The following is a 57,157-nucleotide window of genomic DNA, read 5'->3' on the forward strand; positions in this document are numbered from 1 at the left end:
ATACTTTTGAAACAGTGAGTATTTTAGCATTTAAGAATTGGCCCCATTCACTTCCATTGTAAGTGCCTCACTGGAACTAAAGAGTTGTGCTTTTTTTTTTTTTTTTTTTAAAAAGAAAAAGAGACACGAGTGAAAATTATTTTGTGGTAAACAATATTAAGCCACAAATGCTGACGAATGAGCTTAATTTGTATTAAACCCGGAATATTCCTTTAATGATATCTACATATCTTTTTTTCTCTTTCTCTGACTTTTTCCAATGCAGTGCTACTTCATCTATTACTTAATTTCGGATAAAATGCCACTGCAACGGCAGCAACGAACCCTCTAAAAAATAAGCGTTATCCTTTTATTACTGTGCATGATTGTTATATTCACCTCATCCGAGAAGGAAAGAAATGAACTCAAACATGCTTTTCCGGGGTAAAGTTCACATATTAAATACAAGTCTAACGTTCATTATCAGTCAGAGTTCGCTGTATTAAAAATAACGCACGTTTATAAAAATACGTAAATATACAAAAGAAAAATATGGTGCTTTTATATTTTAAAAGGTATAACATTTTAAGAGTATGAAATTATATTGTTTCATAGCAGGGCTTTTATTGTGTCGTGTGTTTGTGTGTGCAGTTTTGCGGTGCTCGCTGTCTTTCATTGACACTTCATCATTAAAAATGGCCTGCATTAACACATACAGACTGCGCTGCTCTCTCCCCGCACACGAGATGGATGTCAGGGGTCTCGCCGCTGCAGCATATCCTGACGGAGCGTTTGTGTCTGTCTCCAGAGACCGGACCGCCCGGGTCTGGGTTCCAAACTCGAGGTACACCATCACCAGCTTCCTCTACACATCATGCCTATTAGAGTTACTTGTACTTGTTAGTTCACTTTAGTATTCGTTGGTTACTAAGCTGAGTGGTTAACGGTGAAACCAGCTAAAACCAGCCTAATGTTGTCTGGTCTTAGCTGGTTTAAGCTGGTCTTAGCTGGTTGTAGTTAGTCTCTCAGTTTGACCAGTTAAAAAGTGCCCTAAAACCCCTATAAAACCAGCCTGACCAGACTGGGCAACCAGCTAACAAGTTCAGGCTGGTTTTAACTGTGTTAAATGAGAGTAGTATAGCAGGTTATACAATAAAGTTTTAATTCACAATTAGCATTAAAGGGGGCATTCCTTTTTTATTATTATTTTAATATGTTCCTTGAGGTCCACTTATAACATTAGTGAATTTGTTTGCACTAAAAACAGTCATATATTTGTAAAACATTATCATTTTCCTCCCTCAATCTGATCCTCGGTCAGAAACTCTCAGTTTTGTTGCTGCTTCTCCTTTAAGACTTGACAGGATATGTCCACTGTTATGATTGGCTCTTGACTGACCTGCTCTCTATAGACCAATCACCTCTTTCGTCACACATGGAGGTGGTGGCAGGAACCGTGCGCAAACAACTTTTATCGGATTCCGTTGTTGAAAAATTATTTCGAGGTTTCTCGTAGATGGCTGTGGCTTCAAGCCATCAACAGAGCTGACTGGACTGAGGAGATCATTTCAACTCACTGCTTTGTAGCAAACATATAAAGCGAACATTAATACATATATGTTACTAACTCATTATAATAATGGTATAGCTAGGAATATTTGTGTATTTATGATGGTTTTGTATCGTACTTGCGTTTTATTGTCTTATCTGTCAAATCTAACACAGCAGTCTACCAGCTTTCTGCCACCATTTACGCATGGACGTTTTTGTAAACAATGGGATTGGTCTATACCTATATACACTCACCTAAAGGATTATTAGGAACACCATACTAATACTGTGTTTGACCCCCCTTTCGCCTTCAGAACTGCCTTAATTCTACGTGGCATTGATTCAACAATGTGCTGAAAGCATTCTTTAGAAATGTTGGCCCATATTGATAGGATAGCATCTTGCAGTTGATGGAGATTTGTGGGATGCACATCCAGGGCATGAAGCTCCCGTTCCACCACATCCCAAAGATGCAGATCTTATTGGGTTGAGATCTGGTGACTGTGGGGGCCATTTTAGTACAGTGAACTCCTTGTCATGTTCAAGAAACCAATTTGAAATGATTCGAGCTTTGTGACATGGTGCGTTATCCTGCTGGAAGTAGCCATCAGAGGAGGTACATGGTGGCCATAAAGGGATGGACATGGTCAGAAACAATGCTCAGGTAGACCGTGGCATTTAAACGATGCCCAATTGGCACTAAGGGGCCTAAAGTGTGCCAAGAAAACATCCCCCACACCATTACACCACCACCACCAACCTGCACAGTGGTAACAAGGCATGATGGATCCATGTTCTCATTCTGTTTACGCCAAATTCTGACTCTACCATCTGAATGTCTCAACAGAAATCGAGGCTCATCAGACCAGGCAACATTTTTCCAGTCTTCAACTGTCCAATTTTGGTGAGCTCTTGCAAATTGTAGCCTCTTTTTCCTACTGGTAGAGGAGATGAGTGGTACCCAGTGGGGTCTTCTGCTGTTGTAGCCCATCCGCCTCAAGGTTGTGCGTGTTGTGGCTTCACAAATGCTTTGCTGCATACCTCGGTTGTAACGAGTGGTTATTTCAGGCAAAGTTGCTCTTCTATCAGCTTGAATCAGTCGGCCCATTCTCCTCTGACCTCTAGCATCAACAAGGCATTTTCGCCCACAGGACTGCCGCATACTGGATGTTTTTCCTTTTCACACCATTCTTTGTAAACCCTAGAAATGGTTGTGCGTGAAAATCCCAGTAACTGAGCAGATTGTGAAATACTCAGACCGGCCCGTCTGGCACCAACAACCATGCCACGCTCAAAATTGCTTAAATCACCTTTCTTTCCCATTCTGACATTCAGTTTGGAGTTCAGGAGATTGTCTTGACCAGGACCACACCCCTAAATGCATTGAAGCAACTGCCATGTGATTGGTTGATTAGATAATTGCATTAATGAGAAATTGAACAGGTGTTCCTAATAATCCTTTAGGTGAGTGTATGTTCACCACTACTGGGCAGGGCTATGGAAGTTTTAATGTATATTAGGCTTTGATGAGTTGTTGTAGAGGCCGTGAGATGCAAATGTCTACAGGGAAATAGAGAATGAGTCATTTTGGCAGCTTGATTTTCGACAAATGCTGTTTTTGCAGCGAGGAGAAAGTATTGAGTTCTGAAACTTACATTGTTTTTAATAGTAGAACGACATTTTAAATGTCTAAAGATCAGGGAAACTGTTATTCCTCATTACATGACCCCTTTAAAACAAGGAAAGTCAAACAAATAAATGAAGGCATATATAGAATGTAGGGTAAATGTAAAATAAAGGAATATATAAACGTGTAGAACTGAATGATTTCTTAAAAGGGAAAAACATTACGCAAAACAGAAGAAAAAATTTAATAAATAAAATCATAGATATAGAAAGTCATAAGTATACAATATGGGGTATATGTAAAATATTAATAATAAAAAAAAACTTTAATCCTATTTACAATTACCTAGAAACTCTTTGTGAAAAATGCTCATTACATGTTTCTCTCCTCTGTTTTTTTTTCCTGCAGTGAGAACATGGGCTTTACAGAGATGCACTGTATGAATGGCCATGCCAACTTTGTGTCGTGTGTGTGTATCATTGCTCCTAATGAAACATATCCCCGGGGATTGGTTGCCACTGGAGGACACGACAACAACATCTGTGTGTTTTCATTAGACCGACCAGACCCCTTGTTCACCCTCAAGGGTCATAAAAACACAGGTACCCTCCATTGCAAATTAATTCACTTTTTTATTGTGGTGAGTCTGCATGCAGATAGTCATGAGCCAGCATCGATAGATTCATAAACAGGGTTGCAAACCATTCCTACTTTTTCTATGTGTGTGTCCACAGTTTGCACTCTCTCAGCTGGCAAGTTTGGCACATTACTGAGTGGCTCATGGGACACAACAGCCAAAGTTTGGCTCAGTGACAAGTGTATGATGACCCTACAGGTGAAGTGACAAGGTTCTTGTTTGAAAAATGTATTGTTCCTTTAGTGTGCTTTTTTCCCCTGCACTGTCCCTTTAAGAAGATCTCAGATATACCCATGTTGACTGCAGTCAATATCAGTACAGTGTAAGTATGCACTAATGTGCTGACTGCTTTTCTTCTCTTCTCAGGGACACACAGCTGCCGTATGGGCTGTGGTCATTTTGCCGGAGCAGGGCTTAATGCTTTCTGGCTCAGCAGACAAAACCATCAAGTTATGGAAAGCTGGTCACTGTGAGAAGACCTACACAGGTACATTGGTTTAACTGACTCCTTTAATGCTTAAACAAGGAAATGTGCATCACAGTAGTTATGTGAAGCTCATTACATTCCAGAGGACCTCCAGCAGGAATCACCAATTTCTAGGAGTAAATGTTTCTGTTTTTTATAACATCATTTTGTAAGCTGTTTTAAACGTGTATTTTGTGTCCTGCAGGTCATGAGGACTGTGTACGAGGACTCGCGGTGATAAGCGATGTGGAGTTTTTCTCTTGCAGTAATGATGCCAGCATTAGACGGTGGATGGTTACGGGTGAATGCGTGCAGGTTTACTACGGTCATACTAACTATATTTACAGCATTGCTGTCTTCCCCAATGGGCAAGGTGCTTATCTTTATTTTCTCAAAAACTCAAGGTTGGGCGTGATATTCATACAGTACCAGTTTGGACACACCGACTCATTCCTAAATAATTACTATTTTACAATAATAGTTAAGTCATCAAAACTATCAAACATGGGGGGCCTGGGTAGCTCAGCGCATATTGACACTGACTACCACCCCTGGAGTTGCGAGTTCATATCCAGGGTGTGCTGAGTGACTCCAGACAGGTCGGCTAAGGTCTCTCTCAGGTCTTAATGGGGTGCATGGTAAGTTGGGTGTGGATCGCAGAGAGTAGCATGAGCCTCCACATGCTGTGAGTCTCCGTGGTGTCATGTACAGTGAGCCACGTGATAAGATGCTCGGATTGACTTTCTGCCACCCAGATTGAGGCAAGTAACCGCGCCACCACAAAGACCTAGTAAGCAGTGGGAATTGGGCATTCCAAATTGGGTAGAAAAGGGGGTTAAAATAAAAAAACATCACAAATGGAAGTTTTCTAAAGAAATCTATACATGGGCACAATTTGTATTTGTTATATATTTTGTCAAGCATTTAGCATATGCCTTCAGTTCAAAGGGTCTTTAAGATTATGAAAAACATACATTTATTCAGGTGTGTCCAAACTTTGTCTGGTTCTATATATTTACAAACTCAAGAGAGATACGTATATACATACATATATTAACATACCTTGGGTACGTAGATTATTGTGATCCAATATATTTTTTTTTCCATCTCTAGACTTTATAAGCACAGGAGAGGACAGAACGGTAAGGGTCTGGAAAAAGGGGGAATGTTCTCAGACAATCCGTCTGCCTACTCAGTCAGTGTGGTGTTGCTGTATTCTGCCTAATGGAGACATTGCTATTGGAGCCAGGTATTTATGCCATTTAAATGAATGCAGTGTAATTTAAACATACACATTACCCTGCACAAGTTCCACATGACAATAGCAAATGTCTTATCCAAAGCGATGGCATTATCCGTGTGTTCACGGAGAGTGAGGAGCGTGTAGCAAGCGCTCAGGAGCTGCAGGCTTTCGAGGACGAACTCTCCAAAGCCATCATCGACCCCAAGACCGGAGACCTGGGTGACATCAAGATCGAAGAGTTGCCTGGCAGAGAGCACCTGGATGAACCAGGTAAGCAGATTTTGCTGTGCCATGCTATAGTTTTTATTGGTTTAAAAGTGCTTTTTATGTTGGATTGTCAAAGCTATTCTACAAACTTGGTTTAGGCTTTTTTCTAAATCCCTAAACAGAGACCAACATTTCTAACACTAGCTTCTCCTAGAGCTTTACAGCTGCATCCACCAAACTTGGTTCAGACCTTCAGACTGTTCTGACTTTTTGTGCCATGTCTTTTCTGACTGATTGGACTTACAGTTTTCATACAGCTGACAATCAATTATCTGAAAAATCCCATAGATATAGGCTACATCCGCATGAATCCAGATACATTTGGAAAAAAATATATATATCTGTAACAACCCCCACGGGAAGGAGGACAGGAAACGAGTCTTCAACAAAAGGTAAGGCTTTAATTGCCGTCTGTCTCACAATAGTTCACAACACAAAACAATACAAGCGCACTGGGTTGGCTTGTTAGGTTCTTTTTTGACTGGAGGCTCTGTGTCTGCCCTGCGATGGACTGGCGACCTGTCCAGGGTGTCCTCCGCCTTTCGCCCAATGTTAGCTGGGATAGGCTCCAGCCCCCCGCGACCCTGTACACAGGATAAGCGGTTGACGATGGATGGATGGATGGCTCTGTGTCTGTTTTTATGCCGCTCTCCTCGTGCTCACTGGAATTAGAGACAGGTGTTAGGCATAATTTAGCTCAGGTGTAAGCGCCCTTACCGCTTTCCTCTCCCGGACGGGCGCTTGACCACGCCCCCCGCTGCCACATACCCCCACCGCCTGACTCAGGCAGGTAATACCGGAGGGTGAGGACCGCCCACTTGATGGCCAAACACTCCTTCTCCACGGTGCTGTACTTAGTCTCCCTCAAAGAGAGCTTCCAGCTAATGTACAGCACTGGGCGCTCCTCCCCCTCCACCACCTGCGAGAGTACGGCCCCCAGCCCTCTGTCTGAAGCGTCCGTCTGCAAAATAAAAGGGAGAGAGAAGTCAGGTGCATGAAGAAGCGGCCCCCCACAAAGTGCGGCTTTAACCTGCATAAACGCCTGTTGACACTGCTCCGACCATTGAACCGGATCTGGAGCCCCCTTTTTAGTGAGGTCAGTCAGCGGGCTGGTGACGTCCGAATAATTAGGCACAAACCTTCTATAATAGCCAGCCAGCCCCAGGAACTGCCTCACCCCCTTTTTGGTCTTAGGTCTAGGGTAAGTCGCAACCGCCGCGGTCTTATCAATTTGGGGACGCACCTGGCCATGACCCAAGTGGAACCCCAGATACCTTACCTCCAATCGCGCACTTCTTAGGGTTTGCCATGAGCCCCGCCCACCGCAGCGATCTCAGGACGGCCCTCAGATGTTGCATGTGCCGCTGCCAATCATTGCTATAAATGATAATATAATCTAAATAGGCAGCGGTGTACGCGGTGTGAGGTCAGAGGATCCTATCCATGAGTCGTTGAAACGTGGCTGGTGCCCCAAACAAACCGAAAGGAAGCGTCACAAATTGGTGTAATCCAAACGGCGTAGTGAAGGCTGTTTTCTCACGGGACATTGGTGTCAAGGAGATCTGCCAATAACCCTTTGTTAAATCCAAGGTCGAATAAAATCGAGCAGTACCTAACCGATCGAGCAAGTTCATCAACACAGGGCATTGGGTACGTGTCAGATTTAGACACTGCGTTGACTTTTCTGTAATCCACACAGAATCGAACAGACCCATCACTCTTGGGAACAAGAACAACCGGGCTGGACCAATCACTGTGGGATTCCTCTATTACGCCCATATCAAGCATCGCATCTAATTCCTCCCGAACTATTTTCTTTTTATGTTCGGGTAAGCGATAGGGGCAGCAACGCACCACCACGCCCGGCTCGGTCTCGATGTGGTGCTGTATGATGTTTGTACGGCCCGGTAGAGGGGAAAACACATATGCAAATTCCTTTTGTAAATCAGAAACCTCTGAGTTGACGCGGTGAGAGGTGGTCTCCACAAGTAACCAGGGTGTTGAAATTGCGGGCTTTATTTACCTCCGGTCCGAGCTCCGCCCTCTCCGGAACTACCGTGGCCAACATCACAGAGGCCGACCTCTTCCCTCCACAATTTCAGGAGGTTGAGGTGATATATTTGACGTACGCCCCCTCTATCGGTACGTTTAACTTCATTCGTAATACGAGTACCTTATCTCCCGGTGCAAATTCCGTAGCCGAGCACCCCTGTCATACAGCCAGCGTTGGCGTTCTTGAGCCTGGAGCAAATTCTCCTGTGTTAGTCGCCCCAGTGTGTGGAGTTTTGCTCTAAGATCGAGAACGAACTGAATTTCATTTTTGCTATTAGAAGGTCCCTCCTCCCAAGCTTCGCGGATGACGTCAAGGACCCTGCGTGGGCGTCGCCGTACAGCAGCTCAAACGGGGAGAACTCTGTGGAGGCTTGCGGGAACTCCCATACTGCAAACAACAGGGGGTCTAGCCACTTATCCCAATTTCTAGCGTCATTGTGTACGAATTTACGAATCATGTTCTTGAGCGTTTTATTAGATCGTTCCACTAGGCCATTGGTCTGGGGATGGTAAACGCTAGTGCGAATCGACTTAATGCCCAAGAGCTCGTAAAGTTGGCGGAGTGTTCGTGACATGAAAGCCATGCCTTGATCGGTGAGGGTTTCTTTCGGAATCCCCACCCGGGAGATTATCTTGAAGAGTGCCCCTGCAACACTACGTGCGGAGATGTTGCTCAGAGGCACTGCTTCCGGATATCGCGTCGCGTAATCCACTACGACTAACACGAAGCGATGTCCGCGTGCTAACCGTTCTAATGGCCCGACGAGGTCCATCCCAATTCTTTCGAAGGGGACCTCGATCAATGGTAGAGGGCGCAATGGCGCTTTTGGGGTGGCCGGTGGGTTTAGAAGCTGACATTCACGGCACGCCGCACACCACCTGCGGACGTCACCGCCAATGCCCGGCCAATAGAAACGGGCTATTAGATGGAGATGTGTTTTTCGTTCCCCTAGGTGACTGGCCATAGGATTATAGTGAGCCGCCTGGAAAACCATTACCCGTTTGAGCGTCCTGTGTCACTCTATATAGCCGATCTTTAATCATGGCAAAATATGGGAATGAAATGGCGATGCCCGGCTGGAGCTGTTGACCATTAATTACTCTCACTTGGTCAAGAGCATGTTTAAGGGTTTCGTCCCGCGACTGCTCTAGAGGGAAGTCCCCCTCAGGGAATTCCCTGAGAGGATGGGTGGCCACCTCGCCCCTTCCCTCGTCATTCAGAGCAGCCGAGGACGGCCCCGGCTCCGCCTCCCCTGCCAAAGCATCGCACACCGCACACCTCTTTATGCAGGACCCATCTGGTCAAATACCCTCTAAAATATCTCTAAAATTCAGCCAATCAGTACCCAAGATTAGCGGATGAGTGAGGCGGGAACTAACCGCTGCCTCCACACTATGGTTTCTTCCCCTGAATTGAATCGCCAAAGTCACCATGGGATACTTGTGAACATCCCCATGCACACACCTCACCCTCACCAGTTTCGCTAAACCCAAAGCCCCGGGTTGAACCAAGCGTTGGTGGATGGTGGTCTGATTGCAGCCGGTATCCAGCAAAGCTTGGTAAATACCCCCCCTGATCCTTACCGGAATCCGGTAGGCTCCAGCCCGATCTGGGTCAGCCTGCGGGACGTCGGAGACCCGCACCACCGTCCCAACCTCCATCAGCGGACACTGATCCCGGAAGTGGTCCGGGTCCCCGCACTTCCGACAGGCCGGCCCAGGCGTTACGCCCGCACTTGTGCTGGCAGGCACCCTCACCTGAGGAGGAGAGCAGCTGTTGCAGCCGTTGGACGAATTGCTCCAGTACCACCTGGTCAATCACTCCCTCGACATCGCGGTCCCCCGCGAGCAGCCACCTCCGACAGGCGTCCCGGAGCCGCTGAGCAAACGCAAACGGGCGATCGGACATTTCTAACTTCATGCCGCGGAAGAGCTGGCGATTCTCTTCCGGGCTCCGACCGACCCGTTGCAGAATGGCTCTCTTCAGATCTGTTTAGGCCAGGAGGTTCGTCGCCGGCAGTTGTTGTGCCGCAAGTTGAGCTTCCCCGGACAGGAGGGGAATTAGGCGGGCTGCCCACTGTTCGAGCGGCCAGCCCCAGATTTTTGCCGTGCGCTCGATCAAATCTATAAAGGCCTCAGGATCATCTGCTGCCCCCATCTTCTGTAACGTGGGCGGGGGCAGCGTAGCGCGGGTGTCCGGGGTCGCGGTTGTGGCCGACGCGGTCTCCTGGCTGAGGAGGCTCCGGATGGCATGCCGGTCCTCTGCCTGAGCCCGCATGATTTAAAAAAAACGGCGATCTTGGTCCTGCCGGAGCTCAAGCAGGGATTGCTGGTGGCTTTGATGTAGCGTCGCGAGGGACTGGAGGACCTCCGCCAGCTGGGATGACTCTATGGGGCGACCTTTCTCCATGCTTGGAATTGTTTTGTTTTTTTAATTCCCGGGTTTCAGCACCAGTGTAACAACCCCCACGGGCTACATCCGCATGAATCCAGATACATTTGGAAAAAAATATATATATCTGTAACAACCCCCACGGGAAGGAGGACAGGAAACGAGTCTTCAACAAAAGGTAAGGCTTTAATTGCCGTCTGTCTCACAATAGTTCACAACACAAAACAATACAAGCGCACTGGGTTGGCTTGTCAGGTTCTTTTTTGACTGGAGGCTCTGTGTCTGTTTTTATGCCACTCTCCTCGTGCTCACTGGAATTAGAGACAGGTGTTAGGCATAATTTAGCTCAGGTGTAAATGCCCTTACCGCTTTCCTCTCCCGGACGGGCGCTTGACCACGCCCCCGCTGCCACAATATCTTTTTCAAAAAACTTTCCATCCACACTGCCGTTTTCCAAAAGTTTCTCATCCACACTGAAACGTATGAAAGCTCTTAAATCACCTTAATGAGCATGCGAAAAATCGCCGATCCATGTACAGTCTGAAACAATTGTCCTTGTGTTCCGTCGCCGGACAGCAATTCCGAGTAAAGGCATTGTGAAGGTTGTAAAAGGTAACATTTATCTTTAACAACCATATCAAAGTGAATATATTAGGCAAAACACGGGCCGCCAACTTGATTGATTTGGGTTGAACGGTTTACATAACTGCGTCAAATGACAACAAATATGTCATTGTTTTCAGATATCTAAATTTTCCTTAGCCAATACTACAACACGAACTTTAGGGAGCGTGTTTCCGAAAAGCTCGGTGTTGATAGAAGGCCAAAACCGTGGTCTTACGTTGACGGAATGTTCAAATGGGCCAACGGAATGCTTGTTAATGCCTACTGTCAAAAAATTTAAATGTTAACAAACCCACAAAAGTATTTTGATCTGCTTTAACCCTTAAATGCATACCTTGAGTCTTTAGAGACCCGGGACCTCATTCCACCCCCCTGTACCTCATCCATTTTTTGGGGTTGTGCCCACACTTCCTTATAAATAGTGACACAGACAATAATGCCAAAATTGCTTATATATATATATTTATTTATTTTTTTCTTCAATAATGGTTTTAAGTACCACAAGTGTATAGGGTCTCTAGAGACCTGAGGTATGTAAGAGTGTTGGGTTTTTATTTTTATTTTTGCACTTCCATAAATTATAATTGTTTTCTAATTATTTCATATCTATTTAAGTTTACTATTACAGGATATCAATTTCTTTGTGTATTACAAGAGAAGTGAGTATTATATTCATACAAATAAATACTCACATTTACTTTCTGTGCAACAATGAACTTTCAACAATGGCGAATTATCAGTATTTTATGTGCATATACATATAAATAAAATACATGTTATTTCCTACTCAAGGTGGCACTGATGTTTCACTATTGATAAATTGCTATCTGATGAAGAAACAAACATCAAAATAAACTAATAGCAAGTACAACACATGTAACGTATGATATGACTATTGTCATTTGGGTCCACTACTGAAATAATCTAAGTTGTAACAAGTGCCTGTGAAAATACATATAAGCTACACATAAGTTACACATTCATTACATATACATTACACAAGTGTAGATTACCGGTATGTGTTATGTGCAGCTCAATATGTGTTTGACAGCCAGTTGCATCTCAAGAAATTTCAGTGTGAAAACAATGCATCCTGTTCTTAATTTGTCCTGGTTTGTTGCATTATCTCTTTAATTTATGAATTATTACATTTTTTAAATATTTTATAAATCTTACTTTGTCGGAGCATTTTATATATATATTTTTTTATAGATATAAGTGCTGGGTAAATATGTTATGTTTAGGAAAATTACCATGCATTTAAGGGTTAAGTTGCTCTCTCTCCATCCATCCATCTTCTGTATCTATGTCTATCTGTCTGTCCATCCTTCCGTCATACTTATCTATCTGCCTGTCCGTCCGTCCACTGTATCCATCCATCCGTCGTGTCTGTCTATCCGTCCATACACTGTATCCATCCATCCATTCATCCGTCGTGTCTGTCTATCTGTCTGTCCACTGTATCCATCCATCCGTCCATCGTATCTATCCGTCAATCTGTCTATCTCTCTGCCCGTCTGTCGACCGACCGTTTATAATTCAGACAAGGTATGTCAAGCCAACATCAAAGTAAACAAACTTTACTTATCCACAGCAGTTATAATTTGTTTCTTGAAGTGTAAAGCACTTTTTTGTTATAATCAGTTTAAGTAGAAATGTACAGTATATTATTTTAACTGTGCATGTGGAATATCTGCTGTATATGTTGTAAAACTTTTCTTCACATGAAGAGTTTTCTTTATGTACAAAATGAATACAAAGTTTAATATACATTTTGTATGTTATGTGTGTAGGTAACCGTGACGGGCAGACGAGGCTCATAAAGGAGGATTCTAATGTCGAGGCCTATCAGTGGAGCATGAGTGATGGACGCTGGGTGAAGATTGGAGATGTAGTGGGTGGGTCTTCTGCGCAGAGCTCAAAGAGAGTGATGTATGAAGGCAAGGTGAGACAATTAATATGCCTGTCAATACAATATACACAGTAGAACTATTATATAGCCACAATTTCCCATTTTATATATTTCCTGTTGTCACCTACAATGATTTCTCTGCCTAAAGGAGTATGACTTTGTCTTCACCATTGATGTGAATGAAGGAGGTCCACCCATGAAGCTGCCTTACAATGTGACGGATGACCCCTGGCTGACTGCACACAACTTTCTGCAGAAGAATGACTTGAGCCCCATGTTCTTGGATCAGGTGGCTAACTTCATCATTGAGAATTCTAAAGGCCACACTCTTGAGCCAGCCCCTGCCATAGCCGCAGACCCCTTCACAGGTAACCAGCAGAGCTTGTTGAGTCTGTAATTCATAACCACCCCACCTGACACCTAGGCACATAGTTTGAAAGAGATAGAGGTTTTGTTGTGTGGATAAAAAACTGGCTGGTTGCCACATAAAAATTCTGTCATTTACTTAATGTCGGTAGAAATCCACATTAGGGCCCCAGATTGAAGACTTAAATAATTGGAAATGAAGTGAACTTGGAACAGTTATTGTGATGTGTAACCTTATCTAACCTTATTTAGCTAACGTTAAAGAATGCTGTGTGTTATAAATCCTTTCTCTGTTCTCAGGTGGTGGACGGTACATCCCAGGGTTGGGTGGTGGCAGCCAGGGGTTTGGAGCTGATCCGTTCACAGGTAAGCTTTTTTCACAAGTACTTTGATATTTGCTAGTATGAAAATGAAGATAAATGAGATGGATTGTTTTGTTTTTGTGTAGGAGCAGGGCGGTATATACCTGGGTCAGGATCCACAGGCACAGTGCCCTCAGTTGCTGATCCTTTTACTGGTAAAATACATATAATATACAGATGTACAGCTGCATTCAATTTAGCACACACGCAAACAAATATTATACACTAATGAATCTCCTGATGCCCTTTAGGTGGTAGTGCCTATTCCTCTGCTTCACTCCAAAAAGCTACAACAAACATCTTCTTCCCTAACACAGATGGAGTTATGTTTGAACAAGCTAATGCCACTCAGATTCTTGGTAAGTGATGTGTTTACACCAGAATGTAAAGAACACTTGGAAAAAGCTCTCCTGTGTTGCCCCTTGAGTTCCCATTATGATGTGTGTGGATATTTAGTGCAGTTACGTTGCTTTTAAAGGCTTCTCTTTGCTGGTCATCTTCTGTATGATAGGTAAGCTTCGGGAGCTGAATAACACTGCCCCTGAGGATCACAAGCTGAGCGAGGGAGCAATGGACTCTCTGAAGAAGTTGTTGCTCGTAGTTACAGACCTAAATCTGAGTCAGGAACAGCCCACTGCAGATCAGATCACCATTCTCTGGAGGACCAGCCACTGGCCAGAGGGTATGACAGTGAAATTCAGCTGTTGTTCCAGATATATCAAAGCAGTTTTATTACTTTAAAAGAATAGTTCACCCCAAAATGAAAATTGTCAATTTTCTGGTATCCAAATCGTTACAAATTCATATGACTTTGTTCTGGGAAATACAAAAGGACATATTATAAGTAGGGATGGAGCGACACAAATTTTTCTCTTCCGATACCTGAACTATCAGTATCGGCCACATCATGAGCCTCTGTGCGTGTTTATGTGTGTGTGATGGCAGAGCGGTGCTCGTTCAGTAAAGCGTGGTGCCAGATACTATTTAGCATTGCATGCTGACTATATATGTATTACACAACAAAATTAAGCCACAGCAAAACTGATATCAAGACACAATGGAAATAAGCCACAACACAACGAAATTAAGCCACCATGAAAATAAAATAGTTTGTTGTGTTTCCAGGAGTGTTATTCATGTTTTTAAGACATTACAGATATTACAGCTGATTTTCTCTAAAGCTGGTTTGGGAAAAGCACAAATAAATAGACTATACTGTGATAGGGACCGGAGCGGTCACAAGGAGGTATAGCATTCCAAATAAAATGTTTAATCCAGCAGAGGTTTTAAAAGCACTCATAAAAACAAGGTTACATAAAAAAACTAGCCCTGTTTCTGGTACTAAGTGCAGTATCTACTCCCCTCTCTAAACTATGGAGGCTAGAGTATATTTGCACTCAAGCAGTGCTACAACCTTGTCCACGTGCTCAAACACATTGTCCATATCCTCCCCTCCCTCTAGTGGCAGCTGGTTTAAGTACACAATTTTCCTGCCTTTCCTAATTGGAACAAACCATTATTTAAATAAAATTACCTCCCTTACCTCCCCATTCTTAAATACACAATCTTTGAATGAATACATAAGAATTAGTTCAAATGAGAGTTAAACATGAGACCAATAAATGGGACGAATAAAAACATTTGCACATTTAAACCACAATATATATTACACAACTGAGAGTAAAACAATGAATAAATCCTTTGAACACAGTCAAATTCCGTGATGCTCTCCATCACAGACAACATGACAAAATTATTAAAATAGAACAATAACCTAAATTATCAGAAAAGAAAACATTATAAATACACTTTATTTATTTGTCTTTAATTGCTCAGAATTCTGGTAGAAACCCAACACGTTATTGGCAAATGTACATAACTTAATCAACATTTGCTGCAGGTACTGTGACAAATGACGTCACAGTACCTGCAGCTTTTCTTGTTTAGCCCCTGCTTGGAATGCAAAGCGCTCAGAGGAAATGCTCAGTTCTCTTTTAATGACTTGCAGTGACATGCAGCTCTCTGCATCTTCCGAGCAGCCTCATGATCTCTCATGCATTGAGTCAGACTGCCACGCTACTGAAAATAATGTGCTTCAAAAATATTTATTTCTATTCATTTTGCTGTGCTGTGGCTTTTTCGTTGTGTTGTGGCTTTATTTCCGTTGTGTTTCAGCTTTTATTTGCTTTGATAATTTGGTTGTGTTGTGCAATTCTCAGCCACAGTACATTTTGTAGCTAGATAAGAAAGAACCTGTGAAGACATTATTGACTTGTAACCATATTGGATTTGAGCTCTTTTTACTTTGATTCAATTTAAATGCGAACTACGACTTCAATTTCGGCTAAATCAGACAAAGTTATCTTATGCCTTTAGACGACTTATATGAGATGTCACATTGACTGCTTTAATGACTCTTTTGGTTGTTTTTTAAGCTTTAAAGTGAATCACTATCAACTGCTATTATATTGAAATCAGCAAACAGATCACACTTTTCATTTTTGGGAGAACAGTTCATTTAAAACAAGTTTCAGAAAAGTATCGTTTGATCCAAGATTGCTGCACTGTAAATCAGAATACTTTCTCAGCCAGGCACCAGTACTCTGCAACAGTTTGCTCAATCAATCTACTCATGTTATTCCTCTCTCAGACATGGTCTTTCCTGTATTGGACATCCTACGCTTGGCTGTGCGCCACCCTGAAGTCAATGCACAGCTTTGTGGCGGAACTGAGGGTGCCAGTCTTTGTAACCATCTCCTAGGCTTCATGTTTCCTGATGGTCGACCTGCAAATCAATTGCTGGCTCTCCGCACACTCTGCAACTGTTTCTCCGGGTCACACGGTCGCACTCTCCTTTTAGGCCAACGTGACGCAGTCCTCTCTCGGGCTGGGGACCTCGGCACGGTCTGCAACAAGAACATCCATGTGGCACTGGCTACGCTGGTGCTAAACTACGCTGGAAGGTTGTACGGTCAACCGGCTGAGATAGAGGCAAAAGCACAGTGCTTGTCAGTGGCCAGCACTGCCTTAGAGGTAGTGCAGGACAAAGAGGCTGTCTTCAGGCTCCTTGTGGCTCTGGGGACCACAGTGGCTGGGGACAGCACCGCAAAGGACCTTGCACGATCTTTGGGTGTCAAGTCTCAGATTTCTAAATATGCTAGTGTGTCTGATCCAGCTAAAGTGGGAGAGTGCTGTCGACTACTAATCGATGAACTGCAGTAATGTCACAAGGGGGTGAAATTATGTAATCAACTTCTCCATCACCAAACCAACACAAAATATGTCTCCCCTCTTTCAAATCTTTGAAAAACCTCAATCTTCATATCATTAGTTTGTATTTAAATTTTCCACATTTTGATGATGAATGGAAATGAATGAATGCATGATGTGAATAAACACTGGGGATTAATCAAAATCTTTTATAAAGCAAGACTCATGTTATTGATGGATATCAAGAAAGCAGTGCTTTACATCACTATGTTGACCTCTATTTCCTAGGTTTAAATATAAGGCTACTACAAGGGATTTTTTTCTTTTTTTATTTCTGAAAATATTTAGCATCTGCAGTTAAACACCAGTTAAATCCTACATCAACAGTGTTTAAAAGTCTCAATTTAATTTATAAGGTCATGCTTTGGTAATAAAACTCAATCATTTGCTATGCCATTGTGGAAATAAACACATTGGATGATGACATTTTAGCAACCCCAAACATGCCTTCAGTACACCATTATTAATACACAATGAAAATAAAAGCTAAATAAATAAAGCCCAATTACATTTGGAGCAAGAACGGCTTAGCCATATTCATAGAGGAAATTACAGGTATGTTCCTCTAGCCTTGTACACTACCTTTCAGATCCTTAGAGTCATGTAAACAATTTTGGAAATGACAAACAATCATCTTGGTGCAAGTTAGAGCAGATTGTGCATTGTTAGTCTCTAATGGACCATATAGAGTACTGGTAAACTGGTAGCTTTATTTTTTAACATGCTATACCTGAAGCATGCCATCACATAGTACTCTATTAATAACCTATTTAAACCATTAGAATAATTAAATATAAAATTATATATAGATTCAATGTTAGGTATAGCTGCAATTTTACTGTAGGTCCCATATAGAGTGGCAAGAAAAAGTATGTGAACCCTTTGGAATTACCTGCACTTATGTATGAATTTGTCTTAATCTGGTTTGATCTTCATCTGTTACAATAATGGACAAACACAATCTATTTGAACTAATAACACACAAATTATTGTATTGTTCCTGTACATATTGAAAATCTCATTCAAAGCTTCACAGTGTATGTTGGAAAAAGTATTTGAACCCCTAGTCTAATAGCGTAAAAAGAGTCAGGAGTTGGCAAACCTGGCATCTGATTTATGAAACAAGATTGTAGGTGTGGGTTAGAGTTACTTTGACTTATAAAAAGCACTCAAACATTTTGAGTTTGCTATTCACAAGAATATGCAAGAATAGCATCTGCTGACATGGACCTTGCCTTGTAAAAAAGAGATCTCTGAAGACCTACAATCAAAAATTGTTGCTTTGCATAAAGATGGAAAGGGTTAAAAAGAGCTTCGATATTCATCTTTCCACAGTTAGACAAATTAGTACTGTGGCTACTCTTCCTAGAAGTTGCTGTCCATCCAAGATGACTCAATGAGTTAAAAACTCTTTTCCGACAAAAACACTGCTGCGTGCCTAAAGTTGGCCAAAGACAACCTTTACACTCCACAATGCTGAGGGAAAATGTTTTTGTGGACTGATGAAACTAAGGTTGAATTGTTTGGGGAAAATACACAGCACTACGTATGGCATAAAAAGGGCACCGCATACCAACATTAAAACATCTCAACGGTGAAGAACGGTGACGGGAGCATCATGATTTAGGGCTGCTTCAGAGCCTGGACGTGTGCCATCTTCGAGGTAAGAAATAATTCTCAAGTTTATTGAGATATCCTACAGGATAATGTCAGGGTGGCAGTGTGCCAGCTGAAGCTCAGTAGAAGTTGGGTGATGTAGTAGGACAACGACCCTAAACATCAGAGTAAATCCACTACAGAGTGGCTTCAAAAAAAGAAAATCCATCTGTTGGAGTGGCCCAGTCAGAGCCCAGACCTTAACCCAATAGATACGTTGTGAAATGACTTCAAGAGAGCCATTCACACCAGACTTCCTGAGAATATAACTGAGCTGAAGCAGTTCTGTATGGAAGAATAGTCCAATATTCCTTTTGAACATCATGCAGATCTAATCCGCAACTATACAAAATGCTTCGTTTAGGTTATTGCTGCCAAAGGAGGATCGATCACTAACTTTTTCCACAGCAATGTGAATGTTTAATGGGATGTGTTCAATAAACACATAAAAGATTATAATTGTTTGTATGTTGTTAGCTTAAGCACATTGTGTTTGTATACTTGTGACTTCACATTTTATGACCAATCTTATTCCAAAGGGTTCACATACTTTTTCTTGCCACTGTAAGATAAAATCTTGCCTTTATTGCATTAAGAGAAAAAAGCAAAGAAGATATATTGTCAAAGGCAATAGCCCACAGAGGCGTTCAGAAAAAAGTTACTATAATTTGCAATAATTTTGGATAAAAGTTGAAACTCTGTGATTCACATTTGCTTATGCAGATCTGCATCCAAGTCACATTTGGCAAAAAATAAATAAATCTATAACATCCAAAGATAGAACTTATGATCACCCCTCAACATCTATGCTGCATTGGTGAGCTCATCTGTGAATTCAGCCATGATGTTATGCAGCCAAATGTCTCTTTCCTCTTGTGAAGTGTCCACCAGGTAGATAACAACCTTGCGATCCCAGGGCTGTGATGCCTCCTGCACTGACTCTAGCTGGGCCACCAGAGGCTTCTTCTCAACATGATTCCTGAACACATTGGATGCCTCTTCAGACCACTGCCTAGGCTTTAAACCTGGGAAGATCAGAAATGCCTTTTTTTGTTGGATTGTTTTATAATATTCATAATTAGAGATAGACCGATATATCGGCCATGCCGATAACCGTGTTCGCTTGTCTGTATTTCCTTCTGTCAGTTCTACCAATAGATTTGTTATTACCAATAGGCACCACCTCAAGGTTTTTCTTTTCAAGTTTAGATTAAATATTGCATAGACGAAGTGTTTGTTTCACTTTAGAAATGTAAATTCTGTCATCATTTTCTCACTCTCATGTTGTTCCAAACTCAGATGCTCAAGAGAACTGATCTTTCTTCTGTAAAACATCAAAAGGAAACCAGAATGTTAGCTTATCTTATCACGTGACTTATTGAGCGCATTACCGCAGAGACATAGTGCGCGTGGAGGATTCACGCTTTTTTTTCTCTGCGGCATCCACGCACAACTCATCACACGCCCCACTGAGAGTGAGAATCACACATTATAGCAACCACAAGGAGGTTACCCCATGTGACTCTACCCTCCCTAGCAACCGGGCCAATCTGGTTGCTTAGGAGATCTGGCTGGAGTCACTCAGCATGCCTTGGATTTGAACTTGCGATCAGATCAGCTCTAAATGAACCGGTTTTAATTTTTATACATTGGTAAATAAAACAACACAAAAATAAAAATCATAGCATGTATAGCTTTCCATCATTTTCACAGAAACCATAAATGATTCACAGTTCTGCAATATAACTTGACAACTATGACTTAACACATGAGAGTACAGATTCCCTACAGCTCCTCATATTTCCCTAGATGTCCACTTGTTTGTCCTTGCTGCTAGTGTTGGGTATAACTGGATTTCAATGTAATTAAATACTGTTATCTAACTACTTTTAAGCACAAAAATGTGTGTAAAGCATTATATTTTAAATTCTTGTAATCTGATTACAGTTACTGACGTTCAATGAAAGTAATTACTTTTAAGTACATTTCTTGGGTTACAAATATCAAAACAAATGTATGTGTAATAATTAAAATATGAATTATGTTCATATGTATGTCTGTTTCTCTGATAGCTGAAGAGTGTGCGACAAAGAACAATGAGAAAATAGACAACATTTTGAATTTGTTGAGCAGAAAAAAATGGCAACAAGTGCTTTAATAAGTAACTTAAAAGTAAAGTGCAATGTGATTACCTTTAAGTAATCAATAGAAGTAATATGATTATAATTGTACAGAAGTAGTTAGTCAATTGTAGTTGATAACTCTTAAGTAACTTACCCAACACTGCTTGTTGCACATTATTAGGAGTATATACTATATATCAGTTCTTGTTTTTAAGCCTTCATTCTGTTAGTCATTATAAAGGTTTTAAATGGTTGACTATGATAATTGCTTTGTTTTAACATGAGTGTTTCCAAATCGCATGGGAATATAGAAATTACAGTGTCTCTTATGGATTTTAGAGCTAATTAACCACTCTTTTGAATAAATAAAAGACCCTTTCTAACAGAAAATGAAGTGTACCAGCCAGCTGAGCAGTGATGGCCTGGAACGGGTGTTGGCAGAACTCCGGGATGAGGGGCCTGAGTTGGTTGCAGCTCACCAGGTCAAGTTTACCATAGTCCAGCTGAAACACTGACACCATACCATTGGCCAAGACTCCCTTCACCAGAACACGGTACCAACTGGAAAATGAGACCGATAATGAATGGTCATATGTTGGCAAAACATACAAAACCCACAACCTTAAGATGTTCCTCAGGACAAAAAACCTAACCCTGTTGCATACATTTAGATAAAGTAATTTTAATTGCTATTAAATATGTCTATGCAATGTAAATTCATTGATATTTAATGTCTATCATCTGTTGCATAGAGACTGCTAAAGGGATAGTTCACCCAAAAATGTAAATTCTGTCTGCCCCTTAAATAGTTTCAAACCTGCATGGATTTTTACCTTACGAGGAAACCAACCAGAGATGTTAGGCATAATGCTAGCCTCAGTCACCATTGACTTTAACTGTATGGAAAAAAGATGCAATTATATGGTGACTGCACTAACATTCTAACATTCACTAACAACTTTTGTGTTCCACGATGGCAGAATTTTCATTTTTGGCTGAACTATTCCTTTGAGTACCACATCAAGGATCTATCTGTCCCAGACTCAAAGAGCTGGTGAAATCTGCTAGTTCTAATCTCATTGGCTGGCCACTTACACAACATGTTTACTAGTTCTGTTTGAGGCAATTAGCAGTAAGTAAACAAGGGGTCTCTTCCAAAACCTAGTGAGCTGCCTCCGGAGACATCATAGGCGAGCTCCCGACGTGACTGTTCCAAAAGGTAGGTAATATGCTGCCTCATAAGATATCTAGTCTTGGCCAAATTCTACGGTATCATCACGTAACTATCCTTCGATAGCTTCGTAGGCGATTCGAGAATGCACTGTAATAAGCACGTTGGAAAAATAAATCCAATATGGCGGACAAAGCAAGATAAATTTGGATTATAAATATACTTAGACTCAGTGTTTGAATTGAGGGGGGGTCCCAACCCCATAACAGTTATGCCATCCCAGATGTGTTTGACTTTTTTTCTGTTCTGCTGAACACAAATGATGGTTTTTAGAAAATATTTAAGCTCTGTAGGTCCTCACAATGCAAGTGAATGGTGACCAGAAGTTTGAAGCTCCAAAGTCTTTCTTCTAAAAATCATTGTTTGTGTTCTGCAGAATAAAATCATACACATCTGCGATAGCATTAGGGTGAACTACCCCCTATAAGGCCAAAAAACTTTTACCTGGAGGGTCATCAAAACTAGAATACTATAAACATAAAACTCGTGTAGATTAATATGATAGAAAACAGACTATTTTACCCGAAATGTGTGTGTGCTATGCATATTTATGCTCATTAGAGAATTGTGTTGTTCCGCTTGGATCACCTGTATTGAAATCAGTTGCGAGTTGAGTCTCCTGTGACGCAGCATGTAAAGAGCATTATATGAATGAAGCGTGGAGGTGTATAAAGAGTGTTCCAAATCAGTCTCCTTTGAAGCTCACTTTCAGTTAGGATGTTGTCATAGAAAACAGCTGCCTATATAGCCAGGAGACAGCGAGGCAGCGCACTACGTTTTGGAATAGACCCCTTATACCGGTCTTTCCATTCATAAAGAAATGCACAAAACTCATCTTCTTCAATACTCAAACTCAATAGCTGTAACTAAGTCAAACTACTACTCTGATCTCATCTGCTCCAATGAAGGTAACTCCAGGTCTCTCTTCTGAATCATGCATAACATTTTTAACCCCCCTGATTCCTTACCTTCTCACATGTACTCAAGTGAGACTTGTAATTCATTAATTATCTTTTTTAATAAAAAATCGCCTCTATTCACCAGCAATTACATTCAACCCCTTGCCTACCCCTCCCCTTTGCCCCTCCCAAATAGCTGACTCATTTTGCTGCTTTCTACTGCCCTCCTCCTCTGAAATTTCTGATCTTATCCGTAAATCAAAGTCTACAACCTGTTCTCTTGACCCCTCCCCACAGCCCTGGTCAAAACCTGTCTCACTTCCCTCCTCCCCTTCATAACTTCCATTATTCATTCATCTCTTTCCTCTGGTATTGTCCCCTCACTTTTCAAAACTGCATCTGTCTCACCGATTCTAAAAAACCTGGATTAGATCCCACTAACTACAATAATCTTCGTCCCATCTCAAATCTTCCATTTATTTCTAAAATACTTGAAAAAATAGTGTCTGCACAACTCCACGCCTTCCTTACCCTCAACAGTCTTTACTGAACCTTTCCAGTCTGGTTTTCGCCCTCCCATAGTACCGAAACTGCCCTAATAAAAATCACCAATGATCTACTCATAGCTGCTGATTCGGACTCATCTCCATCCTGATCCTACTTGATCTTAGTGCGGCCTTTGATACCATTTCTCACTCTATTCTCCTGAATAGACTATCCTCTCTTGGCATCTCAGCACACCCCTCTTGATTGGTTCCGCTCATATCTCTCCGACCGCACTCAGTTTATTCAACTAAAATCTTTCACATCTCACCCTTCCCCTGTCACTACTGGTGTCCCTCAAGGTTCAGTTCTTGGCCCCTCCTTTTCATCACCTACCTACTGCCCCTTGGCAACATTTTCCGAAAATTCAACATTCATTTTCATTGTTACGCTGATGACACACAGCTCTATGTATCCAGCAAACCCACTTCCTCGCTCCCCGTCCCTTACCAACTGCTTATTGGAAATTAAAGACTGGTTCACTTCAAACTTCCTTAAACTTAACAGTGATAAATCTGAACTCCTCCTCGTAGCCACCAAATCCACCATTTCCAAAATCAATAGTTTCACACTACCCATTGATAATTCCTTGGTCTACCCCTCCCCTCAGGTCAAGAGTCTGGGCGTAATCCTCGATTCATCCCTATCATTTCAGTCACACATAAATAATGTTAGCCGGTCTGCATACTTCCACCTCACGCAACATTAACCGCCTCCGACCCTCACTTACCACTCACACTGCCTCCATCCTTATCCACAGCCTCATCACCTCCCGCCTTGATTACTGCAACTCCCTTCTTTTTGGTCTCCCCAGAAATCTCTTCATAAACTTCAACTTCTCCAGAACTCAGCAGCTCGTGTCATCACCAGAACCCCTCTTTTCATCATATAACCCCTGTCCTTCAGCAGCTCCATTGGCTCCCGGTTCAATTCAGAATACAATTTAAAATCCTTCTGCATACTTTCAAAGCTATCCATAACCTTGCTCCTCCATATCTATCTGCTCTCCTTCACATCGCCACCTCCTCCCGCTCCCTCAGATCCTCCTCCTCTATTCACCTCTCTGTACCCCCTGCTCGACTTGTCACTATGGGGAGCAGAGCCTTTAGCAGCTCTGCTCCCCAGCTCTGGAACTCACTCCCACCTGAACTCCGCAGTATCGACTCTCTCCCCCTGTTTAAAACCAGACTCAAAACCTACCTGTTCCAGCTTGCTTATTTGTAAATGCACTGTTCTTGTCCTTTTTTTTAATAATTTAATCATTGTTTGTTTATACTTTCATGTTCCTTGTTCCTGTTTTATTATCTGTAAAGCGACCTTGAGTGTTTAGAAAGGCGCTGTTAAATAAAATTTATTATTATTATTATTATATTCTTGCATGTGTCCCAATGGCAAATTGGAAAAACTTCCACCTGTGGTATTTGATTAAGCTACCACTTTGTTGCATGACAGTCAAATATTGTGGTAGCACTGTGGGAAGCCAATTATTCAAGTCAGATAACCATTCCAGTAAGTCGCGAGTTCTTGGCCAGAAAAAGTTATGCACCAGACTTTATCTTTATAATCCACCTTGACATTATGAAAACACTTACTTATTTTCCACCTTGGCAGCACAGACATGGTTCTTCTCCACTTTAAATGGTTTTTCCTCAGTCTTATTATAATAAAGAATCATCTCCCCCATCAAATCCACCAATTTGTTCATATCTTTCCATGGCTGTAGCACAAAGTGCCCAGGATGGCATGCAACTGAAACAAATACGTCCATATTCTGGCCTACTTGAGGCAACTCCAGCAGTGGCGGAAGAGCCAGGTGTTCAGGTGGAGAGCCTGGGGGTGTGCTCTGGCTTCCAGATGAAGATGACATCCTCTTGGGTGTGTGTGGAGCTCTGTCTCCTCCATCAGTGCTGTGGCTAGAGGTTGGGATGGTAGCAGGGATTGTCAAGGATTTTGAAGGTCCACGGCTGCTTAAGAAAGTATCCTTTTGGCGGTTCCACCGATCAGAGTTGGCCAGCTGTTGGTTCAAGCTGCAGCTTTTGTCGTGGAAGTTCTTGCTGGTGAAGAAGTAGACATGAGCAAGGCCTTTGGTCTCATTCACCTTGGTGATCTAGAATAAAAATGGATTATCCTATATTCAGTAATGGTTCCTGGCTCATACGCTACTTGTGCTTCAAAACGTTACGAAAAAACGTGCTTTATATGATCACATTTGATTTTTGGTGTGCTATTTAACTAGCATGGAATCTAACTTTTATTGATGTTTTTGTAATTTGGTTGAGCAGTTTCATAATCACCTCAGGAGGTTCAATTTATTTTCTCTTTCAAACAAAATCTCCTCTCAAGCTTCTCCCAGAACATTTTATAACATCTACACTGTAAACCCTAATGTTGTCATTACTGGAAAAATTAAGTAGTCTTAATCAAACATTACTTGAAATGTCAAGTTTTGGACTCATAAATCAAATATCTATGTTCTTATTTTTCTTAAAAATCCATAGACTTAAGATTTTAAGAGTTTACTTAAATTATTGAGAACAAATCTGAGACTTTGGTGAATACCCACAATGCATTGTGCTTGAATCTTAGTACTCTTCTATGCATTTCTGTGGAGAAAAGTTTATTTAATGATTGACCGGGAATGTTATATCTTTATATAAGATGTGTTATTGTATGACCAAAATTTGAGTCCATTCAATTAAAATTATTAAGTAGAAACAACAACATTTAAACAGCAAATGTGAGTTGAGTCTACTTACAACTAGTTACTTTAACTTAACTTAGTGATCATATAGAATGAACTTAACTATTTAAGTGTACCTAATAACACAAGTTTTGGAGACGCCATTACTCAATTCAATTGAGGGAACGAGTTTATTCAACCAATTGAGTAAAGTCAACTTAATAGGGTTTTTAGTGTAGGTTAATCACATTACACACAATCTTCAAATAAGCTTCATTCTGCTCTCTTAAGGATACATTTGCACCAAGTTTACATGGAGGTTGTTCTATATGAAACTGCTTGTCATTTCTGAAATTTGTTTTAGTTTTATTCTCGTATCATAAATAAATAAGAGGAAGTGTAAATGCCACTAATGTTGATCTGAAAACACAGTGCAGCATCAAACCGGCCTTTAAGCTGCAGTCATTGCAGTGGAGAACCGCGTCTCTCAGCCACTGTACTGCATCAGGAGTCCATGAGTCGACACTCACAGGCAGATCTGCCAAACAACACTTCAGCACCTGCACAGTGAGAAATAGAGGGAAAGAGGCTGTTCATATTTTACATCTAAGACTTAAGCTCAAAATGTAATACAGTTTAGCTAGCCTTTCAAAGTATACTTCATTTGACTGTGTGCATATGCACAGGTGGTGCGCATGCACGCTACAACTGCTACTGAGATACTGGACTATTTATCTTCAAGAGTTAAGACCGATAAATATGTCTTTATATTCCTTCAGACTGGAGATAAAATGCAGGTATCTCATGACCTCACACAAGCGCTCTTGACGTGCACATCCACTGTTGATATTCTACATTAATCTCATGTTGTTTAGCGGCGATTACGTCTTCTTCTAGCGCTTCTTCATGACAGTAACGGCTGTGAGTGTTGCCACCTTGTGGACCCACAAATTAGTGAAAATAATTCTAGGCGCTTACAGAGTATGCGCGGTTAGAAAAATTAGGCTGTAAGCGTTCATACTTTGGGCTTTAATATTTCTTAATTATACAGTTACTCACTGGCAAAATACACATAAAGACAAATATTCTCATAAACAATGAGAAATATTTCACTTATCCTTTCGCCAGACTATTTACTGCTAGACACATTAATATTTTTTTGCAGTCATTGGCTGTCTGACCTGGGGTGGGGTAGATATGAAGTCACGCAGCAAAGGCGGTGGGATCTCTCTCAACTCGATGACCTCGACCGATGCTTGGACACCCACATCCACAAACAAGATGTCCAACACACGGCTGCCATGCATGTTTGTTATCTTTGACAAAAGTGGACATAGTTATTACCCACAGGACTGAATATTTCAGTAGTTCAACAGTAATTTCTAAAATAAGTATAACTTTGGTTTGCCCAAACAAAACTCACTGCTATGACGCTAGAGCAGGGGTCAGCAACCTTTTTGAAGTGGAGTGCCATTTTTTATTTCCTGGTCAATGGCTGTGCCGACACTCGTTGTCTACTGCTCTCTTGCTATTTGCTGGAATGCCAGTGATTACCTCTCCACGTGCCAATGCTGGCACACATGCCATAGATCGCCGACCCCTGTGCTAGAGTGTTCTAGGTGGTTTCCAGGACATTGCTACAGTATGCAGTTGCTAAGATGTTCTGAATAGTTGCTAGGGTATTGCTAGGTGGTTGGTAGGGTTTATGAGTTAGGGTTATGTTAGGGTTAGGTTGTGATAGTATGGTTCCTCAGTCAGTAAATGTTATGCCTGTTTTTTATGGGTTACATAGGATTAGGGGTTTGTTCAAATACTTAACCCAAAGTATGAGCAATAGTCCTAATTACTGTATGTTTGCCTTTGTAAGCTCCACTTATAATTGTATTTTTAAATAAGGGAGAATTTGAATTTATTCCTGAAATGGGGACTAAAGGACCAATTCTATAAAATGCAAATGCAGAAACAAATGAATACATAAATGATGGTTTCAAATGCTGCTCAAAGTAGTCCTTTGGGTATATGGAAATACATCTTCTCCTCTGAGGGCAAACATCACTCCCAATTGCACTGAATAGATCTTGTTCAAATAAATGCACCAAACGATTCTTCTTTTATTCACTCTGCCATTGGCAGAGCAGACTCACCTCCACACGAGACCATTTGCCTTTATAACGAGCCAAACAGCTTTTACCACAGAATGGCCGGGACACCAGCAACTCTGATGTGACCTTTCATAAGGGAAAGATTTGTCAACAGATTCTGTCTGCCTTCTAACAGGACCAAACATATCATAAAATGGACTTTTTGCACTTATGCTTCAGACCTGTATTACTATTACTTAAAGGATAAACAATTAATACCTATTTTAAACACCTTAAATACATGTTTGTTGCTATCTTAAGCACTCTTGAACACAATCTATGCCAGCAGGTCATTGTTTACTAGGGATTATGTACTGTACTTGACACCATGTAATCTGATTAAAACCATAATTCCAATCTGTCCATTTCGGCCTCCAATCCTGCTCTAAAGAAACGTCTAGCAGCATGAGGCTACACATGCAGAGATTATACCACTGTAGTACCTGGGAATGGAAATAGTTTTCAGCCATCTCTAGAATTTCATTGAGTTTAGCCAGACCTCTGGAGGGCACCTGACAGTAGATCGTCCCATCTGAGCTAACATTGGTCACACTCACATTCATATAGGTACTGTTCACCTGCGACAGAATACAAATAGATTCACAGACTCATTAATTAATGTTTAGTTTTACATATCAACAAGGTACAAGATTCAAATAAATCTCCACCTACAAAAAAGTACTATGTTATAACCATGATTTTTTGGACATGGTGTAACACGTAAATCCCACGTTAAGTACATTAATATGGAAATCATTCAGTAACACGGTACAGTCGGGGCAAATCTGGGTTTCAAAATCAAATTTAAATCTGTAAATAAACAAAGTTTTACAATTTTGATAACATTTAAACAAAGTAATCTTATGACATTTAATGAACAAAGCATAATCAAGATTCTCTTACGAGAGGTTCTCTCGTATTGCGTAAGCTAGCTTACGCTACGGGAAAGATTCATCTTTTCTGAGATATTGAAGCCGGCAGCTGCAGACCTTGAGCCGCCGCGCCGCCTTCCGTTCAGCCGCGCAGAAAAAAGCGCCGCTCTCAAAGGCTGCCGGAAACAATGGTAGAAGCGATTGCCTCGCCGGAGCCCATCCCTCGAGCATCGCCTTCATCATATTGCATACAGCGGCTGCTCTGCTGCCATCTCGGACGAAGAAGCGGAGGATAAGGGCTGTTCCATCATGGCTTCGGACAGCGAGGAGTGGTAAGGCTCACACGCCTCCTCCTCGGCCCAGGAATCCAGCAGGACCCGCGCCGGAGTCGAAGGGGAACTAACATGCCTCCTCACACAGGCCGTCGACTGTCTCGGGCTCGAGTGGTCACCGCCCCTTGAGCAGGCACCCAACAGACTTGACGGCTGCTTTCTACAGAGCCGCCGCCAGCAGCACCCGCTACCGGGCCGCTCCTTTCCTGCCGGAACTCCACGCCGAGCTTTCCAAATCATGGAACGCGCTTTCTCGGCCAGGGTCCGATCCCACGTCTCCACCTCTCTTGCTTCGGTGGACGGCGTCACTGAGAAGGGCTACGCTTCTATCCCTCCGGTCGAGGATGCGGTAGCAGCACACCTTTGCCCGCCCTCCGCGAGATGGCGGTCTAAACCAGTGCTCCCGCCTAAGGCCTGCAGAACAACTTCCGCCTGTGTTGGCCGCCTATTCCGCCGCCGGCCAAGCTGCATCTGCTCTGCACTCTATGGCCGTCCTACAGATCCTCCAAGTGGACCTTCTGCGGGAGTGGGATGAGGAAAGTAGGCATCCAGAGGCGGTTGCAGACATACGGAGTGCTACGGACCTCGCCCTCCGCGCTACCAAAGCTGCAGCCCAAGCTATAGGGAAGTGCATGGCCACGCTGACTGTGACCGAGAGACATCTGTGGTTAACGCTAGCCGACATGGGAGAAGCAGAGCGCTCAACGCACCGCTCTCTCCATCCGGTCTCTTCGGCTCCGCGGTGAGTGGTATCATTGACCGGTTTTCAGAGGTCCAAAAAGCCACACAAGCCATGAATCTCTTTCTGCCTCGTCGCGCTAGCTCCTCTGCACGAGCCTCTTAACAGCGCCCAGCTCAACAATCTCAGACTTCTCAGCGTCGACAGGGCGGCCGCCCTCGATCGCGCTCAGACAGCCGCCGCAGACCGCCGCCCCCCCGCGGGCCTCGATTTAAGGTAACGCTGAAACCATAGCAACCGAAGTCTTCCTAACTTTGTTGAACAAACGACGGCTCAGTCCCGCCACGGCCGGACCACCGTCAAAGCTTTGCCCCCCTGTCAGTCCCCTTCTCTCAGGCTACTACAGTGGTGAATTTAGCAGCCAACAAGCCGATGACACTGCCCGCTTGCCTGCACTCAAACGGCGTTTCACGGCGACCCAAATAAATCTTGTAAAGAGCAAACATGTCTTATGTGTAGAAAATGTGCCCACAACCCAGTGTTCGCCCTACACACAAGCATAACACATCCCATGCCCAGAGCATCAGAGCACGCTCTCATAAAGCGGTTACTGAACCGCTCGAAGCGCCAGAGTCAATGAAGGCTCCACAAATGCGTGCGCGCGCCCATTCTCTGGCCGCTCTGTCACACGCACCAGCCCTATGTGTAGAAAATGTGCCCACAATCCAGTGTTCACTTCTGCACACAAGCACTACATGTCTTGTGTCCCCACCAGAGCACGCTCACATAAAGCGATTACTGAACCGCTCGAGCGCTAGAGTCAATAAATGCGCCCACGAATACGCATGCGCTACCATTCTCTGCCCGCTCTGTTACACGGCCAGCAAACATTCCTCTGTGTGTAAGTCCCGTGCCCATGACTATGCTTACGCATCACGTAACAGATGTGACTCTTTCCCCATTCATTCCAATCGGAAGTCACTCACAAAACAGCCTGTTCATGCTGTCTGCGAGCAATCATGCATGAACACACTAAACGCGCCACACATTTTGTTCAGCTCTGTGTGCGGCAATCAGAGCGAATTGGCCATTCACCCTCTAGCTTTACGCTTCAAAGCGTGGGAAGCTATTCCAGGGATATCCAAGTGGGTGTTAAGCACAATACAACAGGGCTATTTGCTACAGTTCGATCGCCGCCCTCCTCGCTTCAGAGCTGGCTCGAAACCACTGTGAACACGGAAGCAGCGTGCATGCTTCGTTCAGAAATAGCAAGCCTTCTGTGCAAAAGGGCCATAGAGAAAGTGCCACCCTCTCTGAGCTGAGTCGGGCTTTACAGCCGTTATTTTCTAGTTCCCAAGAAAGACGGCGGCCTCAGACCCATATTAGATCTCAGGGTTTTGAACAAGGTGCTTGCAAAAGACCGCTCAAAATGCTTACAATCAGGAAACTCCTCGCGCATGATGTGCCAGAGGGGACTGGTTTATTTCTCTCGATCTGAAAGATGCATACTTTCAGATTCAGATAAATCCCCGTCACAGGCCATTCTTGAGATTCACCTTCGACGGCCAGGTTTATCAATACACCGTCCTCCCGCTCGGCCTGTCCTTAGCACCTCGTACTTTCACGAAGTGCATGGATGCGGCGCCGCACCCTGTGGAGTCAGGGTTTGCGAATTTTGAACTATTTGGACGACTGGCTGATTATGGCACAGTCACATATGGAGCTTCTGTCTCACAGAGCAGTTCTCCTCAGCCATCTGAACAGTTTGGGTCTTGCAGTCAATTGGACCAAGAGCTCACTACAGCCCAGTCAGACAATTTCCTTCCTTGGAATAGAACTAGACTCCGTGGCAATGACGGCTCGCTTATCTACACAGCTGCGCCGTGTTCAGCGACTAGCCGCGATCTTTTCAGATGAACAGCCTCACGCCTCTGAAGAAATTCCAGAGAGTGCTAGGTTACATGGCCTCAGCCGCAGCAGTACTTCAGCTGGGTTTACTGCACATGCACCCGCTTCAGCATTGGCTAAACACCAGCTGTCTCGCCGGGCTTGGGCCACAGGCCGCCAGCCCATCAAGGTGACTCAGACCTGTATATCAGCTCTGCAGCCCTGGACAGTGGCCGAATGGTATCAGCGGGAGTGACAATGGGAGCTGTATCTCGCCGAAAAGTCATCTCGACAGACGCGCCCAACACGGGTTGGGGCGCGGTCTCGCGAGGGCTCTCCGGTTTTCGCCTATGGTCAGTTCAGGAAAAGCTCCTTCACATAAATTGTCTGGAAATGATAGCGGTCGAGTACGCACTCGCGCGCTTTCTCCCGGTCATTCAGGGTCACCACGTCCTGGTCTGTTCGGACAACAGATCTGTGGTATCCTACCTAAACCGTCAGGGCGGTGTCAGATCCAGGAACCTCTTCCATCTGACTAAACGCATACTGAGTTGGTCCCAGTGCCACCTGCGCCGCTGAGGGTGACGCGACGTGCCAGGCCACCTGAACGACGGCCCGACAGACTGTCCAGAGACAATATTCCCCAGGGAATGGTCCCTGCACGCTCAAACAGTCCAGACGCTATGGCACCTATTCGGCAGAGCAGAGATAGACCTCTTTGCGTCCAAAGAGAACTCTCACTGCCCAATATTTTTCTCGAAGCGAGGACGCGCTGGCCCAGGACTGGCCCAGACACCCGCTTTACGCCTTCCCTCCCGTCTCGCTATTGCCACAGGTAATGCAGAGGATCAGGAAACGCGTCACTCGGTGCTCCTCATAGCCCCGCATTGGGAGAATCAGACATGGTTCCCGGAGCTTACGCAGCTGTCACTGACAGCGCCGTGGCCCATCCCAGTGAGAGCAGATCTCCTCTCTCAAGCTCAGCGGCACAATCTGGCATCCCCACCCAGAGCGCTGGCGCTGCATGCGTGAGTGATCAACGACTACCCGTCGCTCTGCCAGAAGGAGTAATAAACACCATCATACACGCTAGAGCCCCTTCCACGAGAAGACTCTATGCGTCAAAATGGTCTGTGTTCTCAAAATGGTGCACCGACAGAGACCTGGACCCGCTGGACATGTGGGGTGTCGTCGCTGCTCAGTATTCCTACAAGAGCTGCTGGATAAGGGCAGATCCCCATCCACGCTCAAAGTGTATGTGGCGGCCGTTGTGGCGTTCGCTGAACCCCTGCACGGCCAGTCATGGGGTAAAAACGAGCTGGTCATCCGCTTCCTCAGGGAGCTAGAAGGATGAACCCCCGCGCCTCCATCGGTTCCTATCTGGGATCTTTCTATAGTTCTCGAAACTATGAAAGCTCCCCTTCGAACCACTTCAATCCGTGGATTTGAAATACCTTTCACTCAAAACCGTTTTTCTGACTGCCCTGTCATCAGTCAAACGTGTGGGAGACCTTCACGCGCTGTCTGTCAGCGATGCGTGTCTTGAGTTTGGACCAAGTGACTCCAAGGTCATTTTAAAGCCTAGACACGGCTATGTTCCCAAGGTGATCGGTACTCCTTTTCAGAGCACAGGTCATTTCCCTATCGGCTCTGCCAGCACCCGATAGCGAACGCGACGCCAATCTCCTTTGCCCGGTCAGAGCACTGAGATTGTATACTGCGCGCTCCGCCGCTTTCAGACGCTCTGAGCAGCTTTTTGTTTCGCTTCGAGGGCGCACCAAAGGTCTCGCTGCCTCGAAACAGACACTATCTAGATGGATAGTGGACGCTATTGCTGCTACATACGCGTCAAAAGACCTGCCATGCCCGTTGGGCATTAGGGCTCACTCCACTAGAGGCATGGCATCCTCGTGGGCGTGGTCCAGTGGGATTTCCATTCACGACATATGTGTGGCAGCGGGATGGACTTCCCCCTCCACCTTTGTCAGATTTTACAATATGGAAGTGCCCGCTCTGCAGGCAAAACTACTAGCGGTTTAATACGCTACAGCTCCCCTGGTGAGCTGCACTGATGGGTCACATTCCACACAGACCGGCACTGCCGCTCTGTCGCTCCCTTCCCACTATGTGCTTATGTATTACACAATCAATGACCCGCATTCTTGCCGGCCAAATATTATTTCCCCACTCATAAGGGCTCCCCGGGTCCCCCTTAATTCCCTGGGGCTCATACAGTGGATGCTTGAGGCGACGGCGTTGACAATGGGTTCCCGTGAGCGTAAGCTAGCTTACGTAATACGAGAGTACCTCTCGTGAAGAGAACGTATCGGTTACCTATCGTAACCTCGGTTCTCTCTAGATGAGGAACGAGTATTGCGTAGCCGGCCGTGCTTCGCACGCGCTACTTTTCGCTTCAGTCAATGAAAACCAGGGTTCCAGCCTACTGAACTACGCTTATATGCACTCTAGTCACGCCCATTTTGGCGGGCTTTGATGCAGTGAGCACGCGGACGCCTCTCATTGGATGCGAGTTCAGCCCAAGCTCGTCTATAGACTGCAGCAGTTGCCGCGAGAGCAACCTATGAGCTCGCTAGATAGCCCGCTCAAGGTCTGCAGCTGCCGCACTGCGTTGACAATGGATACAAAAATGAAGGGATAATTTTTGGCTTCAATATCTCAGAAAAGATGAATCTTTCCCGTAGTGTAAGCTAGCTTACGCAATACTCGTTCCCTCATCTAGAGAGAACCGAGGTTACGTTAGGTAACCGATACGTTCTGCAGCATTGCATTTCTAAGTCACTCATCTAATAAGCAAATCTGTGACATAAACAGGTCAGATTTCCTTGCCTCTAATTAAGCACACCTAATGGGATGATATCCCAGCATGATTCTCAGATCACGCTGGGATAACATGGATTATCAGCTTTTGCAGAATCTTGTGGACTGCATGCTGCCATTAAAGCAAATAAGGGACATACAAAATACTAAGAAATGCATGTTTTTTTTTAGTGATGCACCGATGTGAAAATTCTGGGCTGATACACTACCGATATTAACAAAAGCTATAGACCGACAGCCACACCGATATTTTGCCACTTACCTTATTTTGTCATTAGATGACTGCTTTACTAAGGAATGCTTAAAAAAGTGGCAAAAGCGTTTTTACGGTTCTAAACAATAAATTATTTCCATTGAACATTGGATCTGTTGAACACATGACAGGCCAACATTTTAAAGAGAACCACAGTGAAAGGTACATCCAAAACAAAAAGATAAAAAGATATCTTAATATGATAACAATAGCTGCTATGAAAAAAGGTTAAAAGATTATAGTACAAAATACTGTTCTTGGCCTAGTAATCTTACAAGGCCATAATGTGATTTCAATCTTAATTCAATCGATCATGCAACATTAATGGATATTATACCGATTTCTAAGAATTCAAAGTCTGCTGGTTTCAAAGTTTTTGGATGGTTTCCCTCTTCATGTAGCCAGTAGGTAATTGCGGCTTTCACTTTCAACTGTCCTGTCCATTTATGGTGTTTTTTCCACATTAACAGGTGAACAAGAAAAAATAGAAATTAAATATTACATGTTCTTAGGAGTTCCAACCCTTCTACATAATGAGGCTATTATTAGGCTAATTCTGGATTGTGCATTCAGAAATGTTTACAAATTGTGTCACTAATTAATTCTAAATAAATACATTTTTTTCATATTGGTGTTTTCACTCTAATTACTGATATGCCTGTGGTTATAATTTGGTCAATAATTGACCGATACATATCGGCAGCCGATACATCGGTGCATCCCTACTTTTGTCCAATTCAAATTGTCACACAAATTGTATTGCTGATAATATATAGTAATGAAAAATACTTAAATGAGATGTACACTGATGAGCCAAAACATTATGATCACTCACAGGTGAAGTGAATAACGTTGATCGCCTTCTAATAAGGCCACATGTCAAGGTCTGGGTAGATTAGATGGTAAGCGAAAAATAATTTCTTGTACCCTACAATGGGCACGTGAGCATCGGAACTGGACCTTTGAGCAGTGGAAGAAGGTCGCCTGGTCCGATGAGTCCCATTATCTTTTACATCACAGGGACGGCTGTTTACATGTGCAGCATTTACCTGGGGACGTGATGGTACCAGGATGCACTGTGGGAAGACGACGAGATCTGGGCAATGTTCTGCTGGGAAACTCTGGGTCCGGAATTTCATATCAATATGACATCAATATGACACGTGCCATATACCTAAACATAATTGCAGACAGGTACATCCCTTCATGGCAATGGAATTCCCAGTTGGCAGTGGCTTCTTTCAGCAGGATAATGCACCCTACCACATTGCACACATTGTTCAGGAATGGTTTGAGGAACATGATGAAGAGTTCAAGGTATTGCCTTCACCTGCAAATTCCGCAGATCTCAATCCGATTGACCACCTGTGGGATGTGCTGGACCAACAAGTCCGGTCGATGGCGGCTCCACCTCACAACTTACAGGACTTGCAGGATCTGCTGCTAATGTCTTGGTGACAGATACCACAGGATATTAGGCAGGTGGTCATAATATTTTGGCTCATCTGAGTATATGTCAAAGTCATATGGTATTACCATCTGATAACACCACTGTACCATGGTACCGTATGTGTGACATGAAAAAGTACATCTGATTATCAACTATCTCTGGTTACCTTCAGGGGACTCTCTAAGGATTTGTCTTGCAAAGCTTTTATACAGGCTGCATTGATGTTGATATCATTGTCTTGTGATGTGTCATACAGCACCACCAGAGGCACTTCCTCACGCTCTAAGATCTCACCCAAGAGGATTTTGCCACTGGCCATGGACTCAAACCTCTTTAGCACTGCCTGCTCCTGACTGAAAGACTCCAGGCCTGAAGCCCAGAAATACACAGACAACATAATGAGAACAAATGCAAAATATTGTAATAGTCTTAAGTGCATCACATTAATAATTAAATGTAAAACTCACCAGCTAGTTTACATTTGGTGGCTTGGAAAGGCAATCTGAAAAACTTCTCATGCAGCTCGAGCAGTTTGCTTTTGCTGATGACTTCAGTAAACCCATGATCCACATAGTAAACCTGTTATAACAAGTGTAATGTATATGTAAGTATAATGCATAGAAAAAAGAGCTTTATGTTTAAGGAAGAAGATATTGCCCAGACGTTTAATAGATAAACAAAAGCTTGGTTTCTACATCAGAAAATGGACTATAATGATCCACGGTGAACTTTAGTGACCCCATGACGCACCTTGATCTTGTCAGGCATGACCTCACATACTTGTGCCCGCAGGATCTCCTCCTCTTCGTCACCACGTACAGCAGTCAGCTGACCCGGTGAGGGAGAGGTCAGAGCCAGCTTGGTGTTTTCCTGTCTATAGAACTCTCTCATTTCATCCTCCAACTTCTCCTGTGCTTTGGAGTAACCTTCACCTATGTATCTGCACATAAAAACAAAAAGGACCATCAAATTTACAACAATCTGAATGCAGCTTGTTTTAGGTTCTATATACAGTAAGAATGACAATATTTAGGGTGTTCTCACTGAAAGAACCAAACTCTGCTTTTAATTGCACCAAAAGTGAACTGAGTGAAGAGTGCCTTTAAAAGAGGGATCTTATTTTAGTCCAATTGAGTTGTGAACCCGGACCACTACAATATGGCCCCATTTACAACTGGCATTAAAATGCATTTTAGGTGATCAGATCGCTATCAGATAGCACTTTGACCACATTAAATGCCAGGTGTAATGCACCTAAAGCGCATTGTGATTGGATCATTGAAACCCTTTTCGGAGGTGGTCAGGGGTGGATTGTAATCGCATTCAAAGAAGGTGTAAATGCAAATGCTTTTTCATTATCTGGATACAAAAAGGTAAGAAAGCTGACACTGTGTCTTAATATCCATACTTCATTACTATATAGTATTCCAAAAACAGTATGAAACAGTAAACGAGTAATACCCGGATAAGCTACTATTTCTGGTGAGATTCTGCTGAACAAAAACAAAGATTTTTAGAAGAATATTTCAGCTCTGTAGGTCCATACAATGCAAGAACTGTGAACTTTGAAGGTCCAGAATGCATATAAATGCAGCACAAAATTAATTAAGTGGCTAAATCAATTTATTCTGAAGCAATATTATAGATTTGGGTGAGAAATAGATCAATATTTCAGTCCTGAATTACTATAAATCTCCATTTTCACTTTTACTTCCACATTCTTAACACCTGAGATGGTCTAACTTTCCGTTTGCTTTAAAGAGGTCGAGTTTGTTTTTCTGCGCTCTCTGCACTCAGACTCCTGAAACAAAATAAGATTGAATCTCTTATTTAGATGTAGGATAGTGATGTTTAGTCGCACCTTAGAATGACACTGTTGGTGTCATTTGCTTCCACCACCAAAACAGAAGGGTAATCCTCTCTGGGGATGACAAGAGGGGCCACAGTCTGGCTGCTCGCACGCAGCTCGGTCGTCTCTGTAGTCTGCAAATCAGCCAATCCGGACTGGTTACGATTCTCATCCACCAGCACTTTCGCATACAGAATCGCTCTTTTGGGGTTGTCTGACATTGGGTAGTCGATCGTACATATATCTGACAGCAGGGTAAGGTTTTCAAGCACAAAATCCGGTAGCTTGCATTTATAAGTGTCCTGGTAGAGTTTGGGCAGAGCGTGGGCCCAAAGACCACTGCTGTATTTCAAGAACAGGTCTCCAAGCTTCTGCTTGAGGTCCGAGGATAGAACCTTGGGGGACACCTGAGTGCTTGGCCTGGAGGTGGCAGATGATTTTTGAATCAGAGGTTTTTTCGGATGGGACTGAGATTTGTCATGTGCGGGGGGTGTAGCAGCTCCAGGTAGGGTAGTACTCTGGTGAATTTCTTTAGCAGGGTAGAGTAGCAACTCTTGAGATTTGCTGCTGCATGGCTTCTCAATCTGTAAAGCAAACAACAAGGCAAAATTGTGCAAAGTGGATAGCCACAGTCTGCCGGCTGAATAATATTGTGACGGATGAGAGAATGAGAGTTTAAGAGATTTAATGCCCATTGCAATGAATATGCAACCTATGGGGAGACTAGTTCTTTCAATTAGTCAAACTCCCACTTAGACTTTGGGAAATGTTTAATATTACTTGAATGTGTTCTATTTTAGAGCATTTCTATCTTTATACTGTGGAAGGTTTAGTTTGGAAAATGTTCATAAAGCACTATATTGTTACATATTTTTTGGTTTTCTTTCCTAAAAAGGACATAAATGCATTTTGACAGGAAAAGAAGTCAAATTTCAGCACTTTCAAAATCTGTGATTAACCATGAGATATATTACGATTAATAATTTGAATCGACTGACACCACTAATATATATATATATATATATATATATATATATATATATATATATATATATATATATATATATATACACACTCACCTAAAGGATTATTAGGAACACCTGTTCAATTTCTCATTAATGCAATTATCTAATCAACCAATCACATGGCAGTTGCTTCAATGCATTTAGGGGTGTGGTCCTGGTCAAGACAATCTTCTGAACTCCAAACTGCATGTCAGAATGGGAAAGAAAGGTGATTTAAGCAATTTTGAGCGTGGCATGGTTGTTGGTGCCAGACGGGCCGGTCTGAGTATTTCACAATCTGCTCAGTTACTGGGATTTTCATGCACAACCATTTCTAGGGTTTACAAAGAATGGTGTGAAAAGGGAAAAACATCCAGTATGCGGCAGTCCTGTGGGCGAAAATTCCTTGTTGATGCTAGAGGTCAGAGGAGAATGGGCCGACTGATTCAAGCTGATAGAAGAGCAACTTTGCCTGAAATAACCACTCGTTACAACCGAGGTATGCAGCAAAGCATTTGTGAAGCCACAACACGCACAACCTTGAGGCGGATGGGCTACAACAGCAGAAGACCCCACCGGGTACCACTCATCTCCACTACAAACATAAAAAAGAGGCTACAATTTGCAAGAGCTCACCAAAATTGGACAGTTGAAGACTGGAAAAATGTTGCCTGGTCTGATGAGTCTCGATTTCTGTTGAGACATTCAGATGGTAGAGTCAGAATTTGGCATAAACAGAATGAGAACATGGCTCCATCATGCCTTGTTACCACTGTGCAGGCTGGTGGTGGTGGTGTAATGGTGTGGGGGATGTTTTCTTGGCACACTTTAGGCCCGTTAGTGCCAATTGGGCATCGTTTAAATGCCACGGCCTACCTGAGCATTGTTTCTGACCATGTCCATCCCTTTATGGCCACCATGTACCCATCCTCTGATGGCTACTTCCAGCAGGATAATGCACCATGTCACAAAGCTCGAATCATTTCAAATTGGTTTCTTGAACATGACAATGAGTTCACTACTAAAATGGCCCCCACAGTCACCAGATCTCAACCCAATAGAGCATCTTTGGGATGTGGTGGAACGGGAGCTTCGTGCCCTGGATGTGCATCCCACAAATCTCCATCAACTGCAAGATGCTATCCTATCAATATGGGCCAACATTTATAAAGAATGCTTTCAGCACCTTGTTGAATCAATGCCACGTAGAATTAAGGCAGTTCTGAAGGCGAAAGGGGGTCAAACACAGTATTAGTATGGTGTTCCTAATAATCCTTTAGGTGAGTGTATATACTTACAATTTCTGTTTTTGTTGCTGCTGTGCTTTTAAAGCTTCTACGTAAATGCCCCTTTTCACATGTAAAATGAGATAGAGCATTTTGCTGCCCTTAATTGAGCTGTGGGTTTGCTGTTTGGTCAAATATAGTTAGCACTGCCCTAACCTTCAATAACAGCTTATTTGCATAAGCTGTTTAATTTGCATGGCCTGCATTTGATTGGTTCACAAAACAATCCGCACTCAAAATGTGCCACATAAACTGTTCAGTTCAGACTGACCAGGGAGCTTAAAAAGAAACTTCTGCCACTCTTTCCAAACGTTGGGATCCTATGGGTGCACATAATGAATTTGGTCTTTGACTTGATAAATCTAAACATTAAACTAATTAAACTGACCATTTTTGCAGCTTTTTGGACTGAGGAGTAAGTTTTGCATTTTGAAAGTGTGTGTTTTCATAGGACCTTGAACTGCCAAATCTAAACTTACAGTACAGATGTGAGTCCAGTGTTCCAGGTCTTTGAGGGCTTCACTGGGTAGATCTTGTCTGTAGTGCTCTCGGTAGAGCTGAGGCAGCTTGGAGACCCAGAGGCCATTGCTGTGCTTGTTTAGAACCTCTTTAAGACGGGACTGGACCAGATTGGGACTGTACGGTGCAGAATGAGGCAGTCCGGGTTTTTCTGGAGTTGTGCTTTTATTCAGGTTCGAGGAGGCTAGAAATACCAAGAACATAATGTGTTACTCGCCCTCATGCCATCCCAGATGTGTATGACTTTCTTTCTTTGCAGAACACAAACAAAGATTTTTAAAGAATATCTCAGCTCTGTAGGTCCATATAATTCAAGTAAATGGGGTCCAAAATTTTGAACTCGATTGTTTCTCGTTTAATCCATGTCTTCTGAAGTGATCCAGTCGGTTTTGGCTGAGAACAGACCAAAAAGTAACTCAGTTTTCACTATAAATCTTGCCATCTGAAGTCTCCTTGGCGCACGTGATTTCAAACTCGATTACACATCTAGCGCTCTGCGCATGTGTCAAGCACTAGGAAGTGTAATCGAGCTGGAAAACATGATCGTGCCCAGAGACTGAAATGGCAAGACGTACAGTGATAAATGTGATACATTTTGGTCTTTTCTCACCCTAAATCGATTGGATCATTTCAGAAGACATGGATTAAACCACTGGAGTCTTATGGATTACTTTTATGCTGCATTTATTTGCTTTTTTGAGTTTTAAAATGTTGGACTCCATTCACTTGCATTGTATGGACCAACAGAGCTGAGATATTCTTCTAAAAATATTTGTTTGTGTTCAGCCGAAGAAAGTAAGTCATACATATCTGGGATGGTATACAAATTATTTAAATATTTTGGTGAATTATTCCTTTAAGTTGTCACTTTTAGTGGGTTGAAATTCTTTACAGTTCACACATGCTTAATTAACATGCAATGAACCCAACTTAATAAAGACATAGAGAGCCTTAGTTGCAGCCAGCTACCTGTTGCTCGTGCTCGCACACACACTCCATAGGGACACGAGCGAGCAACAACCAAAACAATTACGTAAGCTTACTTGTCCAATAAAAAGAATGCCAATTCAGGGTTGGTTTTTTATCCCCAAAACCGAACGAAGGTCCCTTCAGGAATCAAATGCCCTATCGATGTTCACTCTAGTTTTCGCTCGACCACAATCACGTTCCCTCTTAGCCAGATGGGATTCAGTAGATAAATGTTTAGGTTTTTTTTGGCTTACTCTGACTTTGTGTAGGAGTCGGTGTTGTGCTGGGAGCCGGACGTTTGCTGGATTCCATCTCTAAGATAATGTTACCCAGTGTTGCAGTTTGTTGTCGCTGTTGAATAGCGGAAGAGAAGCTACTGTCTGAGGCAAGGCTCTCGGGAGCACGCATAAACATGCAGTAATACATGTTACATATTGCACCTTTAAATTTTTCATAAAAAATCTGGTTTTTGCTTTGTCATTATGAGGAATGGAATGTAGATTGATGTGGTAAAAAAAAACATTTAAAGCATTTTAGCATAAGGCTGCATAACAAAATGTAAAAAATGGGTCTGAATAGTTTATGAAGGCACTTGAGAGATACTTGTGTGTAGCGGCAAGAGCTTCTTGCCTGCTTGACACAGAAGATGACTTTTCCCATCCTTTAATGAACATCCCATGCCTGGAATGTTTCCTGGGACGGGATGTGAAGTTGCTTTTTTATCCTTTAAAGGAGCTTCATGAGGAGTAGGATGTTTAGGCAGTCTGGTATAGTATATTTAAAGTTCTAGTAAGTATATTTAACACAAGACTTCTCTGCCTAAAGCACTCTCACCATTGCTCTGCTGTGGGTTTCTGGAGAGTTCTGGAGAGGCATGGACTTCTTTCGGGAATCTGGAAGGAAGGGTCATCCTTTTGTCTGAACTACAAAAATAAATAAATAAATAAATTGGGATTAATCCATGTAACATGTTACATTAAAACATGTAACTATTTATCAATAATCCACTCGAGATCATGTGTTCCAGTGATCCCAGGGGCACCAGTTCAGCGTTTCCATAGAAGCTTTTTTCTTACTTTTTAATTCTTACTTTTTATTATTAATTTTATTCGATTGTTCTTATTGTTATTGTTTACTTATCTTTAAGCAATCTCATATGTGTATGACTTTCCTTCTTCAGCAGAACTGAAGTGAAGATTTTTATAAGCACATTTCAGCTCTTTTGTCCATACAATGCAAGTAAACAGGTGCCATTAGACTGCTGGCTATTTGACGGTCCAAATGTCATATTTGGTCATCATAAAAGTAATTCACACGACTTCAGTCATTCAAGAAGATTAGCATTTTTGGGTGAACTAACCCTTATTTTGAATAACCACTGTGTATGAAATGTGCTATTTAAATAAACTCGCAAAATATCATTTAACTTTATCATTAATATTGTAATATCACTTATGTACAAAATGAAAAGATGAAGTTAGCAGAAATGACATTTATTCATCGACAACAACAAAAACAAAACGCAGCCAAATGACCCATCAACCATGCTATTTGAACAGACTAATGCTGTCTGTAGATCTACAACTGTCTGGTTTGTTTCAGCCAGCATATCAGACAGAAGGAAACTACAACGGACAGTCAGGACTGCTGAGAGGATTACTGGTGACCCCTGCCCACCCTCCAAGACCTGTACGTCTCCAGAGTGAGGAAACGTGCAAGTAGAATCACTCTGGACTCCACACACCTTGCCCACTCCCTCTTTGAACTTTTGCCCTCTGGTTGGCGCTATAGAGCACTGAGCGCCAGGACATTCAGGCACAAAAAACATTTTTACCCTCAGGCCATTTTCCTCATGAACAATTAAACTCCCTTCAGGACTCCCATAGTGCAATAATGTATAAATATTTCATGTACATATGTAAATTCACATTTTTAATTCAATAACTGTACATACCCATACCTTGCACATATATTACCACTTGCACTTGTACATAGGCCATTCTATGTTATATGTCCAATTTTTTTATGACTATTTATACTCTTACCTTGTTTTATTATCTGCGTCTCACTGTAATGTTCTGTGTGCACTTGTTTCTCCTATCACCAAAAAAACATTATTCCTTGTGTACGTGAGCATACTTGGCAATAAAGCTAATTCTGATTCTGATTATACAGGAGACCATCTAACTTGCTACATTTTGAAATATAAATTTTGCGTTTGGTCATTTGGTTACACACACACACACACACACACACACACACACACACACACACACACACACAAATGTTGTGTTTCCATGTTTTATGGGGACTTTCCATAGACATAATGGTTTTTATACTGTACAAACTTTATATTCTATCCCCTAAACCTAACCCTACCCCTAAACCTAACCCTCACAGAAAACTTTCTGCATTTTTACATTTTCAAAAAACATAATTTAGTATGATTTATAAGCTGTTTTCCTCATGGGGACCGACAAAATGTCCCCACAAGGTCAAAAATTTCGGGTTTTACTATCCTTATGGGGACATTTGGTCCCCACAAAGTGATAAATACACGCTCACACACACACACACACACACTCACACCCACACACACACACAAAGACAAAGACAAAGATCCCCATTAAGCCTTAACAGACTGTAGGGGCAAGTGCTGTTAGCGAGCACCTATGAAGGCCGAAGACACACACACACACACACACACACACGCACGCACACCCGCACACACATATATATTATACTTTATATTGTGTATACATCATTATATATTATACAGTATATTACATTATCATATATTGTTAGGCCTACATGTTTTTTGTTTACATGACCACTGTGCACTACTTACAAGTATTTACGTATATTATTATGTAGAACGGCACTGTCTCTTTAAGATAACCAGAGTTCAGCGTTTAGTTTTGGGTGAGCCGAACGCATTTTAACGAGAGTGAAATTGCCAGAGCTTCTTTATTCAAATTAAATGTTTGAGTGTGTATGTGCGTGTTTGTGTTTTATCAACAACTGAGTCATTATTCATTTGAATATGAGACATTATTCAATATCAAACAAATGCATGGATCTTGTCTTTGGACATCAGAAATAAACGCTCAACAGACCCGACAGAACAAGCAGGTCGATGCTTTAAAAGGGATAGTTCACCCAGAAATCTATCAGCATTTGCTCACCCTCATGTTGTTTCAAACATCTATGATGATCTTTCTTTCATGGAAAACAAATTGAGATGTTTACCAGTATGTCCAAGCTTCTCTCCTCCATCCAATGTAAGTGGATAGAGACCAGGGACTGTTAAGCTCCAAAAGGACAAAAATAGCACCATAAAAGCTAAATAAAAGTACCGGGTAGTCAATATGACTTGAGCATTATAGTTCAAGTCTTCTAAAGCTATATGATATTTGTGTGAGCAACAAGACTCAAATTTAAGTCTTAATTCACTGAAAACTGAAAATGACAGCCATGGTCACCATTCAGTTTTATTATATGGAAAGGTGCAGCTCGGACAATATGCTATAAATAACTTTTTTCATGTTCCACAAAGGAAAGATGGATTTTGACCGACATGAGGGTGATTAAATGACAGTTCTGTGTGAGTGTGATTAAGTAGTGTGATATTGATCTTATTGAATATGATTCTTGGTGCCGGATGACCCAAAGTCCCCCTCACACTGTACCAAAGGGAAAGTGCTGATTCACTGTAGACTGGTTTAGAATGGCTTATCTGTGAGAGAATGAAGGAAGGATTAAAAAACCCCACCTGCCTAACCCTGCCACCCTTTGCATCCTCACTGCCATTGTGTGTGTACCACATTAAGCAATACAGAAAAAAGTTATAAAGAGTGAGGTCAGTTGTTTTCTCTCAATGGTATTTGGGTGGAGTGATTGCATGCACACACACACACACACACACACACACACACACACACACACACACACACACACACACTATCCCCTAACCCTAACCCTCACAGAAAAATTTATAAGCTGTTTTCCTCATAGGGACCGACAAAATGTCCCCACAATGTCAAACATTTTGGGTTTTACTATCCTTTGGGGACATTTGGTCCCCACAAAGTCATAAATACATGCTCTCACACACACACACACACACACACACACACACACACACACACACACACACACACGCACGCATGCGCACGCGTGCACAGACAGCACCCTCCATTCGATTTGCTGAATAAGGGTTAGGTACAGACAACACTCAGCTTAAATGCTCTGTTCTTGCCAATCAAGTCAGAGAATGTCAACAGCTAGAGAAAAGCAGTTGCAAAACTTGAAAATTAGAGTCTGGGTAAGAAAAAAAGAGACTCATGATCTGCTTGAACTCTCTGTTCATTCACTAGTACATGATCTGTATTCTTAGCAACTTGCTCTGGAAAAAGCCACTCATGCAATATGTGGCTTACTTGAAAGTTCCTTTTGCAAGTATGTATCATACATAAATACAATATGCTTTTCATTTTCTCATAATTAATTTAGTATTCTCTAATTTTGGCTACATTAAATTCTAATTGTTATTTAGAACGGTGTTTAGTTCAGACATAAAAACACTAATCCACACTAATACATTTGAGTTTTAAAATACATTAATTTTGCTACATTTTAGCCTTCCATCCACAGTGAGATGGCATTTTTGTCCAGCAAAAACAGAGGTTTTCGAAAACACTCTCCCAAGTCTTCGCGTTGTTGTGTGGACAGGGAAAATGGAGATATTTGAAAACTATGACCTATTTGTTGTCATATGATGCAGTCATGTGATCCATTCAACCCAACACAATCAAGATGTTGGCCCATGTAGTAGCTGTGTTTTTGTGCTTACTATCCACTTTGATAGTGTTTTTAAAGATGAATGTTCCTTTTTGCAACCATCACATTGTATTTCTTCAAATATGACGGGAAGTTTACTTGGAATTGCTGTCCGGAGACGGAACACGAGGGAATTTGTATTTTAAGACTGTACACAAAACAATAATTTTCTGCATGCGCAGTAAGGGGATTTAAGACTTTTCATACGTTTGAGTGTGGATGAGCAACTTTTGGAAAACTTTTGAAAATGGCAGTGTGGACCGAGAGCGTTTTAAAAAGAAAAAATACAGATTTCAGATTTTAAATTAATTTTGGCATAGCCTTATGTATCAGACTTGTGGAAGTAGCTCAAAAGCTTTAAGAGTTACTAAGCTCAACATTTTTTAATGGAAGTCAGTTCGAATTATGAAATGTTTGAACGTCTGTTATGAGAAACCTCATTCTGCAATTAATTAATGTTGTAATTCCTATCAATTATAAAAGATATAGCACACAAGTCAGAACAGTCTGAAGGTCTGTACCAAGTTTGGTTTTGGTGGCTCTAAAAGTAGTTCAGAGCCAGAAATTTTAGTCTTGGTTAAGGGATTTAAAAAAATAAATAAAAAATATGTTTGTATAATAGCAGTATATAACTTTTCACTCAATTGAAGCTGACCAAAATGAAATGTTTTAATTGACAAATTTAATCAGCAAATTGCAGCAACCATAATTTATAAATTTTTCTTTTATTTTTTAATTGAGCAGCCCTATTTCCCATTGTTCCTCATTTATAGGGAATGTGATATCTCCAACAGATTATTCTCCATATTACACTTTGAGTCCATTACCTTTCCGATGGTATGGAAGGTTTTCTTGTGGCTGTGTTTGGGGGTGTTCTGTGTGGCTTGCCACCTCTCCCATCAGGCTGGGAGTCCCTCATCCTTCCTGTGTAAGTGTCTCCATGACCCCCTCCACGACCTCCACCTCGCCCCAGACATCCCTGGTTATCAGGCTGTCTCAAAGACATCCTTGGCTTGGCTATGGAGGAGATGAGACAATATACAGTATGTATTAAAAGAGTCCCAAATAAAAGATGTTCAAGTTAGAGATAGACAGATATATCGGTTTTATCGATCATATATATATATATATATATATATATATATATATATATATATATATATATATATATGATCGATAAAACATATATATAGTGAATAATATAAATGCTGTATACATACGCTATGTATATATGTAATGTTGCTGTTTTGGAAGGAAATTGTAACTTTAATTTACCAAAGTGGCATTCAACTGATCATAAAGTATAGTCAGGACATTACTGACGTAAACAGCACCATCTATTTTTGAAAAAAGTTATTTTTGATCAAATCTAGACAGGCCCCATTTCCATCACTCCAACACCTTATCCTTGAGTAATCATGGTAAATTGCAAATTTGGTACAAGAAAATCACTTGCCATTATATCAAACAGTTTCATTAAATAAAGCTTAACATTGTCTTTGTGTTTGTTTTTGAGTTGCAGTACGCAATAGACTGGCATGTCTTAAGGTCAATATTCTGTCAAAAATGGCAAAAAAGAAAAAAAGAAACCGCTTTCTCTAGAAACTCATCAGTCAGTCATTGTTTTGAGGAATGAATACAAAGCTTGAAATTGCCAGAACAACTGAAGATTTGATACAAAGGTGTACACTACAGTCTTCAAAGGACAACTGGCTCTAACAAGGACAGAATGAGATGTGGAAGGCCAGATGTACAACTAAACAAGAGGATAAGTACATCAGAGTATCTAGTTTGAGAAATAGACACCTCACATGTCCTCAGCTGACAGCTTCATTGAATTCCACTCGCGCAACACCAGTTTCATGTACAACAGTAAAGAGAAGACTCAGGGGTGCAGGCCTTATGGGAAGAATTGCAAAGCAAAATCAACTTTTTAACAGAAAAACAAAAAGAAAAGGTTTGAGTGGGCAAAGAAACAGAGACATTGGACAACAGATAATGGGAAAAGAGTGTTATGGATCTTAACCCCATGGAACTTTTGTGGGATCAGCTAGACTGTAAGGTGAGTGAGAAGTGTCCGACAAACAGTCACATCTACGGCAAGTGCTACAGGAAGCGTGGAGTAAAATTTCACCCGAATATCTGGACAACTGACTGCTAGAATGCCAAGGATCTGCAAAGCTGTCATTGCTGCACGTGGAGGATTTTATGTTAATAACACTTTGAAGTAGTTTAAAAGTTCTGAAAAAATAAAATCTAATTGTAATAGTAATTTTTCACATTATTAATGTCCTGACTATACATTGTGGTCAGTTGAATGCCACTTTGGTGAATAAAAGTACCAATTTCTTTCCATAAGAGCAAAATCTGTACATTATCCCAAACTTTTGGCTGCCAGTGTGTATGTATATATATACTGAATGCACTGTCAGATATACAGCAGGCAATAATGCCCAGCAGGTTTAGTGAGCTACTGTGCATCTGATTATATATACTAATGAGCCAAAACTTTCTGACCACCTGCCTAATATGCTGTTGGTTTTCCACGTGCTGTCAAAACAGCACCGACCTTCCGAGCCATGGACTCTACAAGACCCCTGAAGGTGTCCTGTGGTATCTCGCATCAAGAAATTAGCAGCAGATCCTTCAAGTCCTGTAAGTTGCGAGACGGAGCAGCCACGGATCGGATTTGATGGTCCAGCACATCACACAGATGCTCAATTGGATTGAAAACTGGGGAATTTGGAGACCAGGGCAACATCTTGAATACATCATCATGTTCCTCAAACCATTCCTGAACAATGTGAGCAGTGTAGCAGGGTGCATTTTCTTGCTGAAAGAGGCCACTGCCATCAGGGAATACCATTGCAATGAAGGGGGTAACTGGTGTGCAACAAGGTTTAGGTAGGTGACACGTGTCAAATTGACATCCACATGAATGGCCAGACCCCAGCAGAACATTGCCCAGAGCATCACACTCCCTCCACCGGCTTCCCGCCTTCCCACAGTGCATCCTGGTGCCATTGCTTCCCCAGGTAAACGACACACACATGTACATGGACGACCACGTGCTATAAAAGAAAAAAGCACTCATCGGACCAGGTGACCTTCTTTCACTTCTCCAAGGTCCAGTTACAATGCTCATGTCCCCTTTGTAGGCTCTTTCGAAGAAGGTCATCATGGGCACTCTGACTGGTCTGTGGCTACACAGCCCCATATCAGTAGGGTGCAATGCACTGTGTGATGTGACACATTTCTTCCGTAAACATCATTAAAACTTTCTGTGACTATTACCACAGTAGACCTTCTGTCGGTTCGGACCACCCGGGATAACCTTCGTTGCCCTCACACATCGATGAGTCTTGGGCGCCCAACTCCCTGTGACCATTTGTTGTTTGGCTCATCGGTGTATAATGGACCATTTAAAACTCCAGTGGCAAGAGAAACTTAAGTGTACATTACCAATGCATTATTAGACACTATACATACAGAAATAAAACAAAATTAACGCTGAAGTTTAATTTGCTGAAGTTCAAAATATCAAAACTATTATTTCCTCTGGCTGCTGTTCAGTCTCTATCGCCCACACTCAGGATCTCACATGGTTTGGCTTTTGACACTGGTTTGAATGACAGTAAGTAAGCAGCTTGCCCTTATCGCTCCCACATCTGGCTTACCACTTGCGGGTGAAGTCTCCATTCTTCATATCCTTTTTTTATTAGTATTGGGATTTTGATATCTTGTCGCATCTGTGTCTGTACCTCCCATAGTAATGGGAAGACTAAGAAATTGTTTTTAACATTCTACAAATTGATTTTAAAAACTATCAGCCGATTATCTGTCTTTTCCACAACCTAAGTTATCAGTATATGCAAATTCCACTATTGGTCGACCTCCAATTCAAACCAAGGTTGAAAATAACACACTATTTGAGATCAATTTAAGCAATGCAAGCATGAACTGGCCTATTCCCTATTATACAAATCATTTAAACTGAATCTGCTCCCACACTGTGGGAGTGACCAGTGACCAATTTACAGCTCAGGGATTGTCTTAATATCTTTTACTGGTTGTAACAACAATTTCCATGTCTTCATTAAAGAACAAATCTCAAATTTCTCAAAGTTTTACTGTGGTCTTGAAAGTCATATATAACTGTAATCTAACACTGATATCAACAAGATACAGCACTCTAACAACAGTAGAACTCAATTTGCATTAATGCTGCAAAGCAACTGCATTACCATGCAACACAGACTGCAATTCAAAACGATATCTGAATTTATTATTTTGCATAAATTAGCCTTTATACTTAATCGATTATCTTCATGTATTTTACGCACTTAATATCATACAAAAAACTTTGAAAATCAGTACAACACTCAGGATTTTATAATAATGAACGTTAACAGTCTGTCCTAATAAAGTATTGATAACTGGCACTTTGTTGCGCTGAAATCCAGAAGACCAAGTCAAACTTCTAAGCAATGCAAGATCAAGCACTTCTCTGTGCAAACTATTGTGTTTTTGAAATAATCAGTGCACTTTATCAGATAATGCATTTATATATATACATTCTGCGGGTTCTCCAGCAAAAGTTTCAGGAATTTCACAGTACAATTAAATCTGAATATGCAATAAAGATATTGCTCTTCCCTTGAGTATGCGTATATCCTTAATAACATAGCCCAAGAAATGCAACAGCATATCTTCAGATCTTGTCTCATACACATTCAACATGACGTCATACCGGTCAACCTGACTGTCACAGAATGACATCATACCTTCCAAACCCAGCTGATTGCTTCCTAAAAGCACGAGTCATCTAGCCGGCACTTCATGGAGAGGAAAAAGCAATTGAATACCTATATCACTGCCCAAAGCCCTTCTGAGATAAGCATTCCACATCCTATCAGTTTTTAAAAGAGAGCAAACGGTGAACTAAGGATAACAGGACAAGCAAAGCATTGCCATGGCAGCAGCCGTGTCATTAACTGACAGATGGGTAAAAAAGGAAAGATAGACCTTTTCCTCCCCTGTAAAGCCATGCAAGCTATTCTATACCTCTCCTCACTACTGCAGTCTCCAGACATCCCTCTCTCTCCCTCACGTCTAGATCAATAGAGATGTTTGGTATTTCTGCTGTATCATGGCAAGCCAAGAAGGAAGTGAATAACTGATCCAGCGTGAGTTTAAGACCTGAAAATGCTGGAGCTGACAGTTAGTGTGCCGTGTAAATGTTCTAATGCAGAGCTTAATTCTTAGTACCTCAAGAACCCTGCTCACATCCTCAGAGGAATTTAGACACATAGACACTTCTTTATGAGCCACAGCCAAAATATATGGCATGCAGAAGGACACACGATCACATCCTTTCCTTGCATTATATGGACCTACAGACCTGAGATACTCTAATAAAAATATTTTTGCTCTACAGAAGAAAGAAAGTCATACACATCTGGGATGGCACGAGGGTAAACAATTATGATATAATGATACAATGCCATTATTTCTTTCTGACTACATCTGCATATTGATTACATGAGCACTTATACAGTGAAATGGCGAGTCTCACCGTTCAGCATCAGAGGAGCAGCAGGCTTGACTCTCATTTGACAGTTCACCACCTGGGGCCGGCCGGTCTTCTTTGCTGTGTGCTGACGGGCTGCAAGCTTAGTAATGTGGGCTGTCTCATTCCCAGCAGTAGCATGGCACACTACCTATGGGTTTTTAAATGATTAAAGTGTTAGTATTCACATAGGACAGTGCCATTTAAAGCATAGGGAGAAGTTAATAAATCAGTCTTACTTCTCCAGACTGTCCTTTATCCAGTCTCACAACCGAGGGCATGCTGTGAAGGAGGGCATCCAGCGTGGCATAACCCAACTGTTTATAGGGTATGAGCTCACCCGTCAGGTTTTTATAATTTACCTGCAGTTGGGACAGAGACATGCCACTCTTACTGGGCTGGAGAACCGCCAGTAGCATCTTCTTCACCAATTCCACATCCACCATCTTAAAAATGCCAGGAGAGATAGGTCATTTCTATAGTACATGTATGGTTTTACCATGTGAAAACACAGTGATGGGTGCATTTTGAACAGTATAGGAATGTATTATTAAAACACAATTGCTCAAAATGTTGTTTTTTTAACATACTGTAAAAAAAGAGTTGTGGATTGCAACATGATTTGTTTATCCAGACAACCACATAGGTTGCCAGCTAGCTATTTTCAGCATATTTCATGAACTTAGCACTACATTGATTTCTTTAAATTAGATGCAGAGTTGGACACTGATGTTTTTCTTTATTGATGGCAGAAGGTATAGTTTTCTATACCTACAGTTTAGTTAACTACCGTAACTCATCCACTTTCCAACAAGAAAATGGTGCTTTAATAAGTGTGCTAACACAGAAATTAAGATCACAGGAAACAATGTATCATGCACTCAAATGTATTATTTATGTAAAACTGTAGCTGTATTAATTCTGATGCACAACTGGCAGTGCGTTGATTAAGATAACAGACTTCATGCAACTTTGTGCAAACTTGAAGCAGTTCATGTTGGTTATAAATTCTGCCGTCTTGAGACGGTGTCACCGTGACGTATACCATTAAAGATTCTCCAAAGTGGCTGCACGAGCTCTGAATGACGACGCTCACAACATTACGACGCTGATGTGTGATTAATTGGCTAAGTTCATAATGGAATTGGAATACTACTCTTACTACTTCTGCTATGTTAGTCTATGGCAGTATGCCATTACTAAGGTGTTTATTCCAACACATTCTGTTCTGCAAAACTCATGCATCAAATCCCTGATCATGTTTATATCATGTTATACATGTTTATCAATTCAAAATTATTAAAATGACTGACTCCTTTAAAAAGTATTAAAATAATATAGGCTTTAATTGGACTTTCTTCTTGTACACACTGTATTAAGCAGCATATAACCTTTTCAAATGAATAATGTTTTATTTGTATGTAAAATTCAAATCTCTGTCTATATGAATTAAATTTTTCTGCAATAAAGAAACAAACATTGCAAAATATTCCTGACTTATGTAGGTTCCGCAGTGACAGGAAGCACAAAGTGTCTGGCTTGACAGCTTTCTGCTCCTCCCCTGACTGCAACCGGCAAATCTCGGTGATCGATAAATCGAGGCGCAGTTCAAGTCGAACACACCTAACAACATTCCGGTGCGGTTGCCAATCCCGGAATCATTATGTATGACTAAGACGTTGTGTTTTCATTATCTAGATAATGAGTTTGGTTCCGGTCTTTCAAAAGTCACTGTCAAACCCAGGAAAGGCTATGTGTCTAAGGTTCTAACCATGCCTTTCAGAGCACAGGTGGTTCACCTTTTTTCCTCCTCCATTTAATTCGGATGCCAGTTCAGACTGTCTGACCAGCTCTTTGTGCTATGGAATGTCTGTCTCCAAGCAAAGACTTTCTCACTGAATCGTTGATGTGATTGCCTTGGCTTACGAGTCGCTTGCCAATTTGGTATTAAAGCACATTCAACTAGAGGCATGGCTTCTTCATAGGCATGGATGAACGGTGTTTCCTTATAAGACATATGTTGTGCAGCAGGATGGTCTTCTCAAAACACATTTGCATAGTTTTACAACCTAGTCGTAATGTCTCTCTCTTCGCAAGTCCTTTCTGTCTAGAGTGCTTGCTGATTCGTTGGCCAAACATAGTACTTTCATTGTAAATAAAACTTCCTTCCCAACTGGGTTTGTGAAGGGGTTAAATCATAATATATGTTACCACTGTTCATATATATATATATATATATATATATATATATATATATATATATATATATATATATATATATATATATATAAATTCTGAGTGTTCCCCTCCTGGGTCACCATGCGGGTCATTCATTTGTGGCATACTCATGTTGGTCTCTGTCCCGCTGGACTGCGGCATCATGTTTCCTCTCTGGGAAGGTTATGTCATGTGGTGCAGCGTGATGAGACTCTGTTCCCCATAGCATCAGCTTAGTGACACAATGTCAAAAGAACTGAATCGTAAGGGAACATCTCGGTTACGTATGTAACCTCGGTTCCCTGAGATGAAGGGAACGAGACATTGCGTAACAGGCCACACTACAGACTCAGGGTTTTTTGTATTATTCCAAGTTGTTCCGACTCATGCAAAGTTTCAGCGCTTTATAAACGGCAATGTTTTTTCCCCTTCTGCTCTAGTGTGCTGTGGGGCTGCCATGTATTTGTTTACTGTTACAATACTGTTACGAATGTTGCCTACGATGCTTATAAAAAATACAGCATTTTGAAACATGATGAACAATACACTGCAGCGTCAGAATATAATCGCCAGGTGAAAGTAAAGTAAATTGCATTAATTAACTTTATCTAGATTTTTGTTTCATTAAACATTTTGAATGCACATGTAGCATATATAAACACGGTCAGTGGGAGACACGGATATAACACGAAGACAGTGAAAGCCGTCCGGGTAGCGCATGTTGATGGAATAACCCAAATTTTGCAAATAAGGGTCATGAAACACTAGCCTACCATTGTAATAAATGTACTTAGGGTTAAATTGGTCATGCCAGTAATAAACTGCATGCCTCAAAAAATGAATTGAACCGACTGCGTGTAAACTTCCCAAAAGGTATCCAGGTATTTTACATGGCAAGTCAAACAGTGACAGCTGTGTGAAATGCTATACTTCATATTTTAAACAGCATTTTTCTAATTATTGCATAGTTATTATATAGTATAGTAGTATAGTAGTTTTTAATTGAGATTACATGGATTGTACCACAGGACTAGAATTGCAAAAACGTTCAAATGTGATTTAAAATAGCAAAAAGGGAAATGGTAATCACTTACAAACTTTCCCTTATATAAAAGTATAAATTTTAACCTAAAATCTTTATAATGAAAAAAGTGCACACACTCACTGCATAAAATGAAAGAGAAAGTAACTGACAGCATGTTTGCATTTCACGTTTGTAGAGTAACTACACGCCCTTCATACTGGGAAACAAAACTTAAAAGACAGTCGCCTTTTAAAAAGAAAAGAAAAGTGAAGTGACTTAATTTGATAGTTTATTTGAATCACGTATCATCTTTACAGTATGTGTGTTCAAGAATTTAGACCGGGCAAGTGTTATCCACGCCCTCCAGAGATAAACCCTAATTCTGTATCTCATATATGAGCATGTTTGAAAGTTACAATTCGAATGCAGTTTAATTTTACTGATCTGAAACTGACCAGATAATTAATCGCAGACTTTTAAGTTTGTTAGGTTTTGCGCTCGCTCACTGTCAATAATAGTTAAAGTTGTAGCTAAAGTGATGTCAACACTCTGCTTTAATAAAAAGTGTCGAGTTACTTCCCCGATGTCTCCTGATCTCATGACTTACCGCTCTGTATATGTGGGTCGGTCAGTCCAGTTAGTTGATAGCGACTTGTTCTCTTACACTTGACGAGGTGTCCTCTTCGCTGTCAGCCCGACCGTGTCCCTGTCCCGCAGACAGCGTCAGTCCCGCTGAGAGCTGCTCGCACCATCCCCATCTGAAATGACCCGCAGGCCGCATGCGCACTACATACACTACACCATAGCAGCAGGTACACACAACACAGATTCCTAACTCAGACTCAGACGATTAGCCACACATTATATATTTGCATTGTTTATTTTTTATACACTTAACACTGTTAATTGTAGCCTAGTGGTCTCTCTCTCTCTCTCTCTCTCTCTCTCTCTCTCTCTCTCTCTCTCTCTGTGTGTGTGTGTGTGTGTGTGTGTGTGTGTGTGTGTGTGTGTGTGTGTGTGTGTGTGTGTGTGTGTGTAAATCATGCAACAGGTGGATATTTCTCGGAAAGTTTCTACTGTGTAGATCAGAGAAAGAGCTGGACGAAATAATCAAATTAGACATAATTTGTCTAAATAATTTGACTAATCTGTCTTCCAGCAGAGGGCGCTAGTGGTTCAGAAAGCCGAATGCACACCCTACTGAAAAATCCAGTTCAAACTGACAGCTGTGTTTTGGAACATGGTAGCTGGTCCAAGTTGGTCATTAGCTGGTCCAAGTTGGTCATGAGCTGGTCCAAGCTGGTCCTTAGATGGTCGACCAGCTACCGATTTTCAAAACGTTGAGCTGGTATGACAAGCTGGTAGCTGGTCTAAGCTGGTCTCCCAGCTTGGACCAGCTAATGACCAGCTCATTATCTGCTTGGACCGACTAGATTCTATCTACAATGTTCCAAAACAAAGCTACCAGTCGTACTGTGTTCAAAAAATGGTTACAGTCTTTATGGTCGGGGTCAAATTGACCCGTATACAGTACAATTCCCCAAAAATC

General features: G+C 41.9%; 2 protein-coding genes across 2 annotated transcripts; one reads left to right on the forward strand and one right to left on the reverse strand.

The window, feature by feature from the left end:
- The first annotated feature begins 652 nt into the window (after positions 1-652).
- LOC127658774 (phospholipase A-2-activating protein-like) lies at positions 653-16,700 on the forward strand. The gene is made up of 14 exons (XM_052148279.1): positions 653-823; positions 3,566-3,759; positions 3,892-3,992; positions 4,161-4,281; positions 4,466-4,633; positions 5,374-5,509; positions 5,604-5,773; positions 12,632-12,783; positions 12,899-13,118; positions 13,417-13,482; positions 13,565-13,633; positions 13,730-13,837; positions 13,990-14,160; positions 16,129-16,700. Exons 1-14 carry the CDS (start codon positions 675-677, stop codon positions 16,698-16,700), a joined length of 2,397 nt encoding a protein of 798 aa, XP_052004239.1. The 5' UTR covers positions 653-674.
- Positions 16,701-19,194: 2,494 nt separating this feature from the next.
- On the reverse strand, positions 19,195-56,399 carry LOC127658761 (tudor domain-containing protein 7B-like). The gene is made up of 17 exons (XM_052148253.1): positions 56,216-56,399; positions 52,607-52,813; positions 52,374-52,518; positions 47,626-47,815; positions 42,794-42,882; positions 40,951-41,174; positions 38,194-38,765; positions 37,083-37,272; positions 36,800-36,911; positions 36,499-36,701; positions 28,465-28,599; positions 28,025-28,108; positions 27,062-27,196; positions 26,330-26,440; positions 24,793-25,307; positions 20,928-21,088; positions 19,195-19,429 (listed from the first exon to the last, which is right to left on the reverse strand). Exons 2-17 carry the CDS (start codon positions 52,811-52,813, stop codon positions 19,209-19,211), a joined length of 3,294 nt encoding a protein of 1,097 aa, XP_052004213.1. The 5' UTR covers positions 56,216-56,399; the 3' UTR covers positions 19,195-19,208.
- Positions 56,400-57,157: the final 758 nt, after the last annotated feature.

Source organism: Xyrauchen texanus, chromosome 2 (assembly GCF_025860055.1).
Source record: "Xyrauchen texanus isolate HMW12.3.18 chromosome 2, RBS_HiC_50CHRs, whole genome shotgun sequence".
NCBI lineage: Eukaryota > Metazoa > Chordata > Actinopteri > Cypriniformes > Catostomidae > Xyrauchen > Xyrauchen texanus.

Coding starts and splice junctions, on each gene's coding strand:
- LOC127658774 (XM_052148279.1), top strand. CDS start 675: ATGGCCTGCATTAACACATACAGACTGCGCTGCTCTCTCCCCGCACAC. Junction 4,634..5,373: donor TGTCTTCCCCAATGGGCAAG/GTGCTTATCTTT, acceptor TTCCATCTCTAG/ACTTTATAAGCACAGGAGAG. Junction 12,784..12,898: donor GAGTGATGTATGAAGGCAAG/GTGAGACAATTA, acceptor CTCTGCCTAAAG/GAGTATGACTTTGTCTTCAC.
- LOC127658761 (XM_052148253.1), bottom strand. CDS start 52,813: ATGGTGGATGTGGAATTGGTGAAGAAGATGCTACTGGCGGTTCTCCAG. Junction 41,175..42,793: donor AAACCCACAGCAGAGCAATG/GTGAGAGTGCTT, acceptor TGGTATTTCTAG/CCTCCTCGAACCTGAATAAA. Junction 36,912..37,082: donor TCATGCCTGACAAGATCAAG/GTGCGTCATGGG, acceptor TTGTTATAACAG/GTTTACTATGTGGATCATGG.